The 72089-nt window shown below is 45.4% G+C and overlaps 1 protein-coding gene across 3 annotated transcripts; it reads left to right on the top strand.

The window, feature by feature from the left end:
* Positions 1–37129: 37129 nt before the first annotated feature.
* LOC123164680 (translation initiation factor eIF-2B subunit gamma) lies at positions 37130–45074 on the top strand. Of its 3 annotated transcripts, none has more exons than XM_044582226.1 (13): positions 37130–37352; positions 37426–37521; positions 37615–37692; positions 38931–39011; positions 39091–39310; positions 39384–39442; positions 41754–41803; positions 41893–41980; positions 42076–42318; positions 42396–42488; positions 43473–43577; positions 44148–44264; positions 44481–45074. In XM_044582226.1, the coding sequence occupies exons 1-13, from the start codon at positions 37287–37289 to the stop codon at positions 44544–44546; spliced, it is 1362 nt and encodes a 453-aa protein (XP_044438161.1). In that variant the 5' UTR covers positions 37130–37286; the 3' UTR covers positions 44547–45074. The 3 variants fall into 3 exon arrangements, with proteins under 3 accessions (XP_044438161.1, XP_044438160.1, XP_044438159.1); XM_044582225.1 differs by having other exon boundaries at positions 37426–37692; positions 44481–44584; positions 44741–45074; XM_044582224.1 differs by having other exon boundaries at positions 37426–37692.
* Positions 45075–72089: the final 27015 nt, after the last annotated feature.

Below are 72089 nucleotides of genomic sequence, written 5' to 3'. Positions count from 1 at the left end.
GTGGAATATGATGCACCCCCACATGGTTCCATCAAGATGAAGATGATGACCACCATTTGGTCTTTGCCACCTCACCTACACCACTTGAGTGGAACGACAAAGGTAACATAGGTGAAGGTGATGCTCTTGTCCCACTAGTGGACGTTCTTGACATTGATTGCTTGCATGATGTTGATCCACCTATTGTCAGGCTTCATGCTAGTTCGACTTCCCCATGCGATGATTTACCCATTTATGATGAGTTTGATGATTTCCATGTGGAGTCTATTAGTCATGATGCCATGTTACATAGGATTTCTTGTGACAATTCTTTAGGTCACATCATGTTTGACAATCCGCTTGACTTGTCATATGCTATGAATGAGATTAACCATATGTCTTACTTGCAATTTCATCGTAGCGACTATGCATATGCCATTAAAATTAACCCAATTTGCACTTATGGCATAGATGACAAGCCCATGGTTATTAGCATTTGTTTCTCTTGTGATGATATTGATATGCTTCCTTTGCATCATATATCTCATATGCCATGCCATGACCACCTAGCTTCGGATATGCACTATTTTGGATGTTGTCCATTTTCTCCATATGATGTTTTCAATATTGCTCATGAGGAGACCCCCATAGTTTCCTCACACATTTTAGGAGATTTTGATCCATCCCATTCATTGCATGATCCCAATACTTGTGTGCACAATATGATTGTCATGAATAAACATGCTATTGATGTGCCATATACTTGTATGCTAAATTTACATCCCCGTCATGTCATACATAACAACTATTCTTTCATGATGGATGACATGTTCTTATACCATGCATCAATTTTCTTTGAGCGATGCTTATCTTGTGCTAACTCACACATGCACATACACATCATGATGGATGATGTGTACATTTACCACGCGCACAATTTCTTTGGTTTGTGTCTCTTTTTGTGTAGGTACACATGAATACTTGTCAACCTCGCAATCCCACGAGTTGACAAAACGAGCTCTAGAGAGCAATGATGACTTAGGATCCCATGGATTTCCTTTCCCACCGCTCTTTTCGCGCAAAGACTTCGCGCATTTCTTCTACATGGCACTCACTTGGTTATGGGTTATTGTCCATTACATATTATATGCCCATATTGCCATGTTCACTTTGCATGATATGCTCTTTCCTATGCCTTTGCCATGCATTTGTGACCCATGCTTTGCATTACACATGATGATTGATTCTAATACGTGTATGTGTATTTGCAAGCTTGGTGGAGATATTGCTTGTTATGGCCATGTTTGCTATGTGCCCCATACCTATGATGATACATTGATCTTGCATTGTGCTCGTGCTCGCGATATGTCATGTGCATTTCCTATATCTATTATGTGCTCACATGACATGATTGCCATGATTTCCTCTAGTGTGTTGCATCTTCGCTCCACTAGTTTGCATGACTTGATTGCTATGCTTTCTCATGTTGCATCCCATTCTTGGATTACTTGCTACTATCACATTGTCGATGTCAAAACCGGCGGATCTCGGGTAGGGGGTCCTGAACTGTGCGTCTAGGATCGATGGTAACAGGAGACGGGGGACACGATGTTTACCCAGATTCGGGCCCTCTCTATGGAGGTAATACCCTACTTCATGCTTGATTGATCTTGATGAATATGAGTGTTACAAGAGTTGATCTACCACGAGATCGTGATGGCTAAACCCTAGAGGTCTAGCCTATGAGTATATGGTAATGAATCTGTCCTATCCGGGCTATGCTCTCTGGTTTATATAGACACCGGAGAGATCTAGGGTTACATGGAGTCGGTTACATAAGAAGGAATCTTCATAATTGGTCGCTAAGCTTGCCTTCCACGCCAAGGAGAGTCCAATCCGGACACGGGTATAGTCTTCGGTCTTCGTGTCTTCACAGCCCATCAGTCCGGCCCAATGAGTAACAGGCCGGACGCCCGAGGACCCCTTAGTCCAGGACTCCCTCAGTAGCCCCTGAACCTGGCTTCAATGACGAGGAGTCCGGCGCGCAGTTCGTCTTCAGCATTGCAAGGCGGGTTCCCCTTCTTCCGAACCCCAATAAAGTCTTCGGATGTGATGATTGTATCCGGACCTGTGTATATAATTGTAGAAAATACAATACTTCACAAGTCCAATTTGTCGACAACTGTTTATGACATTGCATCATGCCTGCCCGGTTATTTTCAACCGTTGGCTAGCCTGTCGCCCCACGTCTCGGGAAGCGGTTTTACTGGCACGTCTTGTCAAAGCAGAGATCGTGTCCCCTTATTTGCGGGATTTTCAATAATGTTGGTATGGGTAACCCAACCGCCCCCTGGGTACAACTCTTTGAGGATAGGTAAGTTTCGAGACCCAGGAGGGGACACTCGATATTCTGGGCCTTTATATAGGGACCCGGACTTGTCTTTCTCTTCTACACCTGCTTCTTCCTCAATCCCAGCCACCTCGAGTTCTAGCCCTTGAGTTCCAATCACCACCAGCCCCAATCATGTTCGGGTCCAGCCGTTCAGGCCGGTGGGTGGCTTCTTCCGTCACAGAGGAGGATATTGCTAAGCTCCGCGTAGCGAGGTACCTGACAGTAATATCATCATGACTTTCGAAATCATGTGCGGTAGCAATACCAAACCAAATACGACGAGTAGTGGGGTCCTGAGCTAAGCGCCCAACTCATAATTGGTAAATTTGCGGGTTCAATTCCTGCTGGATGCCCAGAAATCCATCATCGGCTTCCTGCCGAGGGGCAGATTATCCCCACCCCCAAATCCGACGAGAGGGTAGTATTTGTGTCCCACTTCCTCCATGGGTTAGGGTTCGTGCTTAACCCCTTTGTCCGGGGGCTTATGTTCTACTATGGGCTAGATTTTCACGATCTGGCCCCGGACTCTATTCTTCTCATCTCGACATTCGTCGTCGCATGTGAAGCCTTCCTCCGGACCCCTCCGCACTTTGCTTTGTGGCTCAAGACCTTTGATGTGAGGCCACGGGTGATAGAGGGGGAGCAGGTAGAGTGCGGCAGCGTTGTAATAAACAAGCTTGCCAGCGTGGTTTGGTTTGAAGGATCCTTCGCCGAGTCTTCCGAACTATGGCAGTAGGGATGGTTTTATGTCAACGAGCAGCGGGGCTCCAAGTGGGCGGCTACGCCTGCGTTCCGACCCGGCCCTCCGACTCAGCCTACTTCATGGATCAACACGGGGTTGGACTGGGGATCCGCTAGTGAGGTGCAGACTCTGCAAGGTCGCATCTGAAGCCTTACCGAGAGGGGCATCGATCTTGTGAACGTCGTTCAGGTAATGCTGGTCCGCCGGATCCTGCCGTGTCAACGGCGACCTCTCCGTATGTGGGAGTTCAATCCAGAAGGGCGGCGCACTCTTCAACACTTCTTCGGCATCACACACGAAGGAATGTGGAAGTTATATTTCTGGGAGCGGGAGCAATGGCCGGACACCACCGAAGACGTCGGCCTTGACTGCAATCATCCGGACACCCCGGTAAGTATTTAATCCCCGCACACCTTTCATCCAAGCATCTTTTGACAAGACACTAAACAACCTGCCTTTATACAGGACTGGATAAAGAAAGCGGTGTTAATTTGGTGTCCGCCCTACTGACGCGGATGTTGGTCCCGACACCGTACCTAGTGTCTAGAGAGGGGGGCGAGAGCGGGGAGCCCAGAGGAGATGCCCATCCTACGGGTGATTTAAGCACTGTGTTCAGGGAAACCGAAACCCTTTTGCCCAGGGGCAAAGGCGTGGAGGGGCCACTTTATGGCAAGAAAAGGGCCGCCTCTGGAGGTCAGGAGGGGAAGCCTTCCAAAAAAGGAAAAATGCCATCATCGGGCGGCTTGGGCCGGGCAAATGATGTCGTCGTTGAGCTTGATGATGAAGACGAACCTCCGGCCAGACCGTAAATGGGGCAGGGCACTTTAACCATACCTCATTCTTATTACCGAAAAAACCCTCTGATATATGTGCGTCCTCGCAGGTTAACGCCTGGTGTTTCTCAATCGTCCTCCTCCTCGGGAGACCTTCTTCCGAAGATGATGGAGAGTGAACGCCTTCTCTGGCCTCATCGCCTAACAGGGCGGATGATCTCGAGGTGTCATCTCGGAGGGCTCCTCCCAACCGGCAAGTAGCGCAGGAAACGAGGAAGGAGCTACCCGAAGGTTGCCTCTGTCACTCAGGGTTCGGGGATCAAGAATGACGGCCCCGAACTGTACGGTTTACAGCCGGAGATGATGCTGGAGGTGGGTAAGTGGATTCCTTCAAAGGAATGTTGTGCTCTGGCAGTGGTGTCCGAAGACCCAGGAGTGCCGGAGATGCTGACGGACATGCTGCGACGAGCGTCCGTTTCAGAGAAGCACCGTGCCTTAATGGTTACGGTGGTCGAAAAAGTTGTATCCTCGAAGAGCGGATTGAACAAGGCCTTTACGAGCCTTCTGAGAGGTTTTGAGGTTTGTGATGTAATGTTTGCCAATGGAACAATATTGACAGAATGCACCTGTTGTGTATGCAGTAGCCCCTGAGACTCAGATCGCCTTCCAAAGGAAGTGATCGGAGGATCGAAAAGATATTTTCAGGTTCTAACCTTGGTTTAATTTGGAATGCAGGTTGTCTCCCCTCCTGCCGCTGCCCGAAATTCGGAGGTAACCGAACTGCAGCGAAAGCTGGATATTGCAGAGGATGACATTGCTTTGATCAACATGCGTCTTGATGACTCGCAAGGTATATATTTCGAGCATTCCTTACACCAATGTGCTTATAATGTAAGCATGACTCTGAAGAGAGTTTGACATAAAATGTGCATCAATGCAGATGGTGCTGCCGTCGTGGAAGCCCTTCGGGCGGAGCTAGCCCGGGCCAAGGAGCAGGCCCGGTTTAGTAATGCGGCTGCCGAAAAGGCATCGGCTGAATTGAAGGCCGAACAAGCCGCGCGGCGCCAGGACAAGGAGGCCATGTCCACCATGGCGCGCGAGTTAGAGAATGCGGCTGGCTGCTGTAAACTTCTGGAGAAGGAAAATGAAGCCAGAACGGCTGAACTTGACAAGGCCTTACGAGAGGCGAGAGAGGCGCGGTCTGAATCCAGAGCAGCCCGTGAGGAGATCCGGCAAGCTGGGGAGATTGTGGTTGGCAAGCCCTTTCTGCTACGGGCTAAGTTCGGCGATCCAAACTATGCTCAGCTTAACCAACTATGGAGTTCTCCGAAAAAAATTAGAATTGCCGAAGAGTTCTTCCGATGCGGTGCAGTTTTATCAGGCGCAAGAGGGGTATGCAACGGAGAAGCTTTTCTGGTCGCAATTCGGCGAGTCGAAGCGCCCTCTGTTGCTGAATGAACAGATGTCCCAGTGGGCCGAGCTGCACAGGATATCCGGCGCTGCCATGAAGAACATCGTAGTCCATTTGTGGCCGACTGAACCTGTTCCGAGTAGTTACTTTGGCCTGGTGCAGCGGCTTGCTGACGCGGTGCCGCGTATCAACGCTGTGAAGCGGTCGGCGTGCATTGAAGGTGCACGGATGGCCTTCGCCCGAGTCAAGACATTCTGGGGGAAGATGAAGGCCATCGATATTGCGACGAAGAGTCCACCCAAAGGCAAGGACCATCCGGAACCGGAGCATTATTTTGGAGACGTCCTAGAGGCCGCCCGCTTGATAGAGGGTCAGTGCTCAAAAGACATAATATTCGAGTGATGTGTACAAGGGTTGTAACAGACAACTTTATAGTTAATCTATTTTTTTGCTCGAAAGCTTGTATTCCTCCTGTGCGGCCATTTTAATGTAATTTGAAAGTTTTCCAGTCGTCGGCTTCAGCCCCCTCGTAGGAAATACGGGGGTGTTCGTAAAAGCATTGAATCACTCTTTATCCAACGTCTTGGTCCATAAAGGAGGTGATAATGCGGCGAACCAGGCAATCGGACTATAGGACGTTAACACTTTCACTTAGCCATAGGAGTTTTATGGTGGGGCTACGAAATAGCCCCTGGTATGTATGCGGCGTATCGTAATATTGTGCCTTACATGTTTTGATCTGAAAAAGATCCTTCGTGTGACACGGAGAATCGCTAAAGATTCGAATAAGTCGTCAAGTGGTTGACCAGCTCTCGCCACATCATGACAGTCAGTTTTTGGCTGTCTCTACTGAGGTGCTCATCCGGTCAAAGCCAGGGCACAATCGCAGTAGTTCTCCCTTTACTACCCTAGCCGATAGAGCGGAACGTAGGGTAGCAAGCACAGGAGCCGGGCAACCCAACTATTGACCAAAGACAATGATTCGGAGCTGATGCATATAAGGCCAAACTTGCGACGCCGAAGTACGCTATAGAGCTGTTCAGGCTTTTATTGGCGACTCATTTGTTCCCATACCGAGCCCCTGGCAGGTTATGCCGAGGTGCGTCTTGTAACACCACCGTTACAGTCGTACTCATTGCAAAAAGAGTATAGAAGATTAGTTCGGATGAAGTTTACTGGGAGTGGAGCAATAAGCCAATGATAAATTCATATATATATAGAAAGAAGAGAAGAAACCACAACCCGGCTATTTGACATGCTCGGGGTCGGGAACGGAGGAAAAAGGCATAGTACAGGCTCAAAATAAAGAGTGTGGTCTACAAAAAGATGTTTTGGACCTCCTGTCGCACGTCTGCGCCACCTGTCCTCTGGGAGGGGAGTCCTTAACTGAAGTAACCCCTTAGGTGAGTGTGCGGATCCGAACTCCGACAGAGTCTGTTGTATATGCAGTCCTGTCGGTCACCTGTTTATAATAAAGGAAAATAAAGAAAATGGATAAAAAAAAGCGTTACGAGATTGCTTGCAGGGTTGTCCGTATTGTGCTTCCGCCGATGCCCATGGTATCTTGAGCGCGTAGTGATGTACGTGTGGTGTAAAACCTGCCGTCATAGTGGGTGGGTGGCGGAAGCCGAACTGCTATTTCCGCTCCGGTAGTGGTCGAACGTCGGAAGTAAACTGCTTCTGGCCCCCAGTGTTCGGCTGGCGAGCCTTGCCGTCGTCTTTATCGCTTGGTGGCCTTCTCCCCTTGTATTCGGCATTAAGCTTGCCTGCATGCTTGAAGACCCAACAGTTTCTGTTGGTATGATTAGCTGGCTTATCAGGGTAGCCGTGAATCTGACAAGGTCGGTCCAATATCCTGTCAAGGGCGGATGGTCCGTCCTGTTTGGCCTTAAATGGCTTCTTCCGTTGGCCGGGTTTCGGATTGTGAAATCTGGCGTTGACCACTGTATCATGCAATCTTTCATTGTTGCTGCGACTGTTATGCTCGTTTAGTCGTGGCTTGCCGTTGCCGTCTCGGATTTCGGAAGTGCCTGGGTCGCTGGCGTTGTTGCTTTTGCGAGCGAGCCAGTTGTCTTCTCCCGCACAAAAGCGAGTCATTAGAGCGGTAAGGGTTGTCATGGATTTAGGTCCTTCCTGGCCGAGGTGACGTGCTAGCCATTCATCCCGGACGCTATGTTTGAAGGCCGCGAGGGCTTCCGCGTCCGGACAGTCGACGATTTGGTTCTTTTTGACTAGGAACCTAGTCCAGAGTTCCCTGGCTGACTCACCGGGTTGTTGGACAATATGACTTAAGTCATCGGCATCTGGTGGCCGGACATATGTTCCTTGGAAGTTGTCACGAAAGGCATCTTCCAAGTCTTCCCAGCTGCCAATAGAATTTTCTGGCAGACTGTTTTGCCAGTACCGTGCTGGCCCCTTAAGCTTTAGTGGGAGGTATTTGATGGCGTGGAGGTCGTCTCCTCGAGCCATATGTATGTGGAGAATGAAATCCTCGATCCATACTGCGGGATCGGTTGTGCCGTCGTATGATTCGATGTTGACGGGCTTGAACCCCTCGGGGAATTCATGGTCCAGTACTTCATCTGTGAAGCAGAGAGGGTGTGCGGCGCCTCTATATCGGGCCGAGTCGTGGCGTAGCTCTCATGGAGTGCGTCTGTGGTATTCGGCCTGGGCGTGGTTAGATTTATCATGTCCGAATAGGTAGCCTTCTTCGTGCCTCGAGGCACGCCCTCGCGATCCGTAGATCGATCTTGTGTGTCATGTTCTATCGTCCAGGATTTGCCGGAGGTCGTATGTGTGACCCCGAACTCTTCCGTCTCTATTTTTACGAGGAGGTGGGGCAGGCTGCTGTTCAGCCTGAGTTGCTGCTTTGTCCCGGCCGCGGGGTGGCCGGTCAGCCGCCCTGTCCCGACCACGTGGTGGTCGTTCTGCATTACGCGAGGGAGATGTGTGCTCTGGTGCCTCCTCATCGAATTGAGGTAGCAATCTGCGTTTCGGGTAGCTCTTGGCTGGGCGCTTGAGGCCGTATTGTTCCGTTGTCAGGACGTCAGTCCATCTGTCGACGAGCAGATCTTGTTCAGCTTGAAGCTGCTATTGTTTCTTTTTCAGGCTCCTTGCGGTGGCTATGAGTTGAAGCTTAAAGCGCTCCTGTTCCAGAGGGTCCTCAGGCACGATGAAATCTTCGTTGCCGAGGCTTGTTTCCTCTTCGGAAGGTGGATGGTAACTATCGTCCCCCAAGTCATCTTCTATGGCCTGCTCATCAGGGTTGTCTTGCTGTCGACATGTTCCTCCTGTTCGGATGCAGCACCGACAGGGTCTTCATTGTTTTCGGCGTCGCCCGGAGTGCTATTTTCTCCGGTGCCAGTGTTGTCATCTTTTGAGCGGCGAGGCTTAGAACGGCGTTTGGGGCCCGGCGCTTGGACTGCGTCTCAGAAGGTTTATTCGTATCTGGCTCTTCTTTGTCGTTGCCAGATCCCTTGGGTGTATCAACCATGTACACGTCGTACGAAGAGGTGGTTGTCCAGCGTCCAGTGAATGGCGGGTCTTGGCCTTGCTCATTGTCGGCATCGTCGTCCATACCAACGATGTCTTCGTAGCCGTAGTCAAGCACGTCGGTTAAGTCATCGACGATGGCTATGAAGTGGGTGGCGGGTGGGAAGCAAAATTCCTCATCATCCATCTCTAGCTCGAACCGTACATAGTTCGGCTGTGAGTCCTCCACCAAGGATAATTTCTTCAAAGAGTTTAGTACGTCACCCAAAGGCGAATGCTGGAAGATGTCTACGGCGCTAAATTTGAAAATCGATAACCGATCCAGCTCGGTGTCCGCAGGTGCATCTGGTCAGGAACATATGGCCGGATACGAGTCCGGAGTCCCATTGGCGCAAGCATTGCAGGGTGTCGAGTCCGTGTGCGGCTCCAACACCGTAGGCTTCGTGGCTTTGAAGGGCACGATCTGCTTCGGTTCTGAAGCCATTGCAGCAACAGGATCCGTCTTCTGGACGTAGTCGGATAACAGATTTAAGTCATGTTCCTCGGTGCACGGGGAAGCAACTGCCGCGGTCTCAAATCCATTGAAGATCAAGTCTCCACGGATATCTGCGACGTAGTTCAAGCTTCCAAACCTGACCTGGTGGCCAGGGGCGTAGCTATCGATCTGCTCTAGATGGCCAAGTGAGTTGGCCCGCAGTACGAAGCCGCCGAACACACAGATTTGTCCGGGGAGAAAGGTTTCTCCCTGGACGGCGTCATTACTGACGATTGAAGGGGCCATCGAATCCTTTCGTCGACGGCACAGTGGAACTCTCAATGAAAGCACCAATGTCGGTGTCAAAACCGGAGGATCTCGGGTAGGGGGTCCCGAACTGTGCGTCTAGGATCGATGGTAACAGGAGACGGGGGACACGATGTTTACCCAGGTTCAGGCCATCTCTATGGAGGTAATACCCTACTTCCTGCTTGATTGATCTTGATGAATATTAGTGTTACAAGAGTTGATCTACCACGAGATCGTGATGGCTAAACCCTAGAGGTCTAGCCTATGAGTATATGGTAATGAATCTGTCCTATCCGGACTATGCTCTCCGGTTTATATAGACACCAGAGAGATCTAGGGTTACATGGAGTCGGTTACATAAGAAGGAGTCTTCATAATTGGTCGCCAAGCTTGCCTTCCACGCCAAGGAGAGTCCAATCCGGACACGGGTATAGTCTTCGGTCTTCGTGTCTTCACAGCCCATCAGTCCGGCCCAATGAGTAACAGGCCGGACACCCGAGGACCCCTTAGTCCAGGACTCCCTCACACATGTTTGGTTGCAACAATGTCATTACTTCACATATGCCATGTCCCATTGATTGCTACATGCTTGTCTTGACTGCCTCACACATGATGAACAATTGCTCTTTCCATTGTGTTGAGTGCCACACGATATTCACTACACCCCATGCACGTTATGCTTGGATTGTCTTGCACTTGACCCATGTGTTTAGATATATCATGTTATTTGGTGTTGTGAATGATTCATATGCCTACCATAGACCTTTCATTGAGCAATTTGTGAATGCTTGCTATGAACTTGAGGTAGATGCTTATTCTATTGTCACACATATTTGCATCACTACCTCACAATTGCATACTTGTCCCCATGATATCTTTGCTTGTGCTCAATTGATTTTCTTACATGCCATGTCACAATCCTTTGTCAAACCATATGCTTTGCATGATGACGACACTTGTTGGGTGAATCACCACTTGAATGCTTGGTTTTGCACTAATGCTAACCACGTTTGTTTTTCCAAGTGTTTGTTGTCTTTGCTCCTTTTGAAGGAATCACTAGACGGTGCGGCATTGGAGAGTGTCCATTGCGAGCTTAAAGATGATGAGTACTTGGTGAATGTCCACTTCTACATGGCGAAGCCATCTCTTTCCCATGGTGATTTGGTTTTCGATCCGAGGTCGGATCTTTCCCAAGGGGGAGGGGATGATGCGGAGCATCCTACGGACATCACCATGTCAAGAGTCTGTTTGGCAAGTGACACATGCGACATCTACTTCACACACACAAAGGTGAATCGTCTCCTTTACACGTGCTCACTTGACCCCTTCGAGGATGGTATGCTACTTGACACTCCTTCCATGTGCATGCATAGGTATTGTCGGAACATCATGGATGTCGAGGAGGAGTGCGAGCGCAAGTGTACGTCTACACCATCCGTGAGAGAAGCATGGAAGAGAAGGAGGAAGAAGACCTGGAACGAGCGGTACTACCGCTAAGACCATCCAAGCGGTACTACCGCCCGAGATCCGGTACTACCGCTCTGCCTGTGCGCAGCCGCAGGCCTTTGGCCTTGTATCCCTCTCCCACTTACCCCTTCGTGGCTTAGACTATAAATAGACCACCTCCACCTCCTTTCTAGGGGAGAAAGGCATATGACATGATTTAGTGAGCTTTGCTCCTTGTATCTCCTCTTGTGAGAGAGACACCACTCCATTGGAGTTCAAGACCTCCTATGGAGAAGATCCCCTAGTGGATATCAAGCCCCCAACTTGGGAAGGATCCCCATCATAGGATCATCAAGACCTCTCTCCTCATAGGATTGGGATGAACTAGTACCTTGTATCTTTCCTTTGTTGTTCTTGGATCATTGTGAACTCTTGTATGTTCTTGGATCTAGCATATGTGTGATTGGATCTAGTCAATTTGAGTGTTTCCCCTCTCTTGTGTTCTTCATGTTCTTCGTGTTCTTGGGGATTTCCCCTCCAATTCGTGAAAGATCTCCATCTAGGGTTCCACCCTACAACACCTTGGCTGCCCCTCTCTCTCTCTCCCCTAGGCCCAATAAGGCCCATTACTTCTCCGGTAGTTCCGATAACCCTTCCGGCACTCCGATATTTATCCGGTGACCCCCGGAACTCACCCGGTGTCTGAATAACATCGTCCAATATATCATTCTTTATGTCTCGACCATTTCGAGACTCCTCGTCATGTCCGTGATCATATCCGGGACTCCGAACAACCTTCGGTACATCAAATCACAAAACTCATAATACATATCGTCATCAAACGTTAAGCGTGCGGACCCTACGGGTTCGAGAACTATGTATACATGACCGAGACTCATCTCCGGTCAATAACCAATAGTGGAACCTGGATGCTCATATTGGTTCCTACATATTCTATGAAGATCTTTATCGGTCAAACCGCACAACAACATACGTTTTTCCCTTTGTCATCGGTATGTTACTTGCCTGAGATTCAATCGCCGGTATCATCATACCTAGTTCAATCTCGTTACCGGCAAGTCTCTTTAGTCGTCCCGTAATGCATCATCCCGCAACTAACTCATTAGTCACATTGCTTGCAAGTCTTATAGTGATGTGCATTACCGAGTGGGCCCAGAGATACCTCTCCGACAATCGGCGTGACAAATCCTAATCTCGATCTATGCCAACTCAACAAACACCATCGGAGACACCTGTAGAGCATCTTTATAATCACCCAGTTACGTTGTGACGTTTGATAGCACACAAGGTGTTCCTCCGGTATTCGGGAGTTGCATAATCTCATAGTCAGAGGAACATGTATAAGTCATGAAGAAAGCAATAGCAATAAAACTCAACGATCATAATGCTAAGCTAACGGATGGGTCTTGTCCATCACATCATTCTCTAATGATGTGACCCCATTCATCAAATGACAACACATGTCTATGGTCAGGAAACATAACCATCTTTGATTAACGATCTAGTCAAGTAGAGGCATACTAGGGACACTCTGTTTGTCTATGTATTCACACATGTACTAAGTTTTCGGTTAATACAATTCTAGCATGAATAATAAACATTTATCATGATATAAGGAAATATAAATAACAACTTTATTATTGCCTCTGAGCATATTTCCTTCAGTTCCTCCTCGAGATGGCGGCGCTCCATCCCGAAAGTCCTCTCCTTATTTTTTCTAGGTCAAAATGACTTATATACCAGAAGATGGGCACTGGAGGTGGGCCGAGGGGAGCACAACCCACCAGGGTGCGCTTGGGCTCCCTGGCGTGCCCAGGTGGGTTGTGCCCACCTGGTGGGCCACCTCTGGTACTTATTGGCTCCAATATACCTCATACATTCCATAAAAAATCTCCGTAAAGTTTTAGCTTGTTTGGAGTTGTGCAGAATAGGTGGCCTAGCGTAGCTTTTCCGGATCTAGATTTCCAGCTGCGGGAATTCTCCCTCTTTGTGTGTACCTTGCATATTATGAGAGAAAAGGCATTAGAATTACTCCAAAAAGCATTATTATGCATAAAAACATCATAAATAACAGTAGGAAAACATGATGCAAAATGGACGTATCAGTGGCTCACGACTCGTAGTGTACTGCGAGCCACCCGCCAGCCCCCAGACACGCGCGCACGCACACACACACACACACACATCGCGAATCCACCGCAACTACGATACATGTTAAATTATCCCGCGGTGAACATATGTTACCAAAGGAGGGATGTTCTAATTTTGAAAAAAAAACAGAGATCATTAAGATGTTTTAGTACATTGATTGATTTTCTAGGGGTATAATGTGCAAAAATCAAATTTGAACTACATGCACACGTGAGAGTGCACCTAAATGGATTACAAAAACACATGTGTCTCACTGGGTGCATGTTTACTCCCCGTGCAAGAAATTTCAAACATTGAGAATCTTGATTTTTAAATTCTAGTACATCCAAAACTTATTTGAAATTCATGAAACTTATCGTGTTGTCATATGGACACCAATACAAAGTGGCATTGTACTTTATTTTGTCAAATTTGAGACCAGTTTTGATGTAATTTTTATCTTCTTACAAACGGGAGATTATTAATAATTGGGAACCAATATCCCAAATGGATTATTTATTCGAAATGTGAGCATTAGACCAACGATGGATACGTGCCATGCTTCGGTTAAGAAATAAAGCGGCATCATTAATCATCCAAATAGAAAAACAATATACGTGCCGCCACGTGACCTGTGTGCCGTGCGAGCACGCGTGAGTTGACAGGACGCATGCGAGCAGTCCGCCGCGCAGGCAGGCCGGGAGGCATGCGTGCAGGTGTGTGAATTGACGTGAGGCGTGTTCGCTGCGCAGTGTCATCAGGAGGTGTGCGGGTAGCTGTGTGAAACGACGGTAGGCATGCCAACAGTCTGGTGCACAGGCTCATCAGGAGGCGAGGCAGCGGTTTGACCGCCGCCCGCCTCTCTCCCGGTACTCCATGGCGCGCCCGAGCGGCCGCACTCCCCATCCTCGCCACACACACAATCCTCTCTCTCCGCTTGCATCCTCGACGCCGCTCTCAGTCCTCAAAAGCCGTCAGTGTATGAGGATGCTGCCGAAGCGCCCCATCGGAGGGAGAAGCGACGCCAGGGCTGCTGAAGCACCGGAGCACGGCATGGAGATGGAGATAGAGGTTGCCGCCACCGCTGGCAAGGTATCGCTGCACCCTGACATCGTCGACGGCGTCGAGCTTCCACAGCCAGAGGCGGAGGTCCACACCGACTTCGGTGACGACTTGGGCGACGACCCCGGCGATGACTCCGGCGACCACTCCGGTGACGACTCGGGCGACGACCCCGGCGATGACTCCGACGACCACTCCGGCAACGACTCCGACGACGACGGGCAACTGGTTAGTCATATATACCCATTTATGTGTCAAATAGATCCTAGGGTTTCTCTGGTTACTCCTGCCTCCCCCTTTTTGGAATAGAAATCCTATGGTTATGTTCTCCCAATCAATGAAATCTGAGTAAGTTTCGTTACATCCGTGTAGTGTATTGATTGTTTGAATGGTACAAGTGATAAGTGATTAGTTGTTTGATCTGTGCAAATGATTTATGCTAGTAATCCGACTAGGGTTAGTGTTCGTGCTAATAATTCCTAGCCAGGACTTGACAATTGATTTTGAATGACCTACATATATGTTTGTGCCATTATTTTCTTCAAGATTGATCTGTACATGGACGACTGTGCTTAAAATCAAACCATAATCTCTCGATATGTATAAAAAAATAGCCATAAATTCCTAATCCTACTTCACAACATGTAAATGTTGATTTGATGCCAAATTTTGGCAACTGCCAAATGTTCGCTAGAGATTAGTTTGTAAACATTAATTTGACGCCACATTTTTTTACTATTTGTATAGGTGCTGTCTGACGATGTGGGCAGCGAGGATGAAGATGGCCAGAGGAGGTAAAAGAGGCAAATCCCTAGGGGGCTTTATGCAGGAATGCATAACAGGCGTATTAGGACCTGGGACGGCGGCTATCGATGCCCATTTTTCAACCACAAGCTTCATGACGCGTATCAAAGTGTTTTGGCGCATGCAAGAGGATGGGCCGTTGGCTCCTTCAAGCAGAAGTATTCTCGCAGGATGGCGCACGACGCGTACGCCGAGTACCTGGAGAAGCTTCAGGATCATGCCGGCAGATGAGATGAGATGTGGGATCGAACTATGTATGGTTATGTAGTGTCTTAATGACAGTTGAACTATGTACTTATGGTTGAACTATGCTTGTGTACGCTTATTATATATGTCTGAGTATGTTTAATCTATGTTTACTTATGTCTAAATGTGGGATATGGATGCAATCAATTCGGTTGATGGAATCTACCTCCGTCCTGGTTTATTGGTCCCCTTTGTAATTTGTGTTAAATTTTGACCAGAGATTTAACTGTCAAAATGTTAGTGCAGGTCAGCAAAAATTATATCATTGGATGCGTATTTGAAAATAGTGTTCAATGATATTTTTTGTGACATGCATAAACATTTGTTAGTTAAATATTTGGTCAAAATTTGGTACAAATTACAAAGGGGGCCAATAAACCAGGACGGAGGTAGTACGTCAATCACACACGGTTCTCAAAATTGGAACCGTGTGCAATGACTTTCATTTTGCCTCTTACGTCAATCACACACGGTTGGCTCTAGCAAACCGTTGCCTCCGAAACTCTTTGTGGGACAGAAAACCCTCACCACCCAATTCAAAAAAGAAAAAAGAAAACCCTCACCCTGCCCGCCACCCCCTTCAATCCCCATTCACACCTGCACAAGCTCCTCCGTGTCTATGCATGGCACCGCCTATCATGGCGGCAACCACTTAGCTCGACGCCTACCGCTGCCGCCAGGATGCCGACAAACCCCACTACATTTTGCCACTTCTGCTTGCTGCCGCCTATCGCCATCAACTTTCTCGACGCTGCTCGCGGTCGACCCAGCTCCGCTCGATTGGGGAACCCACCATACTTAGGGTTCTTTCTCATGGACAACAAGGTGACTAATTTAATGAGATATTATCTCATCTCTTATCCCAGTTCATCTGCCTCCTTTAATCACCCGGCCGGAATCGTCGTGCATTCATTTTTATCCGAGCTGATTTGAGGGTTTTCTTTCATTCATATACAGTGCACGGACACATCAGGACTTTGCGGCCTCCGCCAGACATCCACGGAGTTCCATCTCACCGTACCAGATGACTTGAGGATGCGCGCGGTATGTTAAACTTCACCCTAAATCGGTTGGCATGGCCTACTTTCCTGAATATATACTAAATATTGCTACATTTGGATAAAAGGTGCCACATGCACCATATACGTCAAAGGGGATTTTTTCCTCTTCTTTCTATATTAGGAAAATTAATGATGTATTATTCTTTCGATTACTCTCATATTTCCATGACATCATGTTTACCCTATTTGTTTAATTATAGATTTTTGTCCTTCGATTTCAACTGTTGTACAGTTCTTCAATTTGGGCCCATATTTAATTTTCACCATATTTTCTTTAACAATCCTACCATTTTCTGCAGCGCGTCTCTTGCTATGCAAAAGAATCTGTAGTGCACAATCTTTCCCTTTACATAAATCAAGACTGCAGGGATGTCATACTGAACACAAACCATGGATTTACAATCGTTGCTACTGTAAGACTTGATGAATGTGGTGACTCCTATTTTGGCACTGGCCTTTGGAAAGAAATTTCTAAGTTTTATGTACTGAAAGCTGGCACTAAAATTGCACTGCACATAAAAGATCCTCGTCATGAGATATATGCTAACTTCCCCGATGATATCATCCGTCCAGACTTTGTTCAAAGTAAGTTTTTTTTTCAAGTATCTGCATTTGACTTACCCAGCAATATCAAATTAATTGTGTAGTATTTAAGCAACCAATTGTTATTCCATTTTCTTACTATATTCCTACCTACTAACTTCTAGTTACCAATACACTTTTCTATTGCCCTGTTTTAACTAAATATTCCCTGTACTCCCACTTCTATCAGAAAGCACCGCTGACAAGGAGACTCCGGAGGTGGAGAACGGGGCTGCCAACAAGCGGAGGCGGGGCGAGCAAGAACCGCAAGCGACTCCAGCAGGCCTAGACTTCATCAACAGCCTCCCCGATGATATGTTGACAGTCGTCTTCTCCCTCCTCCCAATCAAATATGGGGCGCGGACAACCGTCCTTTACCGGCGGTGGCGCCCCCTATGGAACTCCACCCCTCTCGACCTCATCGACACCCACAAGCTCTGCCATGGCTATCACAAAAGCCTGGATGCGTTCTCCAAGATCCTCGGCAGTCTCCCTGGCCCAACCAGAGGCCTTAGAATGGGCAAGGACCGAGCCAAGCTTGACGACTGGTTCCGATCCCCCGCCCTAGATCAGCTCGAGGAGCTCACTTTTGATGATGGGCATATGTGCTCGCTGCCAATGTCTGCGCTCCGCCTCGCGCCCACGCTGCACGTCGCCAAGTTCAGGAACTGGAATCCCCCCCCCCTTAATGACGCATTCGCTCTTATTCTACCACGACTGAAGCACCTCGAGCTTGTCGTCGTCTGCCTCCTAAATGGTGACATGGAGCGCTTGCTCCGTGGCTGTATTGCACTCAAGTACCTTCATCTTCAGGCGATCAATGGGTTGAGTAGCTTCCACATCACCTCCATGACTCTCCGGACTATTTATGTGTGTTGCTAGTGCGGCAAGAAGACATCACAAGATGTGTACCACGGTATAGTCACTGACGACATACCTTCACTTGAGAGATTACTTGTAGTTGATCAAGAAGGTCCAACAAGAATCAATGTCATTTCTGTGCCGAAATTGATAGTGGTGGGCTACTTGTCTGACAAGTACTCCGAACTTGTTATTGGATCCACACCCATTCAGGTACAACAGTCGCCTTCTACCTCTCCTTATAGAAATTAACATTATTTCTAATTTTGAAGATGTATGTTCATCTGTCATCCAGAAAATGATTCCGACAAGCTTGACCCTGAAACTGCGCACAGTGAAGGTCTTTGCACTAGAATCTATTGGCCCCAACCTGGAGCAAGTTGAAAGTTTCCTGAGTTGCTTTCTGTGCCTGGAGAAGCTATATATTGAGGTGATGTTCCTTTCCAGTTAAATATTAACCATAAGGGAGTTCAATTTGTGACACCTTTTTCCAAGTTTACAATGACAATGTACTATGATTTCTGAAGGATTTTTTGGAGGATTTCAATATCCCCCCCCCATATTGGCTGCTTGATCCATATGGTTACAATCCATAAGCATTTCTCCTTTGGATTCGTCTGTACTAGTTTTCTTAGGGAACTTTGCATCCACTCCAACCTCTTGTGAAGAAGGCTATATTTTTCTAGATTGTAATCAAATGCCCATGTTAATCATGTCGGATCGAAGATGGCATGTTAGTGCATTTTACAAATCCTGCAAACCAAATAGGCCTGTAGTAGTGTTCAAAACTGCATCTAGGCACTATCACGTTTTCTTCTTTTGCGGATAAGATTAGGCCCGGGGTGGATAATGTGATACAATATAACAATCACGTCGAATGCCTAGATTTGTATCTCTTAGGAATTACTTTGAACTCCTACCGACGGACCTTATCGGAGATTATATTCGCCAGGTTCTTTATTGTGAAAGCAAGGGTGTTGAAGGTAATGAGGTTTGCCCTACATTTATTTCGGAAAAATGAATGGTTTGTTGATCAGTGCAGGCGGCTGTGGCATAATGGAATAGGCCTCGAAAATGCTGAATTTCATTTTGGAACTTCAGATGATAGAGTAATCGGAAGTCATCATGTCAACCCCATACATGACTTCGCAGTGGCTGACCCCTTTACAAAAATTATGAGGTTTCGAAACCAGACTTAGGAGTGGTAATATTAGTTTGAACCTCTCTGATATCCATGTTTAGCGGATCAACGCGAGCGTTTGCAGCTGATGAGCTGAATTTCATTTCTAATATCAATTTGGACCTTGTAATCTTCGAATTTGAGCCATATAACTCTGGAATTTGAACCTTGTAATATTTCGAGCTTTTGTGGTACAATCGTTGAAATGGCATCTGATACGTCTCCAACGTATCTATAATTTATGAAGTATTCATGCTAATATATTATCATTCTTGGATGTTTTACAATCATTTTATAGCAACTTTATATCATTTTTGGGACTAACTTATTGACATAGTGCCTAGTGTGAGTTGTTGTTTTTTGCTTGTTTTTTACATCGCAGAAAATCAATATCAAACGGAGTCCAAATGCAACAAAACTTTTTGGAGATTTTGTTTGGACCAGAAGACATCCGGTGGGCTAGAGTACCTGGGGGTGCCCCAAGGGGGCACAACCCACCAGGGCACGCCTGGGGGCCCAGGCGCGCCCAGGTGGGTTGTGCCCACCTCGGTGGCCTCTCGCACCGCCTCTTCGCCCTATAAATTCCCAAATATTGCAAAAACCCTCGGGGTAACCCTAGATCAGAAGTTCCGCCGCCGCAAGCCTCTGTAGCCACAAGAAACCAATATAGACCTTGTTCCGGGACCCTGCCGGAGGGGGAGATCATCACCGGTGGCCATCTTCATCATCTCGGCGGCCACCTTGATGAGGAGGGAGTAGTCCACCCTCGGGGCTGAGGGTTTGTACCAGTAGCTATGTGTTTAATCTCTCTCTCTCTCGTGTTCTTGAGATGCCATGATCTTGATGTATCGCGGGCTTTGTTAATATAGTTGGATCATATGGTGTTTTCCCCTCTCTAGTTGTGAATTGAGTTTTCCCTTTGAGATGTCGTTTTATCGGATTGAATACTTTTATGGATTTGAGAGCACTTGATGTATGTCTTGCATATGAATACCCATGGTGACAATGGGGTATTATTTTGATTCATTGATATATGTTTTGGCACTCAACTCGCGGATTCCCGAGGTGACATTGGGGTAATCTACGCATAGGGGTTGATGCACGTTCTTCTCTTTGTTTCTCTAGTAGAAATCTTGGGGCACTCTTTGAGGTTCTTTGTGTTGGATTGAGTATTATGAATCTGAAATTATTTGGTGTTATTTTAGTACGAACTCTTGGATTGATCGATCGGAAAGAATAGCTTCGAGGTGGTTTCGTACCCTACAAACGATTTCTTCTTATGTTCTCCGCTAGATAGGAACTTTGGAGTGATTCTTCATCGCACGTTGAGGGGTGGTTATATGATCCAATTATATTAGCAATGTTGAGAGATTGCACTAGCGAAAGTACAGACCCTAGGCCTCATTTTCAAGCATTGCTATACCATTTGTGCTCCGTTTTATCAATTGCTACCTTGCTGTTTTTTATTGTTCTTATTACAAAAATCAATATCTACTATCCATATTACACTTGTATCACCATCTCTTCGCCGAACTAGTGCACCTATACAAATTACCATTGTATTTGGTGTGTTGGGGACATAAGAGACTTTATTATTTGGTTGCAGGGTTGTTTGAGAGAGACTATCTTCATCCTACGCCTCCCACGGATTGATAAACCTTAGGTCATCCACTTGAGGGAAAATTGCTACCGTCCTACAAAACTCTGCGCTTGGAGGCCCAACACGTGTCTACAAGAATAAAGTTGCGTAGTAGACATCAAGTCTTTTCTGGCGCCGTTGCCGGGGAGGTGAGTGCTTGAAGGTATATCTTTAGATCTTGAATCAAATCTTTTAGTTTCTTGTTTTATCACTAGTTTGGTTTATAAAATAAAACTACAAAAAATGGAATTGAGGTTGCATCATATTGTTCATCTTTATAACGTCTTTCGTGAAAATGATGGAAAGGAAAATTGTGCTCAATTGATAGAAGAAGAATTCAATAGAATGTTTGGTATAAATGATGAGCATGATTGCAATGTTGTTAGTGTGAATTCTTTGAATATCCATTATGCTAATGATATGCAAAGCTATAAGCTTGGGGATGCTACGTTTGATGAAGATGATATTTTTAGTCCCCCAAGATTTTATGTGCAAATTTGTTATAATGATTGCATCCCTCCTATTTAGGATGATTATATGATGAAAGTGGATTCGGAGAGGTCATGACTTTATTTAATGATGAATCCACCATTTTGGACGAGGCTTCAATTGACTATGATAACAAAGTTGCTATCTATGATGATTATGGTGATGATATGTATGCTATAAAGAATAATGATAACAATGAAACTTGTCATCATGATTTTAATTTTCACTCTCATGATAGTTATTTTGTTGAGTTTGCTCCCACTACTATTGATGAGAAGAAATTTGCTTATGTGGGAGTAATAAGTTTTCTATGCTTTTGTGTCATGAAAAGAATGCTTGATGTGATGGTTATATTATTGAATTTCTTCATGATGCTACTGAAAATTATTATGAGGGAGGAACTTATGCTTGTAGGAATTGCAATAATATCAAGTTTCCTCTCTATGTGTTGAAAATCTTGAAGTTGTGCTTGTTTTGCTTTCCTATGCTAGTTGATTCTTGTTCCCATAAATTGTTTGATCACAAAATCCCTATGCATAATAAGTGGGTTAGACTTAAATGTGATTGCCATGTGCTTCATGATGCTCTCTTTGTGTTTCAATTCTTATCTTTTATGCGAGCATCATTGCAATAATCATGCCTAGCTAAAAGGCATTAAAGAAAAGCGCTTGTTGGGAGACAACCCAACACTTTTACCTACTGTTTTTGTATGTTCACATGATTAGGCTACTGTAGTAATCATGTTTTATAGCTTTTGTTTCAATAAAGTGCCAAGTAAAGCCTTTGGGATAGTGTGGATGATAGTTGACTTGATTCTGTGCAAAAACAGAAACTTTTGCGTCCAGTGCAGAAATTCCTATGTTTTACTAGAACCTGGAAAAATTCTGAGTTTTTTATAGTTGTGGGTATACAAATTATCTATGTTGTCCTAATTTTTCAGAATTTTTGGAGATACAAAAGTATGACCTTAGTTCAGATCTTTATAGACTGTTCTGTTTTTGAAAGATTCTGTTTTCAGTGCATAGTTTGCTTGTTTTCTAGTTTCTATGGCTTATATCGCTCAATATAAATTGTGGAAATGATAAGGTACAGTAGGCATTGTGTGAGAACAATTATGAATCTTGTCTTTGACATTACCAAAGTGAATGATTTGTCTTTATCATACTAACCCATCTCACGAAGTTCCGTTAAGTTTTATGTGATTGAAGTTTTCAAGTTTTGGGTGAGATATCGATATGAGGAGAATAAGGAGTGACAAGACCCTAAGCTTGGGGATTCCCAAGGCACCCCAAGGCAATATTCAAGGAAGATCCAAGCAACTAAGCTTGGGGATGCCCTGGAAGGCATCCCCTCTTTCGTCTCCAACATTATCGGTAACCTCACTTGGAGCTACATTTTCATTCGTCACATGATATGTGTTTTTCTAGGAGTGTCATATTATTTTACTAGGATTTGCTTGCTGTCATTTAGAATAATGTTTTGCGTCTTTTATTTCAATAAAGTGGCAATGATAGCCTTTACCATGCTTATCTTGCAAGTATATGAGTTGCTGTTTCAAAACAGAAAGTTTTTTTATGTTGCAAAAATCCCCGAAAAGTCAGAATGTGATAAAATGTTGAAACTTTTTGCACAATAAGATCTGATAAATTTTCTACAGTGTGGTATTTTTTGGAGTTAAAGAAGTATTGATACTCTTGCATTCTTTACAGACTGTACTGTTTTGGCAGATTGCTGTTAAGTTTGCATTGTTTGAATATGTTTGCTTGTTTAATGATTCTATTTGAGGATAGGAGTATTAAATATGCAGAGGAATTTAGTATGCAATGTTGAATAATAATTTTGTTGATTTGCTACAGTAGAGAATGATAAGGTTTTGCATTGATTTATACTAACTTATCTCACGAGTTCTTGTTGAGTTTTGTGTGGATGAAGTTTTTGAGATTTAGGAAAACCGTGATATGAGAGAAATTAAGGAGACACAAAAGCTCAAGCTTGGGGATGCCCAAGGCACCCCAAGATAATATTTCAATCTATACCTACTAATAAAGCAAGGTGCGTTTCTCCAATATTTTCATCCGTTCACCATCGAAAATAATTTTTTGCTATCCGAGGTGGTACTAAATTTTTGTGTGTCTCTCCACTGGAAAATACAAAAAGTTTATCCAGAATACCGCAACTGGGCCAGGCGCACTCCAGCCCAACAAAGCCAACCCAGTAATTATCCTGCCCATGCGTTGGGAGGAGCTTATTTGTCGCACACGGCCACAAATAGTTGAATGTACGCACAGGTCGCCCAAGACTAGGCCGGCTCGTTTTTGTTTTTTCAGTATTCGGTTTCTGTTTCATTTTCATTTTCCCCTTCTTTGTTTTTATTTTTCGTGAAATAATAATATACAAAATTTATTTGGAATTTCAATTTTTGTTCAAATATTCAACAGAATTAGCATTACAAAATTTTATTCCTATTTCTAAAAATATTAGAAACTTAAAAAACATTGGTTTCGGAATTTCCGCAACATTTACAAAAATGTTGCAATTTAAAAAAAATCTATTTCAGAATTGTTCGAGATTTTTATAAAAATAATATTTTATAAAATGTCCCATATTAAAAAAATATTCCTATTTTAGTGAAAAGTTCACAAAAAAAATAATGTTTGCATCTAAGAAAACATTTTTAAAAATGTTCTGAATGTTCCCCTTTTCAAAAATAATAATAATGTTGTGTTGTATAAATAGTTCATGTTTTCAAAATATCATTTATTAATTTAAATTCCCGTTTTGAATTTTGTTTGTGTTTTTCCAAAATTATTTGGAATTTTCAAAAAAAATGTTCACATTTCTTAGAACTCTCCGGGCTTTAAAAAAATTAATGTTTCCAAGAATATTCGGCAGTTCATATTTCTTTGAATGTTCCAAATAATAAATAAATAAAATCTGAAGCTACCGTATCTTCTTAAATAATCGTGTTGGCCATTGGTTAGAGCGCGCGTTCGTTCTATCCAGGTTGGATATAAATTTAAAAAAATTGTGGGCATGTGCTAATAAAAGAGAATATGTTGTTTGGCTCTAATTAGAAGAAAAAAACCGTGCATACGTGAGCACTAGAATAATCAAAGCGAATAAACCGTCATAATGAAGGGACATTCATGCCTGATTATGCTTATGAAACATGATTTATGTGCTGCCATTAGTAATCCATCCGGTTACGCCGTTGTTGAAAAGTGGTCAAAGCAACCATGTCCCGAAGATCGTCACACATCCACCAAATGAGGAGGCATGCACAACCCCAAGATAGAGGCGGACGCGAAAGAAAAAGGCACGAGTTGGGTGCTCGCCAACACGAGTTGGGTGCTCCCCACGACTATCAAGATTTCATGGGCCAAACACGTCCAGTGAGAAGACCGCAACTCCTTGCTCTGTCGCCTACCGTTGTCGAGACCGTTTTTTGTGGACACATCGATTTATCTTTCCCGTTGTTTGTCGTAAATAAAATATCTCTCCCGTTGCATCGCACGGGCATTTGTGCTAGTAAGTCTCAAGCATCTAAGCTTGGGGATGCCCCGGTAGGCATCCCACCTTTCTTCTTCAACAATTATCGGTTAGTATCGGTTGAGCCTAAGTTTTTACTTCTTCACATGATGTGTGCTATTCTTGGAATGTCATTTTGTTTTGTTTTGCTTGATGTTTTAATAAAATATTTAGATCTGAAACTTTTAAATAAGAGAGAGTCCTCAAATAGCTACCCATTTACATAACTACTCGCTTGATCTTCACTTATATCTTTTTGGAGTAGCTTGTCATTTACTCTTGTGCTTCACTCATATCGTATGAGTAAATTGTTGAATGAATTGAATATCATGAAGTTGAAATTATATGTTCATATCATGCCTAGTAGTAGATTCACATTGGGTTTAGAAAGTGAAATCTTTTGAAGATTGACAATCACAATATTGGTCATACAAGCAATTCATGAATGATTACTATAAGGAAGAGAACTTTCACATGCAAATATATTATCTTGGACATCTTCTATGATTGTGAATACCCATTAATTATTTTCAAACTTGAGCAAATTAGTTGAAGTTGGACAAGGAAGACAACGTAATGAGTTATGTTTGGGTATATTCGCATAGAAGTTATATTGTTAAGGATCCTCCAACATGTGGTGCTTGCCTAGGATCTTTTGCTAGCCAAAAATTCATACTAAGTAGAGATACTACTTGTGCATCCAAAAACGCTTAAAACCCAGTTTCTTGCCATGAGTGTCCACCATAAGATCCTTCAAGTAAGTTGTCATTGGTGCATAAAGCAATAAAAATTGCTCCTAAATATGTTTGATATTTTAATGTAAGGGAAAATTGTGCGTTGTACGAACTTGTGATGGCAATGTAATAAAAGTGACGGACTGCATAATAAAGGTTGCTATCATAAGGGGCAATATAATGTGATGTTCCTTTGCATTAAGAGCTTGGGCATCCAAATAAAAAGCGCATGGCAACCTCTGCTTCCCTCTGCGAAGGGCCTATCTTTTACTTTTTAGTATTTACTTTTATGCAAAGAGTCAATAGTATAAATTCTCATTTCAACCTCAATTATTCTCTAGTTGGAAAGCATCATGCGGTGGGGAAAGATCTAGGCACATATGACCAGTCAAATATATTTGATCATGATTTATCATTGTTGACAATTATCTCTATGATAAATGAGTTGGGAGGCGAAATATTAAGCCCCTATATTTCTCTGTGTTCGATGGATGCATTTGTTCTAAGAATATGCTTTGAGTAGTAGCAATCATGGAAGACTATATGATGATTGAGTATGTGGAGCTCTTACTTAGACTTTGTTGAATAAGTTGAATTGCAATTGCTTGGTGACTGAGAACATAGGTTGTTGAGTTTCAAAAGAATTCATTGTTTGAACCTTAACATGTGAATTGGTTGCTACTTTAATATGAGAAGTTTTATAAGAAAGAATTGCTGTTATGATGCTAGGAAAAGTGATTGAAATTGTCATTGATCAAACTTGTGCACTTTGCTAGCATTCACACTTCATAAATTATTTCTCTTATCATTTACCTACTCGAGGGCGAGTAGGAATTAAGCTTGGGGATGCTGATACGTCTCCAATGCATCTATAATTTATGAAGTATTCATGCTAATATATTATCATTCTTGGATCTTTTACAATCATATTATATCAACTTTATATCATTTTTCGGGACTAACCTATTGACATGGTGCCCAGTGCCAGTTGCTATTTTTTGCTTGTTTTTTACATCGCAAAAAATCAATATCAAACGGATTCCAAATGCAACAAAACTTTTTGGAGATTTGTTTGGACCAGAATCCAGTGGGCCAGAGAAGCACCTGGGGGGTGCCCCGAGGGGGGCGCAACCCACCAGTCCGGCAGGGTGCCGGAACGGGGTCTAGATTGGTTTCTCGTGGCTACAAAGGCTTGCGGCGACGGAACTTCTGATCTAGGGTTACCCTGAGGGTTTTTGCAATATTTGGGAATTTATAGGGCGAAGAGGTGGTGCAAGAGGCCATCTAGGGGGGCACAACCCACCAGGGCGCGCCTGGGGTCTAGATTGTTTTTTCGTGGCTACAGAGGCTAGCGGCGGCGGAACTTCTGATCTAGGATTACCTCGAGGGTTTTTGCAATATTTGGGAATTTATAGGATGAAGAGGCGGTGCGAGAGGCCACCGAGGGGGCACAACCCACCAGGGCGCGGGCTCTGTAGCCACGAGAAACCAATCTAGACCCCGTTCCGGCACCCTGCCGGAGGGGGAGATCATCGCTGGTGGCCATCTTCATCATCCTGGCAGCCACCATGATGAGGAGGGAGTAGTCCACCCTCGGGGCTGTGGGTTTGTACCAGTAGCTATGTGTTTAATCTCTCTCTCTCTCTCTCATGTTCTTGATATGCCACGATCTTGATGTATCGCGGGCTTTGTTAATATAGTCGAATGATATGGTGTTTTCACCTCTCTATCTTGTTGTGAATTGAGTTTTCCCTTTGAGATTTTGTTTTATTGGATTGAATACTTTTATGGATTTGAGAGCACTTGATATATGTCTTCATATGAATACCCATGGTGACAATGGGGTATTATTTTGATTCATTTGATATATGTTTTGGCACTCAACTCGCGGATTCCCGAGGTGACATTGAATCTACGCATAGGGGTTGATGCACGTTCTTGTCTTTGTTTCTCCGGTAGAAATCTCGGGGCACTCTTTGAGGTTCTTTGTGTTGGATTGAGTATTATGAATCTGAAATTATTTGGTGTTATTTTAGTACAAACTCTTGGATAGATTGATCGGAAATAATAGCTTCGAGGTGGTTTCGTACCCTACAAACGATTTCTTCTTATGTTCTTCGCTAGATAGGAACTTTGGAGTGATTCTTCATCGCACGTTGAGGGATGGTTATATGATCCAATTATATTAGCATTGTTGAGAGATTGCACTAGCGAAAGTACGGACCTTGCTATACCATTTGTGCTCCGTTTTATCAATTGCTACCTTGCTGTTTTTTATTGTTATTATTACAAAAATCAATATCTACTATCCTTATTACACTTGTATCACCATCTCTTCGCTGAACTAGTGCACCTATAGAAATTACCATTGTATTTGGTGTGTTGGGGACACAAGAGACTTTTTATTATTTGGTTGCAGTGTTGTTTGAGAGAGACTATCTTCATCCTACGCCTCCCACGGATTGATTAACCTTAGGTCATCCACTTGAGGGAAATTGCTACTATCCTACAAAACTCTGCGCTTGGAGGCCCAACACGTGTCTACAAGAATAAAGTTGCATAGTAGACATCAACATCATACGAGACTCGTATATTGGTAGCACTATTTTGACCTTAATATGCAATGGACTTAGATTTTATTAACCATTCTCGAATCTATTTAACTTGTCGATCTCATATCACACAATTTGTATAGCTAACTCGACTGCAATCTTCGACATTATTGTACATAGTTGGTTTCTTCAACCGTGGGCCCTGTAGAGCGCAGAATTAATTATCGCACTCGAGTGTCCATCATCACCCTTCTGTGTAACTTTGACCTCATCACCCACGGGTAAACTTATGACCGAAGTCATTCCACACACTTCGTTTTTACAAATCTTTTTGCCAATAAACGCCCATGATTTGTCCCTCTTCTAGCTAATGCGTGGCCAAACTAGCTGGGCGGGGAGTTTGTGCAGTAAACTGCGCGGCAACGCGGGAACAGGCTCACCGACGATACATTTGGCGCCTCTTCGAGCCCACGTGTGGTCAAACGAAACATGTGCGGTGCGGTGTTGTCAAGCGTGCACTGGAATCCTCCGCTATGAATGCCATGACAAGACGTGATGATTACAGGCCGGCCGGCCCCCATTTATTACACTAGCCATTTAACCCTTGTGTCTCTTCAACCTTTCGATCGCGCCCCACCATTGCAAGAAGCACACCCACCACGACAAATTCTTAGAGGGTATCCTGCGCGGCTCCAATGGCGCTCCGAGCGGCTGCCGACGACGAGCAACAGTTCACCATGCATGCCGTGGTGGACACCCACAGAAGGGGGCTCTCGGTGGTGTACACCAACAACCCGGTCTCGGTGGAGCACTCCATCCACATCATGGAGTTGTTGCTTGCCGAGGAGAAGTACAAGGTGGTCGGGTTCGATCTCGAGTACACCCGCGCTCATGCCGGGTCTCGTCTCAAGGCCTTCGTCGCCCAGATGTGTGTGCGCAACCACGTCCTCGTCTACCACTACTGCCTGGTCACAAGGCCTTGCGAGCGTTTCGCCAGGTTTGTCAACAGCCCCCACTACATGTTCGCTACGGTGGACATCACCAACGATGTAAAGGTGCTCAAGAATTCGGGCATCGCCTGTTGATACGCCTCCAACGTATCTACTTTTCCTAACGCTTTTCCTCTTGTTTTGGACTCTAATTTGCATGATTTGAATGAAACTAACCCCGGACTGACGCTGTTTTCAGTAGAACTACCATGGTGTTGTTTTTGTGCAGAAATAAAAGTTCTCGGAATGGAACGAAACTTTGCGAGGATTTTTTATGCAATATATCTGGAGCCAAGAACCACCGGAGGGGGGCACCTGGGTGGGCACAACCCACCAGGGCACGCCCCCCTCCAGGCGCGCCCAGGTGGGTTGTCCCCACCTGGTGGCCCAGCAGACCCTAAAACCGACGCTATAAAATCACATATTTCCAGGAAAAAAAATCAAGGAGAAAGAATTATCGCGTTTCACGAGACAGAGCCGCCATCACCTCCTGATCTTCATCGGGAGGCCAGATCTGGAGTCCGTTTGGGGCTTCGGAGAGGGGGATCTTCGATCTTCGTCATCACCAACCCTTCTCCATCGCCAATTCCATGATGCTCCCCACCGGGAGTGAGTAATTCCTTCGTAGGCTCGCTGGTCGGTGAGAGTTGGATGAGATTCATCATGTAATCTAGTTAGTTTTGTTAGGGCCTGATCCCTAGTATCCACTATGTTCTGAGATTGATGTTCCTATGACTTTGCCATGCTTAATACTTGTCACTTTGGGCCCGGGTGCCATGATTTTAGATCTGAACCATTTATGTTATCACCATTATATCCATGTTCTAGATCCGATCTTGCAAGTTATAGTCACCTACTACTTGTTATGATCCGGCAACCCTAGAGTGACAATAGTCGGGACCACTCCTGGTGATGACCGTAGTTTGAGGAGTTCATATATTCATCGTGTGTTAATGCTTTGTTCCGGTTCTCTATTAAAAGGAGGCCTTAATATCCCTTAGTTTCCAATTGGACCCCGCTGCCACGGGAGGGTAGGACAAAAGATGTCATGCAAGTTCTTTCCATAAGCACGTATGACTATTTACGGAATAAATGTCTATATTATATTTATGAACTAGAGCTAGTGCCGTATTGCCCTAGGTTATGACTGTCACATGATGAATATCATCCAACAAATTATCGATCCAATGCCTACGAATTGTTCTTATATTGTTCTTGCTAAGTTACTACTGTTATCGTTACTGCTGCACTTGCTACAAAATTACTACTATCACTGTTACCGTTACTATTGCTATTGTCACTATTATCAAAACTATCATACTACTTTGCTACTGATCACTTTGTTGAAGATAATTAATCTCCAGGTGTGGTTGAATTGACAACTCAGCTGCTAATACTTGCAAGTATCCTTTGGCTCACCTTGTGTCGAATCTATAAATTTGGGTTGAATACTCTACCCTCGAAAACTGTTGCGATCCCATATACTTGTGGGTTATCAAGACCTTTTTCTGGCCCCGTGGCCAGGGAGCATAGCTATATTTGTTGAGTCACTTGGGATTATTATCAGTTTATCACTATGAAGAATCTGAAGGATGCTAAGACTAAGATTTATCCCTCTAAGATGAGGGGAGGTAAGGAACTTCCATCTAGCTCTGCTTTAGATTCACCTTCTGTTATAAGTAAACTTGCAACACCACCACATGCTATTAATCCTGATATGTCGCAAGCTATAGATGATGCTACTTCTATTATGAATGATACTTATGATGATGCTAGTACCTTGCTTGATGATGATGATGTGCCACTAGGTGACTTTCTTGATGAACAAATTGCTACAGTAAGACAACATGATATTGTTGAAACTGATGATGAGCTTGAAACTGCAAATCTTGAAACACCTGCTAGAACTTGCCCTCCTAGATATGAATTGCCAAAGGTACTGGAAGGTTATGTTATGAATGAGGAGACAACTAGAGATATTCTTGCTTGTAAGGACAAAGATGATCTAGAGAAATTATTATGCAAGTATAAAGAAAAATCCTTGAATGCTAGAATGCAATATGATCCTAAGTTTGCTACTTCACTATCTTTATTGATGATAAGGATTATGAACTCTCTGTCGACCCAGAGTTAATTACTTTGTTTGAATCTTATCCTTTCCATGGTTATGAAACTGAAACTGTTGTGGCACATCTTACTAAGTTGAATGACATAGCCACCCTTTTTACTCATGATGAGAAAACTCGCTATTACTATATTCTCAAATTATTTCCGTTCTCATTAAAGGGTGATGCTAAAGCTTGGTACAATACTCTTGCTCCTGGTTGTGTGCGTAGTTCCCCAGGATATGATTTATTACTTCTCTGAAAAATATTTCCCTGCTCATAAGAAACAAGCTGCCTTACAGGAAATATTTAACTTTGTGCAAATTAAAGAAGAGAGTCTCCCACAAGCTTGGGGGAGGCTTTGCCAATTGCTTAATGCTTTGCCTGATCATCCTCTTAAGAAAAATGAAATACTTGATATCTTCTATAATGGACTAACCGATGCTTCTAGGGATTTCCTAGATAGTTGTGCTGGTTATGTTTTTAGGGAATGAACTATTGGACAAGCTGAAGAATTATTGAACGACATATTGAAAAATTATGATGATTGCGCTCTTCCTGAACCACCGCTTAAACCCACTCCGAAGAAGAGGGGTATATTATATCTCAGCTCTGAAGATATGCAAGAGGTAAATAAATATATGAAGGAAAAAGGTATTAAGGCTGAGGATGTCAAAAATTTACCTCCTATTGTTATTTAGTGCCAACGTTGAGCATGGACATTATATCTGGATCTTGTTTATTGAAAGATGGTTATTCATCTAAGTCAGATAATAATGGTTGTTCTATTTATATGAGTAATATCTTTTATGATCATGCACCTTTGATGAATGGTCTATTATTGTTGAATCTCGATCGTAGTGACACACATATTCATAATATTGATGCCAAAAAATGCAAAGTTGATAATGATAGTGCAACATAGTTGTGCCACCGCCGTTTAGGTCATATTGGTGTAAAGCACATGAAAAAACTCCATGCGGATGGACTTTTGGAATCACTTGATTATGAATCATTTGATACTTGCGAACCATGCCTCATGTGAAAGATGACTAAGACTCCGTTCTCCGGAACAATAAAGCGAGCTAATGACTTAATGGAAATAATACATACCGATGTATGCAGTCCGATGAGTGTTGAGGCACGCGACGGGTATTGTTATTTTCTAACCATTGCAGATGATTTGAGTAGGTATGGGTATATCTACTTAATAAAACACAAATCTGAAACATTTGAAAAGTTCAAAGAATTTCAGGGTGAAGTAGAGAATCATCGTAACAAGAAAATAAAGTTTGTAGATCTGATCATGGAGGTGAATATTTGAGTTACGAGTTTGGCCTTCATTTAAAACAATGTGGAATTGTTTCACAACTCACGCCACCTAGAACACCACATCGTAATGGTGTGTCCGAACATCGTAACCGTACTTTATTAGATATGGTGCATTATATGATGTCTCTTACCGACTTGCCTTTATTTTTGGGGTTATGCCTTAGAGACATCCGCATTCACGTTAAATAGGGCACCGTCTAAATCTGTTGAGACGACACCGTATGAACTATGGTTTGGCAAGAAACCTAAGCTGTCATTTCTTAAAGTTTGAGGATGCAACACTTGTGTCAAAAGGCTTCAGCCTGAGAAGCTCGAACCCAAACCGGAGAAGTGCATCTTCATAGGATACCATAAGGAAACTATTGGGTACACCTTCTACCACAAATCCAAAGGCAAGATCTTTGTTGCCAAGAATGGGTCCTTTCCAGAGAAGGAGTTTCTCTCGAAAGAAGTGAGCGGGAGGAAAGTAGAACTTGATGAGGTAGTTGTACCTTCTCTCGAATTGGAAAGTAGCACACCAGGGAAAAACGTTTTCGTGATGCCTACACCAACTAGAGAGGAAGCTAATGATGATGATCATGAAACTTCAGATCAAGTTACTACTGAACTTCGTAGGTCGACCAGAACACGTTCCGCACCAGAGTGGTACGGTAATGCTGTCCTTGAAGGTAATGTTGTCTTGGAAGTCATGTTATTAGACCACGACGAACCTACGAACTATGAAGAAGCAATGATGAGCCCAGATTCTGATAAATGGCTTGAGGCCATGAAATCTGAGATAGGATCCATGCATGAGAATAAAGTGTGGACTTTTGTGGACTTGCCCGATGATCGGCAAGCCATTGAGAATAAATGGATCTTCTAGAAGAAGACGGACGTTGATGGTAATGTCAATGTCTACAAAGCTCGACTTGTCGCAAAAGGTTTTCGACAACTTCAAGGGGTTGACTACGATGAGACTTTCTCACCCATAGCGATGCTTAAGTCTGTCCGAATCATGTTAGCAATTGGCGCATTTTATGATTATGAAATCTGGCAAATGGACGTCAAAACTGCATTCCTTAATGGATTTCTTAAAGAAGAGTTGTATATGATGCAACCAGAAGGTTTCGTCGATCCTAAAGGTGCTAACAAAGTGTGCAAGCTCCCGCGATCCATTTATGGACTGGTGCAAGCATCTCGGAGTTGGAACATATGCTTTGATGATGTGATCAAAGCATATGGTTTTATACAGACTTACGGTGAAGCCTGTATTTATAAGAAAGTGAGTGTGAGCTTTGTAGCATTTCTGATATTATATGTGGATGACATATTGTTGATTAGAAATGATATAGAATTTCTGGATAGCATAAAAGGATACTTGAATAAGAATTTTTCAATGAAAGACCTCGGTAATATATTGGGCATCAAGATCTATAGGGATAGATCAAGACACTTAATAAGACATTCACAAAGCACATACCTTGACAAAGTTCTAAAGAAGTTCAAAATGGACCAGTGAAAGAAAGGGTTCTTGCCTGTGTTGCAAGGTGTGAAATTGATTCAGACTCAAAGCCCAACCACGACAGAAGATAGAGAGAGAATAAAAGTCATTCCCTATGCATCAGCCATAGGTTCTATCATGTATGCTATGCTGTGTACCAGACCTGATGTGTGCCTTGCCATAAGTTTGGCAGGGAGGTACCAAATTAATCTAGGAGTGGATCACTGGACAACGGTCAAGAACATCCTGAAGTACCTGAAAATGACAAAGGATATGTTTCTCATTTATGGAGGTGATGAAGAGCTCGTCGTAAAAGGTTACGTCGAGCTAACTTCGACACTGACCCGGATGACTCTAAGTCACAAACCGGATACATATTTATATTGAATGGTGGAGCTGTCAATTGGTGCTGTTCCAAGCAGAGCGTCATGGCGGGATCTACGTGTGAAGCGGAGTACATAGCTGCTTCGGAAGCATCGCATGAAGGAGTCTGAATGAAGGAGTTCATATCCGATCTGGGTGTAATACCCAGTGCATCGGGTCCAATGAAAATCTTTTGTGACAACACTGGAGCAATTGCCTTAGCGAAGGAATCCAGGTTTCACAAGAGAACTGAACACATCAAGAGACGCTTCAACTCCATTTGTGAAAAGGTCAAGGATGGAGACATAGAAATTTGCAAAATACATACGGATTTGAATGTAGCAGACCTGTTGACTAAACCTCTTCCGCGGGCAAAACATGATCAGCACCAAGACTCCATGGGTGTTAGATTCATTACTATGTAATCTAGATTATTGACTCTAGTGCAAATGGGAGACTGGTGGAAATATGCCCTATGGGCAATAATAAAGTTGTCATTATTATATTTCCTTATTCATCATAAAGGTTTATTATTCATGCTAGAATTGTATTGATCGGAAACTTAAATACATGTGTGGATACATAAACAAATACCGTGTCCCTAGTGAGCCTCTACTAGACTAGCTCGTTGATCAAAGATTGTTAAGGTTTAACCATGGACATGTGTTGTTACTTGATAATGGGATCACATCATTAGGAGAATGATGTGATGGACAAGACCCATCCGTTAGCTTAGCAAATGATCGTTCAGTTTATTGCTACTGCTTTCTTAATATCAAATACATACTCCTTCGACCATGAGATCATGTAACTCCCAGATACCGGAGGAATACCTTGTGTGCTATCAAACATCACAACGTAACTGGGTGATCATAAAGATGCTCTAGAGGTATCTCCGAAGGTGTCTGTTGAGTTGGCATGGATCGAGATTGGATTTTGTCACTTTGTGTATCGGAGAGGTATCTCTGGGCCCTCTCGGTAATACACATCACAAGAAGCTTGCAAGCAAAGTGACCAAGGAGTTAGTTACAAGATGATGTATTACAAAACGCGTAAAGAGACTTGCCGAAAACGAGATTGAACTAGGTATGAAGATACCGATGATCGAATCTTGGGCAAGTAACATACCGACAGACAAAGGGAATTACGTATGTTGTCATAAGGTTCGACCGATAAAAACTTCGTAGAATATGTAGGAACCAATATGGGCATCCAGGTCCTGCTATTGGTTATTGACTGGAGAGGTGTCTCGGTCATGTATACATCATTCTCGAACCCATAGGGTCCGCACGCTTAACGTTCGTTGACGATATAATATATATATGAGAGGGAGGGGGCACCACACACCCACGACAATCCCTAAGCCGTGTGTGGCGCCTCTCTCCACAGTTTAATCCTCCGTCTAGTTTTTCCGCAGTGCACGGCGAAGCCCTGCGAGAACAAGTTCACCACCACCGTCACCATACCGTCGTGTTGCCGGAACTCATCTACTACTTCGCCCGTCTTGCTGGATCAAGAAGGCGAGGACGTCATTGAACTGAACGTGTGCTGAACGCGGAGATGCCGTACGTTCGTTACTTGCTCGGTTAGATCATGAAGGTGCTCGACTACATCAACCACGTTGATAAACGCTTCCGCTTAACGGTCTACGAGGGTACGTAGACACACTCTCCCCTCTCGTAGCTATGCATCTCCATGGATAGATCTTGCGTGTGCGTATTTTGTTTTGTTTTCCATGCAACGTTCCCCAACAACATGTCACACACTGCCCGCTGGCGCACCCCCATCGCAGGCCCCCACAATGATGCTATTGTAGCATTCTTACTCTTTGGCTCCAGCATTTCAGAACATCGGTCGTAGCAGAACATCACCGACGGGATGCCATAGGTGTTGTAGTTGTACATTGTCACTCTCCCGTTTCAGCACCGCCGTTCACCGGCTCCAACAATTCAGAAAGTCGGTTGTAGCAATCGTCGTCGGGGGATGCATCCGGTGCCACCAGGTGCGCATCAATTTTTGTAGCCAGTTCCAACAAATTTTGCTGCCGGTGCCAGCACGCTGCATTGCCGGTTCCAACACACGCCTCCTGGACTTGCAACAAAAAGAGCGCCTCGTCTAATCCCCACGATGCGTTCGGCCGAAACTCATCTAGTCGACCCATTGCAAACGTTTGCCTTTCTTCTGTGTGAAATATGACGTGTTCCTGTCTATCTCCCTAATAAGATATCTATACGAACTACTCCGTGCCTCCTCTCTGCCTCCCGCCGCGCTGCCGCCGGTACCTCGTCCCGGTGGCCTTAGGGCCATGGCGGCGCGGTGGATCCCAGCCCTTGCCGGCTGGAGGGCTCTATTTTCATATGTTTCTTTGAGTTTTGTTAGGGTTTGTATCCTGCGTAGGAAGACGAGACGACGATGGCTCATTGAAGATATAATAAGGTTGGATCCTTCTGATCGATGGTACTCTTCATCGATGACGGTTGTTGTTCTGCTGCACTGGTCCTATGAAGTCTTAGCACGATGACTTCCCCACTGCCTACTACAACAAGTTTTGTCCGGCTACGGCGAGGAAGGGGCGATGACGACGGTTGGCTCACTTCAGTGATTGTAGTTGTCGCTGGATGGTCAACAGATTTAGATGTAATTTTTATTATTTACGATGTTCATTATACTGACATAGTTGAAGATGAATGACTACAAATTATCGGCTTGCCCCTGTCTCTAACCAGGAAGGGATCTGCTAAGCTTGGCATCCGAATTAGTCCATGCCTTGGTTGTTTTATAGATTTGATCGACATGCTGGAAGTCTTGGCTATATAAAAAATGCGCAAATAATTGAGCTGCCTATTCGGATCCAAACGATCAAGAAATAGATAGGAGGTTTTCTTGAAAAAGAAAATGATATCTCCACGAAAATCCAGAAATTCAATTTAGTTCAGAAAACGTAAAATACACTGAGCAGATGAAATTGTGCATTCACTGTTCAGAAAGCGAATCCGGAAGCTTCCCACCCAGTCTCACTGAGTACACTGCCGCCGGAAGGAGACGAACCCCAAAACCCTGACCTGACCCTCCCCGTCGACCTCATCCGCCGCCGCCGCCGGGGGAGATGGACTTCCAGGTCGTCGTCCTCGCCGGAGGCACCTCCGAGAAGCTCTCGCCCCTCGTCTCCAAGGTCTACTGCCGAGCGCGACACCCCGCCCCTAACTCCAACAACCCTAATTAATCCCCCCTTCTGCTTCTCGCAGGACGTTCCCAAGGCCCTCCTCCCCGTCGCCAACCGCCCCGCGATCTCCTACGTGCTCGATCTCCTCGAGTCCAGCGACCTCAAGGACATCATCGTGGTGAGCAAGCGACCGAGCTCTTCTATTTCTGCTCTGCCTCCGGTCCGTAGCTGGGCGCTACCATTCGCTAATGCGCCTGTGCGTTTGCTGCAGGTGGTGGAGGGGCAAGAGGCGGCCCGCCTCGTCGGCGCGTGGATCTCTAGTGCTTACCTGGACCGCCTCGTCGTGGAGGTAAGTTGAGGCTGATTCGGCGTTTGCCCGCTTGAAATACAGGATTCTGGGTGCTGCTATTGCTGTTAGGATCACCTAATTCCTATCCACTGGAAGCTTCTTGCTGCATTAGCTTGGCATGTTGTTTTAACTTGGTAGTGAATAGGCTAATGGTTGCCTCAATTATGCTTACTTAACAAGAATTTTGACATGTAACTGAAAGCATCTCTAAAGATTGCCAACTTTTGTGGGTCAACTCTTTTTGATGAGTTCTACTTCAGTGGGCTGTTTTGGCAGTGCTGTGGATGTTCTACAGTAGTGTGCTTGTTTCTCTGGGTAACTAGAGATCAAATGCCATGGGGTTCTGGTATTTGGTGGTAGCACCATATAACCAGATTGAGAAGTTACAAGGGTTAAGTCTTTGGTGAAGATTTTGGTTGATCAGGTCTGTGAATTGTGATATCAGTCAGAAGGGCTGCATAGCTGTTGTACAATGTTCATTTGACGATTAGGCTACATATTGGATATTCGGTTTAACGATTTTAACAATCTTATAAAATATGGCTACTATTTTCTAACCTTTTTTACGTGATATTCTGCATTTTACTGACTTGGAAACATCTTTGTATAGAATGAAACTACTTGGATATGTATGGTCCGCTAAATCAGCATAGTTTTTATACGAACTATAGTCAGCTCATTAGATCATAGATTTTCACAAATTGCTAATCAAGGTGTTAAAATCCTATAATTCTCAGTAACTTGAACTGTTTGATCTCATATCTATTTTCAATGAAATATTAAAATTTTCTTTAGGTGCATGTATGATACATATTGGAGATTCAGTATAACAATTTTTTTTCTAATATGGGCTACTAGTTTGTAACCTTCTCCTTACTTGCTATCTTGCATTTTCTTGCTTGGAAACATCTTTTTATAAATCTGTAGAATGAAGCTAGTTGAATATGAGTGATCTATAAAATTCAAATAGCTTGTGTAATAAGAATCATAATTATCACATTCTATCTAAGAATGTCGTAAAGTGCAAATCAAGTTGTTAAAATCCTAGAATTTTCAATAACTGGAACTGCTTTTAGTTTATATCTGTTCCTTTTATTAGCTTTTCTTTAGGTGCGTGTCTCCTTTTATCATTGGCTTCTTTTAGCATTCTCATTTTGTCATGCGAGCCCACTATTGGTGTAATATGTTGTAGGAGAACATATTATCAGCTGTCTGGAGGTAACTTCTTTCTTGTGTAGGTAGTTGCAGTTACTGAGGACATTGGAACTGCTGGTGCATTACGTGCTATTTCAAAGAGACTGGTCGCAAATGATGTTTTGGTAATGATAAGCTTTTTTTTATATAAGTATGCATGCTGGGAGTAATAAAGATGCTAATGCACGGGCCGTGTTTTAATAGGTGATTAGCGGCGACCTAGTAACTGATGTACTTCCTGGGGCTGTTGCTGCTACCCATAGAAGAAATGGTGCAGCTGTTACTGCTTTACTATGTTCCGTTCCTGTTAGTGGTCCTTCAGATGCTGCTTCTTCAGGAGGGAAAGATAAGGCTAAAAAACCATGTCGACTGAACATAGTTGGGCTAGACATAACAAGACAATTCTTGTTGCATGTTGTATCAGGTTTGTCTATTGTATTGCAGTTAGGTAGTACCTGTCATTCATAATTCATCTGCTTGTCAAATGTTACTTGTAGGAACTGATGTTGAAAAGGATGTTCGAGTTTATAAGAGAAAAATTCGAGCTGTAGGTCAGGTAATGTGCATCTAAACATATCAAATGAACTCTTAACATACATATCAAAATAAAGTGAACTTATTTCCTAACAGTGTTTTGCGCTTTCGCTTTCCAGTGCAATATCTTATGTTCTGTGACACTATCACGTGTGAAGGAATACGGATGTGTCATAATTAGTTTGGGTGTACCTAAGTTTAATATACCTTTATCTTTTCCATAGGAATAACTATGGGAGCTCATATGATATTTTCAGTAATAATTTAAATATGGTATTCAAAACTCGATACCAAAATTACTAAATAAACTTAAGATTAGCCTGAGCGAAAACTGAACTATATTGGTGTTCAGTAAACACCATAGTTACCAAATTAACAAGAAATTTGTGGAACAATATGACGGTGAATTGCGAGTACGACAGATCAAAGTAACAATTAACAAGTGGAAGTTCGGATGCGATGCCCATGTAGAACTTTGTGCTTTGAACCACTGTTCTAAAAGATGCTAGGCGCTAAGCAAGGTGGTAGCGCCTAAAACTAGGGGTGCAAGCAGTTCACTGCAATTGCCCGAATTGTAGTCAAAACGAGGGGCAGCTGTAGCTGGACTGTTATGGCATTAGTTCAATTTGTACTAGCTAACACCCAGGCAGGCAAGATGTCCACCTTTCTAGAACATGCTTCAAGGTTTAAAAGGTAGAAGGCTGAAAGCATCAAGTGAGTCATGTCACATCAACATGCTGTCTACCAATCTCACCTAGTTTTGATTAATTTGTCCGTGCTGCAGGATTTCAACGTGCTGTACATTAAGATTAATGGAAGAATAGTCAGAATAACCTAACAACAGATACTTGCACTTCCAAATCTAAAATGTATTAGCATGGTAAAACGCGTGACATTATCGAACCAATCAAGTCAACCGTGTTCCATTGACTTATTGGCTGCCTTGCTTGCGAAAAAGTGTCACCAAAATGCAGACGAACCGGAATCACGTGTAACTAAATTCCATGTGTCATTATAATGCACAATCCCTTGACAAGCCATTTGCAAGCCTCGACACTAGAAAAAATGCATTTAATAAATGAATGGAGTGCTCAAAGTGCTATGAACCTCCTAATCTTAAAACCACAGGGACTTGTGGTCGCTTGTGATGCCATCTTTGCATGGCAGACTAGAGATGGTGTGCCTGATGGCGGGAGGCAGAAGTGCCACTCGCATAGGGGCTGGAAGTGTAAACTGCACGATTGCCATGGGGAGGATTAGGTCGTACTTGTATGGTCCGGGGTGCATTGGATGTTGAATTGGACTGGACTGACTAGGGTAGGTGTTTCCCCTTAAGTTTGTCTGTTTGCCATGGTGTATACTCGAAATATCCTATTACAAAACTATTTTTCTGTACGTACCGAGTTCCATATACCGATCAAACTAGCCAAGACAAACTAGTCAAGCCAGTTCTTTTTTTCTGCGAGCAATTCTTTCTGTTTTGGGGTGCTGTTTTCCCGGTTCAGTGTTATGATTAATAGCCATATGATAACTTTGATATTCTAGAGAGAACTTTTAGGATCTAAGTATATCCATTTTTAAGAATTGTACTGCACTAGTATTTTAGCAACTCGCGAATTAAGTTTCAGGTCATCAATTTATACTAGTGGACTGTTCAGAACCATTGAAAACTACTGAGTCATTTGCACTGGACGATATATCATGTGTACTTAGTATGGGCAAATTTTGTTGACATTTTTTCATTGGACAAAGACGGTACACTATTTAATGACTGGCAACCCCATGATAAGACTCAGTATGGGACATAAGCGTTGCTTTGGCTAGATGTTACTATCCACTGCGCAGAAATGAATGAGTGATTACTAATTTGTTGGCTGAATATGTGGACCAAATAAATACTTTATGTATGTTTCTAGTGGTGCATATTTGCATACTAAAAAAGGTGCACCCATTGACTGAAGCAAGGCAGGGAAACTTTATGAGGACAGATGGATTCCTGTTCCTTTGTGGACTGAGAGCCGTTCCTTGCAATCTTGCTAGCTTGATTGTTCTCTGCATATACCTGTTATAATTTTGTTGCAAACTCGGATTTTTTGAAAGTTTGGGGACTTGCGATGATAATGGGTTGAATGAGGTTGGAGATGTTTTTCCCCCTGTTTTGACAGCAGCTGCAGTTTGTTAGGCGGCCTTCATGTTTGTAGTGATAATAACTGAAGCTCTTAAATTTTTCCTATCATGATTTGATTTTACTTCATTTTAGAAATCTCAAAAAGTTTGGATGTTTATTCGGTTGTGAACTCAACTTAATATCCGCCCTGCCTTCCTTTTTCTAGATGGAAATTCGAAGTGACCTGATGGATGCTCATCTTTATGCCTTTAATAGGTTCTTCTATTTTTCTTTTAAATTGTTTCATATCTCATCTCTTTACAAGCGGTCCTCGCTCAGCAATCGTTTGATACTGTTGATCACAGGACAACATTGCAGGATGTACTGGAACAGAAAGAAGCATACCGTAGCATCAGACTTGAAGTTCTCCCATATTTAGTGAAGAGCCAGTTGGTATACTTCGTTCTTAATGCATAATGATTTCTTCCTAAGCACAGTTTGTTTTTTGAGATTCTTCTAAGCACTTAACTGTTCCCAAATTTGTATAGAGGTCAGCTCCATCAGGCGGTGAAGGAACAATAGTTGATGAAACTGGGAATGTTGTAGTTCCGCCCAGCAGTAATTTACAGTGCTTGTCACAACATCGCGCAATTGCACCATCTGCTTTCAAGCAAGATTTATTAGCAAGTTCAGGCGGTGGAACACATAGGTGCTGTGTTTATATTGCTAGTAAAAACAAGTACTGTCACCGTTTGAACTCCATTCAGGCGTACTGTGATATTAATCGAGATGTAAGGATCTAAAACCGCAATGCATTTCGTTTTTGGTTGGGTGTTGCTTGAAAGTTTCACTAACGGCAATATCACAGGTTATAGGGGAAGCTAGTCACCTATCTGGTTATTCCTTCTCTTCACATAATAACATCATCCACCCATCGTGTGTGCTTGGATCGAAGTCTACAGTGAGTCTAATTTCATACTTATTCCATAACTAGCATCTTTGGTTGGTTTTCTGCAAATACTAAAGATAGATGCTAAAAATGCCATACTGAATGCAAGTTTTGATGCTACCCTGTCTTCTATAAGAAAATTATGCTGAGCTAGATTGGAGATAGTATTGAATATTGATCAATCTGTTCGCTCAAATAAGTGGTCTGTTGTGTGAATCTTAGACCATCTTTAGGTTGCCCAAAGGCGATTCGAAGGATGGTTCGAATCAATTCCATACACTAGAGCAGGTCGACGCTAGTTGTCAGAAAAAAGCGAACCAAGACATTGTTTCGGTTCCAACAATTAAAATACAGTTGTTGATCTGAGGCGGAGTCCTGTGTCTGCATGCACACTTGCGTGAAGGAAAGGGACCAGGTAGAAAAACAACTTTCTACAGCAGCTGGGCCCCATGTTCAAGGTTCTGGCTGGCTCAATACATTGGAGCAGAATCACATTGATTAGATTTTTTCTTTGAATCACATCACCACTAGTCAAATTTAAGCCTTGCCATTTTACCTGTATTACTCAATATCATTTTTCTTGTTATTTGTAAAACTGATGAAACAGTAGAATTGTCAGTGATGACACTATGCCACATTATACTTCCCAGCAAAATCACTTTGTGGGATGAGGGATGTTTGATTTATATTCTTATATACATATATAATTTACCTGTGTTACCATTTATACTCTCCTTAGGAAACTGGATGCCTTAGAACTATCTGTTGTAATCTATATTTCTTAAATTTATGCCCCTTTGATTCCATATTTTTGGTGAATGAACTTGGTTGTGGGTTTGATGAACAGATTTTAATATTGCTTTCGTGCCGCATTGGCACATATATTTAGGACTATATGTTCTGTGCAAATTTGATGGTAGATTACTTGCAACTAGTGCACATTGTAACCCCCTCCCCAACCTATTCTGTCTTATCTTGTGGCTTATGGTTTATTAGGTCGGGCCACAATGCATGCTTGCTGAGGGTTCACAGTTAGGTGACAAATGTGGTGTCAAGCGATCTGTGATTGGCCGTCATTGTCGTATTGGTTCGAATGTGAAGGTAATAAAGCAATGTTTTATATTTTGATGCTGATTTCTTGTAAAATTTCAACAGGAATTATGCTTGTAAAATTGCTACTAGGTTTTGCTTGTTGGCACCAGGTCCAGTGTTATCTTCTTGGGGGGGGGGGGGGGGGGGGGGGGGGGGGTTGGAGGTTTCAAAGTTAGAATTATCAAATCGAGTGTATTAGGTTCAATGTGCAAGACAATTTGTGGAAACAAGTAAAGACCAACCTGTTTAGGCTCATTTTGCTTCTGGGAATCTTTTACAAGTTCTTGAAGCTTGATAAGATCTAGTTGGTTATATCTGATTACTACTGGCACCTCGCTATGTTGCTGTTACAATTGCCTTAGAAGTTAGAACATCCTGCTGATCAGCTAAAAAATATAGAACATCCTGCTGATACATTACTTCCAAGTTCCAACCATGTGGATTCTGCCATGCTGCCACCTTCTATACCATGGTTACATTATTGCAAAGCCAGCATGCCATTTTACTGCAAACAATCAGATCAAGCGAGTATTTTTTCCTTCTTATGAAAGAACTGTTTCTGTCCGTCTGTTGTTGCAGATTGTCAATTCTGTTGTCATGAACCATGTGGTTATTGAAGATGGCTGTCACATCCAAGGTTCTGTTGTATGTAATAATGTGCAACTTCAAGAGCGGGCCGTTCTGAAAGATTGCCAGGTAATTTTTTTCCTCTGACCAGCTGTACTCAGAAGTAACTGAAACTTGAGGGAGAAAATTTTCAGTTATGTTGGCTGATAGCATTTCAGTTAATGCTGGTAGTCCTTGTAATGAAATAAAAATGAATTAAATATATAATTTACACGTTGTACAGTTAGTTCACTTGAAAGTTGAAACAATTTATTATATAATGCTTTGTCGGTGAAATAATTTCAGGTTGGAGCTGGTTATACTGTGACTACTGGTAGTGATCACAAATCAGAATCCCTGGCGAGAAAGTAGAGCACATTTTGATAGTTTTGCGGTGGACTTGAGCACATGTGGGTATCAGATGCACCCCTATGAGTAAAGAAAGGGGATACTGTTCTGTTTTGAGATTTCTTTTCTTACAGTTTCTCGTTTGAGATATGATAGCAGAAGAATTTTGGTTCCAGTAACATTCTGAAAATTTTGCGTGCTCTGGATGTGAACTGCAGCTAGTGAGATGGTTTCATGGCGTGGCTCCTGTTTATCTTGAGATGGATTCATGGCACGTCTTGAACCAATGGCTTGCTTGGTTTAATCATTCTACCTGCTGTCAAAAAGTAAAGAAAAAGGGTAATCATGCTATCTGTTTGGCCCACATGTGGTTGCTGCCTCGAGCTGGTTTGCGAGTAATGCGTCCCGCGCTAAACGTTTGTTTAACGAACGGCCAAAACCGTGTTAAATGAAACTACTCCCAAAGTATAAGGAGTATTAATGTGTACTTTTGGACAGGGATGAAATGGCACCAATTATATGTCCCGTATATCATGGAGGTGTTTTGGTTCATGTATTTTTAGCCGTCATCGCATTGTGGAGGCACCTGAAAACGATACACACGTTTGGTTTAATTGGTCTGTTAACAGATACCGCATAATCAAATTGCACACCTATTCGCTCTCGTTTGTGCCTGTCCCATCCGGTAACAGAAACCATTACCGGTCGCCAACCAACCTGTGGTATCCCCGGTCCATCAAGTTTAAGTTTTGGTGTTTGCATTATTTCTGGATTTATTTTAGGCCGGCGATGCGTTTTCAGTGTGAGGGGACATTTTCGTCGACGATGAGGCGCCTACGGTGACTTCGTCAATCCAAGATGATATACCGGTTCAGCCTTTCAAAGATGCTCATAGGGGTAGGGTGTGCGTGTGTGCATTCATAGAGTGAGTGTATGAGCATTTGTATGAATACTTGCGTCTGTACTGTGTTAAAAAAGAAAAAAGAAACCATTACCGGTCATCCCTATCTCTCGCTGCAGCCAACCTCCTTTCCCCTCCGTGCCCAATCCCCTTCATTGTACCATCTGCACCGATTTACTCCGATGAGCCCTTCTGCATCTAGCATCAGTGCCGGCGCCGGCGACCCCTTCCTCTACTCCTTGACCATGAGCAACAGACCATCTTGAGTGGACTGTGGATCCACCGGCCGACAACGTGAAAAACACCTTTGAGACCCCCCCACCACCGTGCGAGGAGCAAAGTCCATTGCCAGTGAACTTCCTCGCAGACAACGCGCGCAAAAATCTTATTACACCGACATCCCAGCGTGAATCCATTCCGTCATACCAGGAGTCTGAACTGGGTCCTTGGAGGCCTAAATAGGAATTATCCACGCCAGCAGGCTCAAGGGGTGGTAGTGGCACTGTCAGTTGTGGGGTTCGGGCGAGCCATATTCGTTGCCGGTGAGCCGGAGACGTCAAGGTCCCTTAAGAGGGTTTGTGTTATTGCATATGTTGCTATATGTGATGTGACTTCGTGACCCATTTTCTCCACAGTTTGTTGCAACTAATGGACATTTGTTGCATGCATAAAATAACTTTTGTTTGCGTGTTTGAACTTTTGCATGATTTGCATTAGACCACAAGATAAGTGTTGAGACTATTGTGCATACACACAAAAAATATTACTTCCCGACCTTTTTGTTGCTATGATCAGACGCACTTGATTCATGATTTAAGTCAAATTCGGATGACACGAGAGACGGCAGACTCCCCGCCCACCGACACCTAGCACTGCCATAGATTAAACGTCATGGTGGTTAAGTCAAAGATGTAGAGGAGTACACGGTGGTATGTTAAACCATGGACCGTGTGATACGGCCCGACGATATGAGCATGCTGCACGTCAGCCATAGGTCACTCGTGATGCAACACGAGCACTCTACGGTCACGGCCGCGTGACCCCTAGTACTCATGCTATCATCATACAGGTGTAGCAGTGTCGTTGGAAAAACATGAAGCATAGTGAATGATGTTGTCCAGGAGATCCGCAACTATTGCATCGAGTGGACGCAAGTGGGAAACGGTAGCCCTAGGAGAGTGATCCTATGATTATACTGGGTGTTTTGTTTCTTGGGCTGCCGGATATATCGGCTGTGGCGAATTAATCTGTTGTTGAATGGTTAGAGGGATAGTGGTATTCCCAGTCCATCAAAGTTTAAGTCCTGGTGCTCATATTATTTCTGAATTTATTTCATGATTTTCGGTGATGCGCTTTCAGTAGGAGGAGACGTTCAAGTCGACGACGAAGCGCCTGCGGTGACTTTGTAAATCTCAAGATGATAAGCTCGCTCAGTATCTCGAAGGTGTTCATAGGGGTAGAGTGTGCGTGTATGCGTTCATAGGGATGAGTACACATGTATGTATGAGCGCTTGCGTGTGTACCATGTTCAAAATAATATATCGGCTGTGTGTTTTTGAAAAAAACCATGGAGCATTGTTACATATATTTTCTCCTAAGAAAAGGTAAAGTTTTTTTATTGAGGGGAATAAATATGTTTTTGATGGTTGTTGAAGACATGTAGAACTCTGGCTTGGTTGTTTTACGGGGATGGATAGACGTGCAAGATCTTTTTTCATAGATGAGCTTCCTTCTCCTAACCCTAGATTTCCACCCATATTTTTTTTAAAACAAGGCAAAAGATTTGCCAATTTCATTGAATAAGGAGTACTAGGGGTCTTGGCCAAAGGCCAAATACAATATATCACTCTCGCGGCATGATATTTTCGCATCGGCCAGGCGCCATATCGCAGCCTCGTCTTTGATTCTAGCAACTAAAACTCCAACAGGCACTACGACATTACGAAATACCCTAGCATTTCGCTCTTTTCAGGTTTCCCACGAGACGAGTAGCATAAGGCAGGTAAGCGGCCGTCGAGATTGCGTCGCGTTGGAGGCGTTGATGCTCCACCAAGTCTTCACCGTGTCAAGCATGGCCCAATTCTACGGGTAAATGTCATGAAGGCCAAGTCACACTTTAATCACGTTCCACACTCTAACCATGTAGCGGCATTTGAAAAGCAGATGAGCCGCCGATTCCTGAACTTGCTTACAAAGGGAGCACATGCTGCGATTAGGCCATTCCCGCTTCTGAAGCTAGTCTGTCGTCTAGATTCTATTGTTGATGACTAGCCAAGCGAAAAACTTGCATTTTGGGGGAGCCCAAGTTCTCCAAACAATTCGAGGCAAGTCCATGTCGACTAAACCAAGAAATTGCATGCTGTAAGCTGTTGCCGCTGAATAATGACCATCCTTGGTGAGCTTCCAATTGATGGAATCAGGTGTGTCAGGTATTAGCAGAACATGAGATAGCTTCTCCCATAGGTTGACAAACTCATGAAGATGGTCAACCGTCATGCCTTGAGAGGTCTTCACCTGAGACACCAAAAAATTGTTGAAGAGCGCTTTCTGGACCGAGCAGTTCCTTCCTTTTGACAACTCAATTTTTTTTATGCAATGTCCTTGGGTAAGAAACCATCAAGCCAAGCAGACTCCCATAAAATGGACGTGTACCATCACCCACAACAAAATTTGTGGAGGCCGCAAAGATGTCTTTATCATGCCGGTCGCATGGACTTTCCACCCATATATGCAGAGATAGGGCATTTCCAATACCGACCTCAAACCTCCCGCATCTAGACTGCGCTGTCTGGACTGTGGAAGCCATCCAACACGGTCCTGTATCGATCCGCAGCGCGGTCCGAACGTACTTTCTCCTATAAACTGAAGACAAACGTGGGAGGCTTTGCGGGAGTCCAGACCACTCCCAAGCCCTCTTCTGGCCGCCTTGGCCCATCCAAACCCCTTCTCCGCACATGTTCCCGCCCAACGCCGGCTATCCGCATCCATATTGAAGACGGCTCAGGGCAAACTGAAGACAAACTGTAGAGCGCGCCACTCCACATTGAAGACGGCTCAGGGCGAACACGACCTCTTATTGCCTCCCCCGTTGAAGCGGTGCGCCTGCCGAGGATGCCGCTCGCTGCACTCTCGACTGAACACACCTCCTCGTCGCATTGAAACACCTCCATTAAACCCTCGTGGAAGCCGAGAAACCTACTCTAGCCACACGTCCGTTCACGACCGGGCCGACATCAAACGCAACGCCGGGCAAGCTCCTTCCCTCCGCCCTCTATTTAAATGATGCCAGACGCCGGGTAAGAATTGTTGGGGAACGTAGTAATTTCAAAAAAATTCTACGCACACACAAGATCAGGGTGATGCATAGCAACGAGAGGGAAGAGTGTCGTCCACGTACCCTCGTAGACCGAAAGCGGAAGCGTTATGACAACGCGGTTGATGTAGTCGTACGTCTTCACGATCCGACCGATCCAAGTACCGAACACACGACACCTCCGAGTTTAGCACACGTTCAGCTCGGTGATGTCCCACGAACTCACGATCCAGCAGAGCTTCGAGGGAGAGTTCCGTCAGTACGACGGCGTGATGATGGTGATGATGATGCTACTGACGCAGGGCTTCGCCTAAGCACCGCCACGATATGACCGAGGTGGATTATGGTGGAGGGGGGCACCGCACACGGCTAAAAGATCAATGATCAACTTGTGTCTATGGGATGCCCCCTGGCCACGTATATAAAGGAGTGGAGGAGGGGGGAGGGCCAGCCTAGCTATGGCGCGCCCTGGAGGAGTCCTACTCCCACCGGGAGTAGGATTCCCCCCTTCCATGTAGTAGGAGTAGGAGAGAAGGAAAGGGAAAAGAGAGGAGAAGGAAGGAGGCGGCGCCGCCCCTCCCCCTAGTCAAATTTGGACTAGGTCTTGGGGGGGGGGGGCAGCCTCCCATCTCTCTTTCCCCAAAAGCCCAAAAAGGCCCATATACTCCCCGGCGAATTCCCGTAACTCTCCGGTACTCCGAAAAATACCCGAATCACTTGGAACCTTTCCGATGTCCGAATATAGTCGTCCAATATATCGATCTTTACGTCTCGACCATTTCGAGACTCCTCGTCATGTCCCCGATCTCATCTGGGACTCCGAACTACATTCGGTACATCAAAACACATAAACTCATAATACAAATCGTCACCGAACGTTAAGCGTGCGGACCCTACGGGTTCGAGAACTATGTAGACATGACCGATACACGTCTCCGGTCAATAACCAATAGTGGAACCTGGATGCTCATATTGACTCCTACATATTCTACGAAGATCTTTATCGGTCAAACCGCATAACAACATACGTTGTTCCCTTTGTCATCGGTATGTTACTTGCCCGAGATTCGATCGTCGGTATCTCAATACCTAGTTCAATCTCGTTACCGGCAAGTCTCTTTACTCGTTCCGTAATGCATCATCCCGCAACTAACTCATTAGTCACATTGCTTGCAAGGCTTATAGTGACGTGCATTATCGAGAGGGCCCAGAGATACCTCTCCGACAATCGGAGTGACAAATCCTAATCTCGATCTATGCCAACTCAACAAACACCATCGGAGACACGTGTAGAGCACCTTTATAATCACCCAGTTACATTGTGACGTTTGGTAGCACACAAAGTGTTCCTCTGGTATTCAGGAGTTGCATAGTCTCATAGTCATATGAACATGTATAAGTCATGAAGAAAGCAATAGCAACATACTAAACGATCAAGTGCTAAGCTAACAGAATGGGTCAGGTCAATCACATCATTCTCTAATGATGTGATCCCGTTAATCAAATGACAACTCATGTCTATGGCTAGGAAACTTAACCATCTTTGATTCAACGAGCTAGTCAAGTAGAGGCATACTAGTGACACTTAGTTTGTCTATATATTCACACATGTACTAAGTTTCCGGTTAATACAATTCTAGCATGAATAATAAACATTTATCATGATATAAGGAAATATAAATAACAACTTTATTATTGCCTCTAGGGCATATTTCCTATAGTCTCCCACTTGCACTAGAGTCAATAATCTAGTTCACATCGCCATGTGATTTAACACCAATAGTTCACACCACCATGTGATTAACACCCATAGTTCACATCGCCATATGACCAACACTCAAAGGGTTTACTAGAGTCAGTAATCTAGTTCACATCGCCATGTGATTAACACCCAAAGAGTACTAAGGTGTGATCATGTTTTGCTTGTGAGAGAAGTTTAGTCAACGGGTCTACCAAATTCAGATCCGTATGTATTTTGCAAATTTCTATGTCTATAATGCTCTGTACGGAGCTACTTTAGCTAATTGCTCCCACTATCAATATGTATCCAGATCGAGACTTAGAGTCATCTGGATCAGTGTCAAAACTTGCATCGACGTAACCCTTTACGACGAACCTTTTGTCACCTCCATAATCGAGAAACATATCCTTATTCCACTAAGGATAATTTTGACCGCTGTTCAGTGATCTACCCTTAGATCACTATTGTACTCCCTTGCCAAACTCGGTGTAGGGTATACAATAGATCTGGTACACAGCATGGCATACTTTATAGAACCTATGGCTGAGGCATAGGGAATGACTTTCATTCTCTTTCTATCTTCTGCCGTGGTCGGGCTTTGAGTCTTACTCAATTTCACACCTTGTAACACAGGCAAGAACTCTTTCTTTGACTGTTCCATTTTGAACTACTTCAAAATCTTGTCAAGGTATGCACTCATTGAAAAAACTTATCAAGCGTCTTGATCTATCTCTATAGATCTTGATGCTCAATATGTAAGCAGCTTCACCAAGGTCTTTCTTTGGAAAAACTCCTTTCAAAAACTCCTTTATGCTTTCCAAAAAATTCTACATTATTTCCGATCAACAATATGTCATTCACATATATTTATCAGAAATGCTGTAGTGCTCCCACTCACTTTCTTGTAAATACAGGCTTCACCGCAAGTATGTATAAACTATATGCTTTGATTAACTCATCAAAGCGTATATTCCAACTCCGAGATACTTGCACCAGTCCATAGATGGATCGCTGGAGCTTGCACATTTTTTTAGCACCTTTAGGATCGACAAAACCTTCTGGTTGCATCATATACAACTCTTCTTTAAGAAATCCATTAAGGGATGTAGTTTTGACATTCATTTGCCAGATTTCATAAAATGTGGCAACTTACTAACATGATTCAGACAGACTTAAGCATCGCTACGAGTGAGAAAATCTCATCGTAGTCAACACCTTGAACTTTGTCAAAACCTTCTTCGACAAGTCTAGCTTTGTACACTACTAGGAAAAGGCCTGCTAGTGGCGCACCAGTTTTGCCTACTAATGGCGCACTACTGGTGCCCCACTAGCACCACGCCATTAGAATCGCCATTAGTATCTGCGCCATTAGTATAGCCCACCGTGCGTCATTAGTATGCCTCCAAGGGGCCATATTTACCCATGTGCCTTGGCATACTAATGGCGCACTAGGGGGTGATGCGCCATTAGTGTCCTTTCTGCAGTGCGCCATTAGTATGAATATTAGGGATTTTTTTCTTCTGATATTTGCATAGGTTACAAAACATATTACTGCACATAATATAGAGAGCACAACATATAAACAGCAGATTTATCGAATACAATAGAAGATTAGTCTCCGAATACAATTCATCATATTAGTCTCCGAATTTCAAATACCGAACAAAGTTATAACATTACAAGTCTCGAAACCGCGAGTAGCGAGTTTGTCTTCACATTACAAGTCGATATCGATCATCTAAACTACCATCACATAGAAGAGAGCTGCGGTCATCACGATTAGCATCATCGCGATGAAACTAGTCTTCATCCGGTTCCTCCTCTGCTCCCTCCTCTCTCCCGCTAGATAGCGCGCGTATCTAACTTCCGCCTCTGCCCTAGTGGGGTACCCTTTGTAACTGTTACCGCTGAAACGGTGAACCTGTCTCCGACACTCCTCCCAGTCGTCATAGACTTTGGGAACCTTACCCTTGTACACGACATACAGCGGCATCTTTATATATGCACTAGCCAAACAAAACGTTAGTAGCAATTCACAGACAATACATAAGCAATATATAAGTATGCAACAAAAGGATCGGAAGAGAAAAGCAACACATTAATAGCACGATTCATGGTCCTACTAATAAATAGCATCGATTACATATAAGTTGAACGACTGTCCAAACCAAAGAGACATATAAGTTCATTAAAGTTTAATATTACAACATGAGCCAATCGACATTTCAGAACTACATAGCATCACTACTTTCGACTCGACTCAGGGACCGGAGCGTGGATGAAGCCGCCGTCTTTCGTGATGGTCATGAAATTGCGGGCGTTGTCAGCCTGCATTTGTAGCGTTGTTTCTATCTCACTGTTGGACGGCTGATGTCTGAGATAGAACTGCCCCGAGGTACGAAGGACATCTTGATGGATGATTTCCGCAAACTCCGACTGGATGCGAAAGAATTCTTGTCTGATGTCCGCGTCCTGGATTGCCGACAAGCGTGCGGCCCAATCTTTGAGATTACTTGGTAGCAGAAGGTGATTATGGTCCCGTACGATCGCCCGCATGTGATGGAGGGCGTAGTAGGCATCCTTCTGACCGCCAGGCGGCTGCTTGACGCAGGAGAACATCGTATTGTGGCTGAAGATGTGCTTGCCGTACCTACGAACTGGCCTGCTGAAGGTGCCTCCAGATCTGGCGTAGCCGGGGAGAACATCATCAAGAACTTTCTTGATATTTGTGTAGTCTTTCTTCGACTGACGGTCCGGGTCGAAATACGTGGCCATGGAATATTTCGGGCTTAAGAGGATGAGTGTGCAATGTGTGTCACTGCACAAAACACGGAATGTTAGAAAAAAAAGAATGATCGAAATCTAAGAAATCATATGTTACGGGGCGGTGAGGGGATGACTTACTCGGGAAAGTAAGGCACGAGGAAGTTATCCTTATCCGGGTTTGCCAGAATGACGCCTTCGAGGTATGAACTTGCGACTTGCCGGTCCCCAGCGCTGCCCAAGATCTTGGCACGCATGTAGAAGGGGTCGACTATCACAATGTCCGGGGTCTTGTCTCTAATGATCCGCATCTCCATACTCAGCGAAAATAGCCGAACGAAGGTGTAGTGCAGCGGATGAAGGTTAAACATAGCGAAGATGTCATCAAACCGCAGGACGATCGTACCCCCGATGGTGCTATCCACAAAGCCCTTGCCCTCTGGCACCTTGGCCACGAAAACCGGGTATGCCACATCATTCTCGGAGAGACGCCGCTTCTCCAAAGAAAGAACACTGTCATGCAGACTCCGCATAGCACCGGTTGCAGCATTGAGCAGATTAGTCGGTAGCATCGGCCTACCCGCCACATGCACCCTCCTCGAGATATCCTTAGGTGAAGGTGGCCCGTCCTGAGCACGGATCATACTCGGTGCCGGCTGGCTCGCACCGCCCTTGTTATTCTTTCGTTTCCGTCCCTTCTTCCTCATCTCCTGTAATGGGATCGCGTTCTGCTCAGAGACCGCCTTCTTGAGTGTGTTGGGGCTGATAATATTACGCACCTCGGCTATCTGAGGCTCGGTGAAGGCGGCAGCTGGAGGCGTCTCCTGAGAACTGAACGCCAGACGACGCCTGTTGCAATTGGGTTTCTCCGCGGTACCAGCTCGATCGCGGTCGTCTTTTTCAGGGTTGGGTTCTTGAGAAGGAGGCCCGAAGAATTTGTCACCGTACCCATGTTCGGCAAAGTACTTATCGGCGTTGGTAAATGTACCGTCGTCGTTGTCGTTCGTCGTCCGGATCCTGTGCCATATGCATGTCCGGATCCTGTGCCATAGGGATGTCCGGCATGTCCGGTAGCGTTGCGGCGGTCTTGCCATGGCTTGGCGCCAGCACGACTGGCGGTGTTGTCTGTGGGGTGGTGTCCCCCGCCCCCAAACGAATCTGGCTCTTCGGCCAAAGCAGGGGCCAGCTTATGCAGGCGCTGAGGGTCATCACATCATCTTCGTCGGCCCCAGCAGGTCGAATCGGAGGTAACAACTCGTCGCAGCCTGGCAGCACCCGAACCAGTTCAACCCTATACACAGTGGGTGGCATCGGATTACCGTGGAACACGGGGTTGCCCGGTTGAACGATTCTGCCCTTGGCGACATCGATCAACTCGCCACCCATGAAGTGCAGGAGAGTGCATGGAACGTCGGTGGCGCCCTGCGAAAACATGTAGGGCGCCAGGGATGCCCAGTCAAAGGCAAGGAGATGAAGTCATCGGCCGAGAGGCTTAGTTACCGTGATGGCGTCGAGCTCGGCTAATGTCGAGGCACCGCCAACGGCGGGCGTGCAACTGACGGAGGGGCCGCTTGCTGCCGAGGTGCCGGCCGGCGTACACCCGGGTGCATTAAGCTCCAATGCCCGTGCCGGCGCCGGAGACACCAATACCGCCTCCGTCGGAGACACCAATGGCGCCGCCTGCGCGTTGTGCGAGTTGCTGGCCGTGAAGCTGGGAACCGGGGGCGGCCCGTGTTGGCCGCCCGCAATCCACGCCTGCAGCCCCTCAATCAAGCTAGGCACAATGGCGGTGAGCCTCGTTCCCAGTTGTTGTTGCACTTGCTCTTGGACAATCTCCGGAATCCGCGCCACTTGTGCCTTGAGTTCTTGAACCTCGCGCGACTGGCTTTCCGAGCTGGTCTTTTTCTCCTTTCGCCCACCAGCGTTATAGTATGACGACCATTTTGTGGACAAGCCTTTGCCGGCCACACGACCAACTGACAATGGCTTACTGAGCTTATCCTTGTTTTTCATTATGTTCAACGCCCTATTTAGAGTGCTGTCCCAAGCTGGGGAGCTCTGAGACGACCCCGCGCTACTGCTTTCAGTCTCCTGCGGAAGGAATGTGAACCATTTAGAAATTTGGCTTCATTAACTAGAATGCAACCATATATGTAGCTAATTACGCGGGGGTGTATTCCTTACCAGAACTTTCTCAAGCGCCTTGGTCTTCGGATCTGTGGTAAGCTCCTTTGTTACCGGGTCCTCCTTGTACCGGGCCCTGACATAGTTCCTGGTCTGCTTCTCACGGTATTTCTAGAAGCGGGGCGGTAGGCCTTGCTCGGCACGCTCCGCGTCCTCCTTGTCCCATATAGGTTCCGCCACTCTGTAACCGCCGGGACCGAGTTTGTGGACCCCTAAGTTTAAGTCCCGCATCTCTTTCCCCCACTGACTTGATTCCTCGGATGCGCCGCTTTCGCACTTGATCTTGAGCTCCTTGTAGTCATCTTCGCTGATCGAAGGATTTTTCGCCTTGATCTTCTCATAACTATCACCTTTGTTAATCATTATCTTCACCGCGCTTCTCCAAGTAGACAGGGCCGTGCTCATCTTCGTGAGGGCGGCACTGTTCACTTTATTCCCTGAGAGGCGTGTATTTGCAAACTCAGCGGGGAACTTGTATCGTTCGTGCAGCTTCGTGAAGAGGAGGTTGCGCAAATTCCCTCGGTCCTTATGCCTTAGGTTCTCGGTGTTGATCGAGACGGTGCTCCGGAGAATGCACCCGAGCTGAACCGAGTACCCCTTGACTAATTCTTTGGGCGCCGTTGGATCCCCGTCGCAGTTCACTTTAGTAAATTCCTCCTTGACGGTGCCGAGCACGTTTGGGCGCCGGTCCTTCCGTTGCCTCTTCGGTTGGCTGCCATCTGTGCGTGCGCTGCCATCATCAGTGGTGGCATCCTCGGCGGCACCATCAGTGGTGTCATCCCGGACGCCACTAGGGGTTGTGTAGTCAGGATCGGTGTCTTCCGTGGCGTCCTCATAGCGGTGAGGTTCTTCCTCCATCTCCTGGGATAGCTCCCAGAATGCCTTGCCGCCCGAACCGCCGGCCTCATCGTTGTGGGCCATGTTTCGCTCTAAATAGGAAAAAAGTTTGGTCAAAAAGTTGGTTATTGTCAAGGAACAAGATCTCTAAGTTGACCAAATAACCTAATTCTCGAGGAATTTGTTGTTAGTGTGTTGTTGCTAAGGTCCAAGTCCCTTCCTAACCCCCTTCTTCTTGTCTCCTCTCACTATCTCTCTCACACACATGGCAAGCAAGGGTGTCTGAGTGTGTGAAAAAATACTAAACTAATCCAAGGGCTGAAAATTGATCATTTAGGTTTTTATCTACACCGAGGCACCCTAAAAGCCAAGGTTTTATCCTTTAGGGTTTGACTCTTGGCTAACCAACCTCACCTCCTCCTCCTCCTCCTCTTCTTCTTCGTCGTCTTCCTCTGATTAAATGGATTTCCAGGATGTAGGTGGATTCATGTGTATATATACACCTACACTAACTAATTAATTAAGTACTAAGATACCCCGGCCCATGCATTAGTCGCAAGTACCCCATATGTCCTATTTTTTAGCAAAGTCATGCTAAAATTCACGAAAAATTTCAGCATGACCTTTGCTGAAAATAGGACATATGGAGTACCCGAATTTGCCGGAACGGAAGTTAATCGACATTCCGGCAAACTCAAGGGCCTCTCGGGGTACCTGCAAAATCATCTCTTCCTTTCTTTCTTTAGTTTGAAATAGTAGTGGCCATGGTGATGGACATAGAGGGCCAAATTGCCAGCCAGATTTGCCTTAAAGATATTGCTGAATCATTGTGTGGCATATGCTTCTCAATTCTCATGTGCTTTTCCTCGCAAGAGAAAATCTCATCTGCTGGACCATGACCAAAGCTTGACTTGACTAGATGGTACTTATACTACAGTGCACACTGAATTTATTCAGTTCACTCACACTTTCTTTGTGTACTCATCAGTAAAGTGAAGAAAGAAGAAATTTACAGCTAGAAAGAACAGTACAGGTACACCAAAAGCAGTGTTTTTGTCCCAACCAGTACAGGTTGTACTACTAGAAAACATAAGAAATTTACAGCTATCCTAATAAAAACTTACAACCTGCAAGGAAACTAGAGATGCACACAAGTAATGGCTTAGTAAGGTGGATGCTTCATTTTAATTATAGTTGTCAACATGATGACAGTACGGGCCAAGGATTTGCCATGCTTGCTAAAGAAATCTGCCATCCCTGCGACACCTATAATTTCCATGAAAAACACTCTATCTGCCATGGTAAAAAAAGAATCCGACATTCGATTTGTAGCTAGTCCATTTTCAATTGCTTCACTCCAATGACATAAAAGACGGCACATTCTATGTTAAGACTGTTTTTCCTATTAATCTCTAGTGAGTTAGTTTGAGAAAGGATAATGGTGTTTTTTTAGGTTTACAGATAAACATAATAGTAACTTCTACTTTCCTTGTGATTTTTTGCATTTTTACTATGTTGGACTCAGCACCCTAGCAGTACTAGAAGGCATCAAGGCTGTGTGGTGTGGTGTGTTGTGGGCCTTTGGGCTCTGAAAGTGTAGTTGCTCACCAACTTAATGTTGGAAATATGCCCTAGAGGCAATAATAAATGGTTATTATTATATTTCTTTGTTCATGGTAATTGTCTATTATTCATGCTATAATTGTATTGTCCGGAAATCGTAATACATGTGTGAATACATAGACCACAACCTGTCCCTAGTAAGCCTCTAGTTGACTAGCTCGTTGATCAACAGATAGTCATGGTTTCCTGACTATGGACATTGGATGTCATTGATAACGGGATCACATCATTAGGAGAATGATGTGATGGACAAGACCCAACTTAAGCATAGCATAAAAGATCGTGTAGTTTCGTTTGCTAGAGCTTTTCCAATGTCAAGTATCTTTTCCTTAGACCATGAGATCGTGCAACTCCCGGATACCATAGGAGTGCTTTGGGTGTGCCAAACGTCACAACGTAACTGGGTGACTATAAAGGTGCATTACGGGTATCTCCGAAAGTGTCTGTTGGGTTGGCACGGATCGAGACTGGGATTTGTCACTCCGTGTGACGGAGAGGTATCTCTGGGCCCACTCGGTAATGCATCATCATAATGAGCTCAATGTGACTAAGGCGTTAGTCACGGGATCATGCATTGCGGTACGAGTAAAGAGACTTGCCGGTAACGAGATTGAACTAGGTATTGGGATACCGACGATCGAATCTCGGGCAAGTAACATACCGATTGGCAAAGGGAATTGCATATGGATCGATTGAATCCTCGACACCGTGGTTCATCCGATGAGATCATCGTGGAGCATGTGGGAGCCAACATGGGTATCCAGATCCCGCTGTTGGTTATTGACCAGAGAGGCTTCTCGGTCATGTCTGCATGTCTCCCGAACCCGTAGGGTCTACACACTTAAGGTCCGGTGACGCTAGGGTTGTAGAGATATATGTATGCGGAAACCCGAAAGTTGTTCGGAGTCCCGGATGAGATCCCGGACGTCACAAGGAGTTCCGGAATGGTCCGGAGGTAAAGATTTATATATGGGAAGTCTTATTTTGGTCGCCGGAAAAGTTTCGCACTTTATCGGTATTGTACCGGGAGTGCCGAAAGGGGTCCGGGGGTCCACCAAGGGGGTCCACCAGCCCCGGGGGGCCACATGGGCTGTAAGGGGTGCGCCTTGGCCTATATGGGCCAAGGGCACCAGCCCCAAGAGGCCCATGCGCAAGAGATAAGAAAAAAAATGGGAGAGTCCTAAACGGGGAAGGCACCTCCGAGGTGCCTTGGGGGGGAAGGACTCCCCCCTGGCCGCACCCTTCCTTGGAGGAAGGGTAAAGGCTGCGCCCCCCCTCTCCCTTGGCCCTATATATAGTGGGGGGAAGGGAGGGCAGCACTATCTAAGCCTTGGGCGCCTCCCTCCTCCCCTGCAACACCTCTCTCTCTCTCGCAGAAGCTCGACGAAGCCCTGCCGGAGACCCGCTACATCCACCACCACGCCGTCGTGTTGTTGGATCTCCATCAACCTCTCCTCCCCCCTTGCTGGATCAAGAAGGAGGAGACGTCGCTGCACCGTACGTGTGTTGAACGCGGAGGTGCCGTACGTTTGGCACTCGGTCATCGGTGATTTGGATCACGGCGAGTACGACTCCGTCATCCACGTTCATTGGAACGCTTCCGCTCGCGATCTACAAGGGTATGTAGATGCACTCCCTTCCCCTCGTTGCTAGTAGACTCCATAGATGCATCTTGGTGAGCGTAGGAAAATTTTAAATTATGCTACGATTCCCAACACTTAACTAGATACTTGAAGACTTCTCTCTAAAAAAAGATACTTGAAGTCTTCTATATGAATAAAAAAGTGACAACCTTATGGTACCATGAATCTCTCTTCTCCATCCACAACAAAAGAGAAGGGATGATGATAACTGCACATTATTACTGGCTAATTAAACTGTCCCGGACAAATTTGGTTTATACCAACCAACCCTGCCTCAAGCACCGTAAAGTGCCACTCTAAGCATAGCAAGTCCACTAAGACCGTACCCTAATCAAACAATTTATCTACAGAGGGCTTACCACACGGCCAGCCAGCCAGCCACCCAGCTAGCAGCAGACCATCAAGCTGGTAACATGCCGGGCCTGCAACATGTTCTTCACCAGCCACAGGTCAGTCAACTACCACTATTGTACTCTACACATGTGGATTCGTCTGAACCAGGCGACTGAATTGCCAACAATTGTTGTCATGATGTGCATGCATACTTTGAGTAGTAGACCCAGGAGACGGTATAACCAACACTATATAATGAAATAACTGATGAAACGCCCAGCGAGGCAAAGCGTCGGGGACATGGCGGGCACTCACCGCGCAGAGGAGGGACTTGAGGACGGCGGCCCAGGCGGCGTCGGATACGTTGGCGGCTTGGAGCTGGTCCCGCAGGGCCTTGTCGTCGGCGGCGTCGCAGCAAGTGGCGCCAGGGGCGTTGCCGCAGAAGGCGAGCGTCCCGTTGAGCGGCAGCGGCGCCCCTGATCACAGCAGCAAAACAAGAAGACATGGACTGTATATAAGTAGCAGAGAGAAACAGAGACCGAGCAGCAAGCGGCGGTGTGCTGGACACTGAGTACTGACCGGCGTCAGTGCAGAGTAGCAAGCGGCGCCTCTGATTGGCGTCGGAGGGGGGTGGAGGGGAGGACCGGGCGGCCGGGCGAGGGCCTCACCTTGAACGGGACGGAGATGGTGGGGGCGGAAGGGCTCGTCGCCGCCGGGGCGAGGGTCGGAGCGGGGGAGGCGGCGGGGGCGGCGGCGGCGCAGTACACGGGTCGGGGCAGTGGGCGGGTCGGGGCTGTGGGCGGGTGAGAGAGATGGGGAAGATAGAAATTTTTTTTAGTGGGGGGGGGGGAAGGGTTAGCAATGGCGCACCCCCGAGCGGTGCGCCATTAGAATTTTTTTTGATAGCAATGGCGCATCCACACCCGGTGCGCCATTAGAAATATTTTTTTGTATAGCAATGGCGCATCCCAGAGAGGTGCGCCATTAGTAATATTTTTTTTTGAATAGCGATGGCGCACCCCAGTGAGGTGCGCCATTAGTAATCTTTTTTTGTATAGCAATGGCGCTCGGGGGGGGGGGGGAGGGAGGGGGAACCGAGCGAGGAGACAGGGGAGGGTGCGGGGGTCGGCGGCGGCGGCGGAGCGGGGAGGGTACGGGGGGTCGGCGGCGGCGGTGGAGCGGGGGAGGGTGCGGTGGGTGCTCGGCGGCGGTGGAGCGGGGGAGGGTGCGGTGGGTGCTTAGCGGCGGTGGAGCGGGGAAGGGTGTGGGGGGTCGGCGGCGGCGGTGGAGCGGGGGAGGGTGCGGTGGGTGCTCGTCGGCGGTGGAGCGGGGAAGGGTGCGGGGGGTCGGCGGCGGCAGTGGAGCGGGGGAGGGTGGCGGGGGTGCTCGGCGGCGAGGGGGATCTGGCGAGGGGGGATAGAGCATACGAGCGGAATACGATACTATCGAGCTTTCCGAAAGTGTGAGCTGAAATTCCAGGGTAATCGCACCCTTGACTCTATCACAAGCTATTGGAATTGGCTGGAATTTCTATACCAAAAAGGGATGCAATCGAGATGGAGGGGGATCGAGATCGATTGTCCTCATGAATATTCAATATTTTTTCATATTGAATATGAAAAAATATCATCAAATTTGGAAAAATATTCATGAATTCAAAAAGTGCCCATGAAATTTAAAAATATTCATGAGTTCAAAAAATATTAACAAACTCAATACTTTTTGTGAGTTAGAAATTCAATACCATAATAAACATAAATAAATATTCATGAGGACACTAGAACAGAAGAAATATCATTTCAATATGTCGAAATACAATCGAGAAATGAAGGCTACAATTTAAATACAATCGATCTTAGCTAGCTATCTGTTCACAATCTTCTTGCCCTTATTTTTCGTAAATGGAGTTCTTCTCTTGAACGGACGTCCTTTAGGTAGGGTGGTCCTGCTTCTTCTTGTGGTGTATGCTGGTACTTCATCGTCGTCGTCATGTTCCATCTTCGGGTCGCCGTACTTGTCGAAGTCTTGCTCATTGGCGACTCCATCCATTCCGATGATCTTCCTTTTGCCTCTCCTCACGACAACACGACTGGGCTTTGACGGGTCGGTAATGAAGAAGCATTGGTCCACTTGGGAAGCCAGTACCCATGGCTCATTTTTCGCGGTGACGTTTGCGCCCGCCGTCTTGGATTTGGCTTCGGGTATAACCATGGTGGTGAAATACCGGTCTTCTTTTAGGACACTCTTGGCCCATCTGACACGGAACATCGGGACCTTCTCTCCAGCGTAGCTCAGCTCCCAGATCTCCTCGATCCTTCCGTAGTATCTGTCCTTGTCGTTACCAGTGTAGGATTCCATCGTTACCCCGGAGTTCTGATAACCATCGCTCTTCATGTCCTTTCCCTCGGTGTAGAATGTGTAGCCGTTGATATCGTACGCCTCATACATCATCAGGTTGTGCTCGGCGCCCTGTGACAAGGCGAATATGAGTTGTTCTTCCGCGGAAGAATCCTCATGTAAAGGGTACGACAGAAGCTTCTGCTTGAACCAACGCGTGAAACATGAGTTGTGATCTTTGATTATATCTCCGTTCGTCCTCTGTTGGCCTCGGTCATTGTACGTCTTCTCAATAAAGGTTTTGTGCTCTACCACCCAAGGATTGACCACGTCTATGTGTTGTAGCGCGACTAGGTTTGCTCTTTCAAAGTCGGCGAGTCGACCCTCGAAGTCGACATGCATTTCGCGGCGACCCTCACGGTGACCCCATCCAGCGAGCCTGCCGAGGTGCCTGTTGACGGGCAGACCAACGGGGTTCTCGATGCCTAGATAATTCGTGCAGTAGGAGATGCACTCTTCGGTCAGAAAGCCCCTGGCTATGCTTCCCTCTGGACGTGACATGTTGCGAACGTATCCTTTGATGACACCATTCATCCTTTCGAACGGCATCATGCTGTGCAGGAACGTCGGCCCGAGTTGGATGATATCCTCCACGATATGGACCAGCAGATGCACCATAACGTCAAAGAATGCGGGCATGAAGTACATCTCAAGCTCGCATAGTATCACCACGATCTCTTCCTGTAGCCTTCTGAGTTGCCTCACGCCAACCGACTTCCGAGAGATGACGTCAAAAAAGTTGCATAGGTCAAATAGCGTTTCACGGACGTGCGCGTCCATGATCCCACGGATTGCAACTGGAAGTATCTGCGTCATCAGCACATGACAGTCGTGAGACTTCATCCCGCTGAACTTCTGCTTCACTGAGTCTAGGTATCTGCTTATCTTCCCCGCGTAACCGTAAGGAAGTTTTACTCCTACGAGGCAGGTGAAAAACTGATCGATCTCCTCCTGACTTAGAGTGAAGCACGCGGGAGGGAAGTCATTTCCGGTCTTCTTGGCCTTTTTGCCTTTGCGACGACTTTCCGTGTCCTGCTTCGCCTCATCATCATCATCATTAGCGTGAAGCTCCTCCCTGATGCCCATTGATTTCAAGTCTGCCCTTGCTTTCGGCCCATCTTTGGTCCTCTCCGGCATGTTGAGCAGGGTACCAAGCAGACTCTCGCAGACGTTCTTCGTGATATGCATGACATCAAGGCTGTGAGGCACACGGTGGATCTTCCAGTACGGCAAGTACCAGAAAATAGACCTCGTTTTCCATACCTTCAGCAACGGCTCTTGCGCCTTTCGCTTCTTTCCCGGCTCTGGCGCCTTTTGCTTCTTTCCCGGCAGTGGGCAATCTTTCCAATTTTTCAACAACTCGTCTATTTCCTCGCCGCTCCTCGTACGCGGGCGTCTTCGGGGTTCGGTTTCACCATCGAACAGATCCTTGCGTTTTCTCCATGGGTCATCGTCGCGAAGCCACCTTCGATGTCCCATGAACATGGTTTTCGAAGACCCGAGATCTCTATCTAGCTGGCGATACGTTGTGTCATCCATGCACCTGACGCATCCAGAAAATCCGTGGACCACCTGCCCCGCGAGATATCCGTAACCGAGATAGTCGTGCACCGTCGTGAGTAGTGCGGCTCTCATAGGGAAATATTCTTTCTCTGCGGCGTCCCACGTATTGGCTGGCGTTTTCCACAGCGTGTCTAGCTCCTCTTTCAGCAGCCCCATGTGACGCCCCCGATTCAATCGTACACTAATCATGCACGCAAACGTGTACGATCAAGATCAGGGACTCACGGGAAGATATCACAACACAACTCTAAAACATAAATAAGTCATACAAGCATCATAATACAAGCCAGGGGCCTCGAGGGGCTCAATTACAAGTGCTCGATCATAGACGAGTTAGCGGAAGCAACAATATCTGAGTACAAACATAAGTTAAACAAGTTTGCCTTAAGAAGGCTAGCACAAACTGGGATACAGATCGAAAGAGGCGCAGGCCTCCTACCTGGGATCCTCCTAACTACTACTGGTCGTCGTCAGCGGGCTGCACGTAGCAGTAGGCACCTCCGGTGTAGTAGGAGTCGTCGTCGATAGTGGCGTCTGGCTCCTGGGCTCCAGCATCTGGTTGCGACAACCAGGTAGAAAGGAAAGGGGGAAAAGAGGGAGAAAAGCAACCGTGAGTACTCATCCAAAGTACTCGCAAGCAAGGAGCTACACTACATATGCATGGGTATATGTGTAAAGGGCCCTATCGGTGGATTGAACTGCAGAATGCCAGAATAAGAGGGGGATAGCTAATCCAGTCGAAGACTACGCTTCTGGCCACCTCCATCTTGCAGCATGTAGAAGAGAGTAGATGGTAAGTTCACCAAGTAGCATCGCATAGCATAATCCTACCCGGCGATCCCCTCCTCGTCGCCCTGTTAGAGAGCAATCACCGGGTTATATCTGGCACTTGGAAGGGTGTGTTTTATTAAGTATCCAGTTCTAGTTGTCATAAGGTCAAGGTACAACTCCGGGTCGTCCTTTTACCGAGGGACACGACTATTTGAATAGATAAACTTCCCTGCAGGGGTGCACCACATAACCCAACACGCTCGATCCCATTTGGCCGGACACACTTTCCTGGGTCATGCCCGGCCTCGGAAGATCAACACGTCGCAGCCCCACCTAGGCACAATAGAGAGGTCAGCACGCCAGTCTAAATCCTATGGCGCAGGGGTCTGGGCCCATCGCCCATTGCACACCTGCACGTTGCGAACGCGGCCGGAAGCAGACCTAGCCTAGCAGGTGTTCCAGTCCAATCCGGCGCGCGCCACTCAGTCGCTGACGTCACGAAGGCTTCGGCTGATACCACGACGTCGAGTGCCCATAACTGTTCCCCCGTAGTTGGTTAGTGCGTATAGACCAAATGGCCAGACTCAGATCAAATACCAAGATCTCGTTAAGCGTGTTAAGTATCCGCGAACGCCGACCAGGGCCAGGCCCACCTCTCTCCTAGGTGGTCTCAACCTGCCCTGTCGCTCCGCCATAAAGTAACAGTCGGGGGCCATCAGGAACCCAGGCCCACCTCTACCTGGATGGAGCCACCTGTCCTTTCAGCCCCCTCATCAGAATCACTTGCGGGTACTCCTCGAGCCGACCCGACTTTAGTCACCACATGTATCATGTATAAAGTATATAGTATATACCCGTGATCACCTCCCGCAGTGATCACGGCCCAGTAGTATAGCATGGCAGACGGGCGAACGGGGTGCCGCAGGGAGGGGGAAGGAAACAGAGGCTCACCGGGAGCCTACAGGTGTGCAATCGTGGGCTCGGGGAGGCTCGGTGGAGCGAATCGACGACGGTCGGGGTCAGGGCAGAGGAGGAAGAAGAGGTCGCGGTGGTGCTGCGGGGCCATCCCGGTCTGCGTGGCTCGGCGGGGAGGATGAGGAGGTCGAGGCAGAGCCTTGGGGCACGTCGGCGCGGCGAAGGTCGGCCGGTGGCCGCGGTGGAGTGCGGTGAGCGGTGACGGAGAGGCGCGGCCTAGGCGGATCTGGAGGGGAGAGAGCGCAGGCGAGAGAGAGAGAGAGAGGGAACGAGGAGGGCAGGTGAGTGGGGGAGTGGGAGAGGAGATCGAGGGGGCGCGGGCTGCCTTATCCCCTCGTCGGAGCCGGCGAGGGGGGGTCCGGTGGAGACGCGTGTGCGCGCGGTCGCTCGCATAGTGGGGAGGGGGAAGACGACAGGGGGGGGGAGTGGGCCGGCCTAGGCCGGTTTGGGCTAGCCGGCCAGCTGGGCCAGTGGGCCAAGGCCCTTGGGGAGCCGGTGGGGTTTCTTTTCTTTTGTTTTCTTTTTTACTTTTTATTTATTTTTCTTTTCTGTTTTATTTCTAGTTTCTCTTTTATTTTGTTTCAGCAAAATACCAAAATGGCACCTAATTTGTTGTTACCAAATATGCCACGGCCACATTAACTTGCTACCCAAACTAAAATAGTTTCATAATTATTTAATATTTAAAAGTATTTAAATAATAGTTTTCCTTGATGTTTTATCCATCTAATAGTATTTAAATATTTTATAAAGGTTTGGTTTCTCCACCATAATTGCCTATGCATTATTTGGTTCAATCCGAACATTTTAGTTTTAATTGTTGAAACTTTAATTGTTTTGACTTTAATTCAAACTTGAATTTGAATCAGTTTCTAACTAACGCGAGTTTAGCAACAGTAATCGAGGTGACGTGGCATTATTAGCAGAGGTTACTGTAGCTTGATTATCCGGGCGTCACAATTCTCCTCCACTACAAGAAATCTCGTCCCGAGATTTAGGAGGGGAGTAAGGGGGAAGGGATTGGGTTACGAAAAATCTAACGGATCTTCTCGGTCTTGGTTGCTCTTCTCGAAGAGGTCGATCCATTACTTGAGGTCTTCATTTCTCTGCTTCAGTTCATCATGATGAAGCCGACATCCTTTCTTTGGGAATTCCATCGAACTTACGAAAGAATAAAGGGTGGGTATTCCGGGGGAACGAACCCCTGCAAGGTTGACTATCTGGTCGATAATATCGGGGAAGGTGGCGGAAAGTAACTCTCGAATTGAAACTTAAGAAAATATCAAGAGCAACGTGAGGAGGTGTCATGGAAAGTTTCGAGCGGGCAGGCAATCGTTCGATGCCTGTTACAGGGCGTGAAAGGGGTTCAAAGCAACGGGAATAAGTATTTTGTCTGATGCCAGAATTGATGATCTCTCGGAAGGTGGCTCATGAATTACATACGAGGCCACGCGCGAGGAACAACCATGGGAACAGGGGTGTTTTCAGGAAAGTCAGATTTCGATCCTGTGGAACTGTGGGTTATGGGCCCACCATGTGGGTTAAAAGTAGAAAGGGCAGTAATGTCTTGCACGATCATGTAAGCAAGGCATCTAAGAGGATAGCCTGTCAGTTATGTCGGCAACAACATCGGTACCAAGGGCGAGGGACGAAGAGAACCATTTTCTTGCTCGTTTAAACGAGGCGGACCAATAGGCAAAGTTCTCGTCCATCGGTGGTTACCGGAATGTCACCAACAATAGTAACAGGGTCTTACTGACAGAGTTGTACACCGAGGTGTTTGCACAAGTAGGGAATTAATACTGCTTAGATCATAATGATCACCAGAAACGTTAAGCCAACCAATGGAAAGGAAAATATGATTATCAGATTAAACAGAACAATGGAAAGGAAAATGTGTTTAAACACATATTTCAGGGGGTATATCCTTCCCAAGGACAATGGTTAGAAGAGAACCATTTAGGTTAGGGAAGAGGAAGTTCATGACATTACCCAAAGAACGGTGTTTGAATAATTGATAACAAAAATTTAGCATTGTGCTTCAAATGTTTTTATTGAAGATCGGAGTACCATAGACATGCTTCGAGATAGCATTGACATGGTCTTCAAGCAAAGGTCGGACTTTGGATACTCAATGGATTCATCAGGAACAACTTATAGAATAAGTCTTTCAATTTCCTCATGGAAGGATGGTTAACATTGCTAAAAGGAAGAACTATAACAATAGGCCCTCCAGCCAGGTGTGCTAGGCATGACATCACCTTACCGGGTCATATAAAGACCAACGTTATAACTCTTGGAAAAATGTTCCAACCATCATATCTGACCGAGATTCAGATCTGAACGGTGTTAGGATACCTCAGACTCAGGATGCCTAAGAAGAAAAGTTGCAACACAATTTGACGAGATGACATAGTAAGTTTCTCGGGAAAAGAGTTATGGAAGCGAGTTCCAAAACAAGAGTTCATCATTAAACCAAGGAGGGGACGAGGAGGTGGCTGATGGACTCAGCGATATTTCAACGAGATATCCAAAAAGATGGATCTCCACAATTATGTGAACAAGCAGATAACATTTGTCAGATCAAATGATATAATGATGTATGTTCAAGGAAAACATCCACAATTAAACATAGGTTGACAGGTGCACCCGAAATATGGGATGGGTTGCACGATAAATGTGAGAACGGTGACTTAATGAACAAAGGAATTAAAATGAATCAATCGATCATTCACTTCAAAGCAATAGGGTTCGAAGTTTTGAATTTACACATCATAGTTCAATTGTCGGTATTCCAGTTAGAAACAACACAGGGACCAAGAAGGGAATGGTGATGGCGAGAAGCATCACTATACCAAGAATTCTTAAGAGGCGGAGCAATCTCAAGACATTCCTGACATAAAAGATGGTAATACTCCAAGGTAAAGAAGAACTAAGGCTGGATAGCAAGGATCTCAAGGTACAACACAAAACACGAACAAGTTTGTGTTGAACGGAAGGCAATAAAGTGGTCAATGATAACACAAATCATCGGGGGCAAGGGTGGTATTTCTCATCATGAATTCAAGTGCTATCCTGGAAGAGCTCAGAATGCCGATGATGATCACGACACATTTGTCGAGAGATTTCATGAAGATGTAATCGATTGGCGATGACATCAAGTCAAAGGAATGATGAAGCGAAAGGATATTGGAACCACGGGTATGACACAAATTCGAAATCAAGCTTGCTGCTCAAGGTGAAATGGTATTATGGGGAAGATCGATGTAAGCTTTGCTCACTGTCGAAAGTTGTGCACCGGGAAGAAGGACCGGGTGGCACAGTTTAAAATTTAGCACGATAATGATATAGCCAATCAGGCTAGGAATGATGTGTTTGGGTACAAACTCGTAAGAAAAGAAGATTACTAAAGTTGTTGAACCATAGTGCGGACTCGGTTCAGTTATCGGTGTCTTTGAGTGTTTAATAACTAAGAGCCCGTGAAAAATTGGAATCAGTGAGAATGTAGTACTTGATGAAGAACTCATAAGAAGTTATGATGTTTTGTGTTTATCTCGAGATACCAGGGGGTAATATGCGACGATAGATTAAAGTAAAGGTTGGACAGGTGCAATGATCTGCAGAGGACAAGTGGTTTAACTTGTCTGAGAAATTGAATCAAGGGGAACAGTATGGTCAGAACCACATTTGTAAATGATCAAACCACGGATACAAGAACTTATAACAAGGGGATAACTATTTTACGAGAAGCTTCCATGATAAGATTTACATCGTGTCCATGGGCATGAACACAAAGTTCAAGGTCGACTCCCACTTCTTTAATGCATAACCTTTCATTCACTTCTCGCCTTCAACGAAGTTGTGTGTTGAAATTTTATCTGACATAACACCAGTAGAGTATGACCCGTAGTAGTTTCCGGGTTCGCATAGATTAGAGAAGGCATATGTCCAACCCATCGGGGCCTCTTAGGAACATATACCACAAACTTCAAGAGTAAAATCACCAGCTCAAAAGTAGAGTATGGTTATCAAGCAGAGGATACAAATTACCAAAGACATTATATATCCATGGAAATGATCACAAGGTTATTGAATATGAAGGACACTGTCGGATAATAACCCAACAAGGGGTCTTGTGGTCTACAACGGAGCTGATGCGAGTATCGGTACTCTATGAGAGGAAGAAGGAATGAAAGGGCATCGGACTATAAAAACAACTGAGTAATTCAAAGCTCAAATGCAAAGGAATTATCATTTCCAAATCAAGGGATCAGAAGCCAATGGTCTGATTAAGAATGGATAAGTTGAATAGACTTAGGGGTACAATCGACGGGAATTTGGTTGGTCGATAACCAGTTCACATTTCAAATGACGTCTGAGCCGGAAGGATGAATTCTAGGCTCTGATTGAGGATTGTGAGCATTCGCAACAAATTGAATCAACGGACTCAAAATGATAATGACAAGAGATGCCAATAAGATTACGAGACTTAAGATTAATCATAATGCAAGTAAGCAAGAATTTCAAGAGCAAAAGGCTCCTGAGGATTTTCGGAAGATCGAATGGTATTTTGAACACTTTTGTGAAATACTTGAATCAACTTGGGATGAGCGGATACTCGGTAAGTGCGAGAATTATCCGTAGGGGTATTCAGGTGACAAAGAACAGCAAGGCAGTAAGCTCAAAGGATTCTCGGAACAACAGAGAGAATTTCGGGGTATCTTGTAATAACAAGATCAACTGGGAAACATTGTATGAATGGCGAGTATACGTGGTTATCCATAGGAGTTTATCGATGAAAGGGAATTGCAAAAGCGATGAACACAAGTTCTCGGGTTATCAGCGGAGAGTATCTTCAGGGTCTTCACGTGCAGCAGACGATCATCAGTAATAAGGGGCTCTCCGGGTGAAAGTGATAACGAGATCCTAATGTTAGAATTAGCAAAATTCACTTAACCCGAATAGAAGAGAGATCAGAGTCCCAGAGTATAGACAAGGAGTAAAAGATCCTAATACCACCCAATCGCGACATGGGCCCGTAAGCCACACAGCCATGTTAGTAAAAGTTTTTCAATGACTAGACTCGACTTCAGCCAAGGAGTTGGAAAGGGGGATTCCTACAGGCAGTCGCCTCTGATACCAACTTGTGACGCCCCCGATTCAATCATACACTAATCATGCACGCAAATGTGTACGATCAAGATCAGGGACTCACGGGAAGATATCACAACACAACTCTAAAACATAAATAAGTCATACAAGCATCATAATACAAGCCAGGGGCCTCGAGGGCTCAATTACAAGTGCTCGATCATAGACGAGTCAGCGGAAGCAACAATATCTGAGTACAGACATAAGTTAAACAAGTTTGCCTTAAGAAGGCTAGCACAAACTGGGATACAGATCGAAAGAGGTGCAGGCCTCCTGCCTGGGATCCTCCTAACTACTCCTGGTCGTCGTCAGCGGGCTGCACATAGCAGTAGGCACCTCCGGTGTAGTAGGAGTCGTCATCAACGGTGGCGTCTGGCTCCTGGGCTCCAGCATCTGGTTGCGACAACCAGGTAGAAAGGAAAGGGTGAAAAGAGGGAGAAAAGCAACCGTGAGTACTCATCCAAAGTACTCGCAAGCAAGGAGCTACACTACATACGCATGGGTATATGTGTAAAGGGCCATATCGGTGGACTGAACTGCAGAATGCCAGAATAAGAAGGGGATAGCTAATCCAGTCGAAGACTACGCTTCTGGCCACCTCCATCTTGCAACATGTAGAAGAGAGTAGATGGTAAGTTCACCAAGTAGCATCGCATAGCATAATCCTACCCGGCGATCCCCTCCTCGTCGCCCTGTTAGAGAGCGATCACCGGGTTATATCTGGCACTTGGAAGGGTGTGTTTTATTAAGTATCCAGTTCTAGTTGTCATAAGGTCAAGGTACAACTCCGGGTCGTCCTTTTACCGAGGGACACGGCTATTCGAATAGATAAACTTCCCTGCAGGGGTGCACCACATAACCCAACACGCTCGATCCCATTTGGCCGGACACACTTTCCTGGGTCATGCCCGGCCTCGGAAGATCAACACGTCGCAGCCCCACCTAGGCACAACAGAGAGGTCAGCACGCCGGTCTAAATCCTATGGCGCAGAGGTCTGGGCCCATCGCCCGTTGCACACTTGCACGTTGTGAACGCGGCCGGAAGCAGACCTAGCCTAGCAGGCGTTCCAGTCCAATCCAGCGCGCGCCACTCAGTCGCTGACGTGACGAAGGCTTCGGATGATACCACAACGTCGAGTGCCCATAACTGTTCCCGCATAGTTGGTTAGTGCGTATAGACCAAATGGCCAGACTCAGATCAAATACCAAGATCTCGTTAAGCGTGTTAAGTATCTGCGAACGCCGACCAGGGCCAGGCCCACCTCTCTCCTAGGTGGTCTCAACCTGCCCTGTCGCTCCGCCATAAAGTGACAGTCGGGGACCGTCAGGAACCCAGGCCCACCTCTACCGGGATGGAGCCACCTGTCCTTTC

The sequence above is a fragment of the Triticum aestivum genome, chromosome 7D, assembly GCF_018294505.1.
Source record: "Triticum aestivum cultivar Chinese Spring chromosome 7D, IWGSC CS RefSeq v2.1, whole genome shotgun sequence".
NCBI lineage: Eukaryota > Viridiplantae > Streptophyta > Magnoliopsida > Poales > Poaceae > Triticum > Triticum aestivum.
The sequence above is the reverse complement of the archived record's forward strand: the minus strand, read 5'-3'. Positions and strand labels throughout refer to the sequence as shown.

Coding starts and splice junctions, on each gene's coding strand:
- LOC123164680 (XM_044582225.1), top strand. CDS start 37,287: ATGGACTTCCAGGTCGTCGTCCTCGCCGGAGGCACCTCCGAGAAGCTC. Junction 37,353..37,425: donor TCTCGCCCCTCGTCTCCAAG/GTCTACTGCCGA, acceptor TGCTTCTCGCAG/GACGTTCCCAAGGCCCTCCT. Junction 39,012..39,090: donor TGGTCGCAAATGATGTTTTG/GTAATGATAAGC, acceptor GTGTTTTAATAG/GTGATTAGCGGCGACCTAGT.